This window comes from Cucumis sativus, chromosome 1 (genome assembly GCF_000004075.3).
Source record: "Cucumis sativus cultivar 9930 chromosome 1, Cucumber_9930_V3, whole genome shotgun sequence".
Lineage (NCBI taxonomy): Eukaryota > Viridiplantae > Streptophyta > Magnoliopsida > Cucurbitales > Cucurbitaceae > Cucumis > Cucumis sativus.
The window spans coordinates 17,135,289-17,199,042 of NC_026655.2; the positions used below are offsets into that span (position 1 = coordinate 17,135,289).

The window sequence follows — 63,754 nt, forward strand, 5'->3', positions numbered from 1 at the left end:
ATTTTCAAATTGGAGAAAAAACTCCATACTAAAAAAATTCCACTGCATGAAAAGTTATTACCATCACGCAAAATCCCTCATCAACCATATGCCTTTTTATTTTGTTTTGAACCATTACTTTCTTGAATCTTTAAATGTGGGAGAATCAATCTTCTAATATTTAGTCAAAACCCAACGGATGTTATAGTTGATCCAACTTTGTCGTATTCGAACCGTTTATATTCATCTAAGAAGCATATTTTAAAAATCTATGGCACCAAGAACACGTGTATTAAAAAAAAAGTAAAGGAATTGATGCATTTATAGTGTATAAAAACTTAGTTTGATGTATTTCACACTCCGAAGTTATTCTTATTGTCATCTGTGTGCCTTTTTAGTCTACTCGACAATTGTTCTATACATGCTGATGAGTGTGTCTAACACGGACAAGCTAGCCAGTAAAGTGTCCGTGATTATTAGATATTCATACAGTTTTTGTTCTTGAAACGTCTGCTTAATTAATATCACCAGAATATTTGATCGGAAATTGAGAGTCTCTTGAATTTGGTTATTTGAGAAAGATGAGTTTCAATTGAGTAGAATACAAATTTGTCTGATGTTGTAAATATTCTATTTATGCAGGAACAGGGAGGTAGAGGTTGCTATGAGCATCAAATCTCAGTAGCAATAATATCTGCTTTAACTCTGCTTCTATTCTTGCAATGATGGGTTAATATAAGTTTTGCCACTTTGAATTCCCAATCAAATGTCATTGATTGTCCTGGCCTACATTCAAAAGTTTCCATAAACAGCATAAATTATTCGGTTCATGAAGTATTCTTGTTTTCATGGATGTCTACTAGAAAATTACTGATATTTTTTTCATAGAAAACTTGTCACAATAAAATGTATATTGTGAATTATTAAAGAACAAATGCTGTCATTTAACTTTTTAAGTATATTTCAGCATCCTTCCATTGCTATTTCATGTTTCTCATCTCTTTCAACTTTGGTCTCTTCTATTTTAGTCTTTATATGTTCAATTTACAAACTCAACTCTACTTCTGCATACCATTTTTGTTTCTTTTAATCAAAAGTGTTTATTTTATTTTGATGTCTAATCACATTTTAAAAATTAACCATGTTACCCGCTCTCGGATATGTGACTAACAATTTTTATTTTCTAGATTATAAAATTCGGAACCCTCTTGGTTGCAAAGCTTACTTTTCAAAACTCAGAAACAAAGTCAGACTTAGTTGGAAAACATCATCTCTCTAACCAATTTTTTTGGTTAAAAAACTAACGGACATGGGAAAATTCGTTCATCTTTATTTGTTTGTTGCTATATAATTTGACACACTAAGCCTAATTGAAATCAGTCTGTGAAAATTCTTGAATATCCTAAACCATATCCTATATTATCAACATCTTGATAATGGTCATCTAAAAAAGTACAGATATATATGTCTATGTACATAAGTATATAAAAATTGAGATCAGAAATCATATTAATTTTAATGGGCAGGGCTGCATTTATCATTATATGTACGACTTTTGGGGGGAGTTATCCTTTTGTGTTTTTAAATAGCTCTGTTCTCGAATCTTAAAAAGAAATTTGCCAACACATATCCTTTTTCCTGTTCTCAAAGTCAAACACACTACATTGTATGTGAGTGTATATAGACAGAATGCATTGAGGCCCTCTCATGAACCATATTGTTTACACTTTTCCAATGAGAATTGGGATAGATTTTGTGGTGGTGGCAGTGGCGGCGACCACCGTGCTTCATGCAGGGGAGGCGTTGGAGATCTTCATCGGCGGTACCAGTGGTTGGCTGCGTCCTGACGATCCCAGCTGGTATTCCAATTGGGAGGATCTAAAGTTTACAGTCGGAGATGTTCTAGGTTCGATTTGTCTAACAAGTAGATACAAATAGTGTATTCTGGCCCATCGTTGTGTTATCATTAGTAGAACATGATATTTGATTGTATTTATAAATATTTTAACAAATTGTAACATCTAACTATGACAAGAAAGAATTTTTAGTTTAATGTTTGTTTTTGTTATGGTTGCAGTATTCAACTTTCTGACGGGTCACAATGTGGCCGGAGTGACAAAAGACGGTTACGACAACTGTGACACCAATAACCCCAAATTCATAAACACCACATCTCCATTTTTGTTCACTATCAAGACTCTCGACGATCTCTTTTTCATCTGTACCGTCCCAGGCCACTGCTCCGCCGGTCAGAAAATTACCATCACTAACATCCAACAATCGTCATCAACACCGAGCTCCCCTGATTCTCCACCTGTTGTTACTGCTCCATCGCCACCAAACTCCGTCGCCAGTATTATGGCCTCCACATTCACTGTTGCCTTCATGTTGATGGATGTCATGTTAATAATATATTAATTATAACTCATTAGTGTTTGGTATTAAAAACATGATTTGCTTAATTAGCGCAAAAAGTTGACGAGGTTCTGTCAACGACGCTATTTATTCAGTATTGTATTGAGATTTTATTTTTAATATCAAAGTTATTCAACGACGCTATTTATTCAGTTTGTTGAATGGTGTACATATTTCGTTGTTTCTTTTAGTGTTGCTTACATTCCAACAAGATTTAGAAGCCAAAAAAATATATTTGGATTGATTTTACTATAAGTTTCTTTTGGTTGGATGGTAATATAGCTCAATGAATTTGAATCTCTAATTTTTGTGTTACAAGTTTTTTTTTGTGTTACACGTTTAGTCAATTAATTGATATCAAAGGAGTAAAAGTAAATTTTAAAATCCTTTGAAGATCTCTATTTCATAGATCCGCCTCTATCTATCTCTTCTAATTTATTTAAGTTTGATTTAAATTCTGCTTTAAAATCTTAATTTGTTCTATTAAATCCTTTGTGTTCTGTTGAACAAGTTTGGTATTTGTTATGTAGAGATTAGCAAGTATATATTTGTTATGTGGAAATTTGAAGAAATTGATTTTGTTAATTACATGGAAATTTGCTAGTATATATATAGTTCAATAATTAAGACGTCGATTATAGTTGATGAAGTTTAATACGTACCACATATTTGTTGAACGACCCAAAACAAATAACTTAAGATTAAGAGAAAAAAACAAAGATAGTAATATAGCTTAAACTTGATTGATGTATAAAAAGTATAAATATCGTTATCTTTCAAACGTTAAAATAGAACATTCAAAGTTGCATTGAGCCAAACTAATTTTGAAGTAGTTTCAAAACTTTGCTTGCATAAATTTGTGTATAGAAAGTGTTCTTTTTTTGTTTTTTTTTCCAACTATGTATAGACACTTAGAAATATTGCTCTAATCCTCCTGTAATTTGTTCGATATAATGATTTCTTAATGAAAAAAATTAAATACTGTGTGGTCTATCTGTAAAGCTTTACACGGTCTCTAGCTTTATATGGACACTTAGAAATCTTTTTTGAGTGAAGAAATAGAGAGATTGAAGTATTTAGATGAGATGTTAGATATGCAAGTTCATGCTTAGATAGAGACTACAAAGTTTCCCTTTCTTTTTTTCTTTTTAATTTTGATTATTGAGAGTACTTCAAGTTTTTCATCAATAAGAGTACATATAGACTTGCATCGATCAAGTCAAACCTTTTAAGATGTATCATACAAGACAATATAAGTAATATAAGTATTGGCGAGTTCTTGAGCATTTATTAATAGAAAACTGATATTTTATACGTGCTAAAGATCAAGATATCCATAGTTTAAATCTTTTCAACTCCATTTTTGCTAACTTTCAATAATCAAACTTATTTATCTTGTAGGTCTTTAACGATGAACAAGGATTGAATCAAACTTAGAAATAAATTATCAATTGAGTATAGAGGAGTGTCCTAATTTTTAGAGTTTGCAAAACTTCAAGTTGATAATTCCGGACGAACAAGATGTCCATGCAAAAAATGTATGAACTCAATATGGGAGTCATTAGAAAGTGTGGAGCGACATCTGCTAATTGTTGGAATATACCCCTTGTATGTGAATTGGGTATATCGTGGAGAGCAAGTCAACTTACCAAAAGGTTTAGAAAGAGTTTCAACTCATTTGCATCATAATGATGAAGGAACTAGCAACCTTTATGAACAAGGTGAAATGTTGGATTTTCTTGATGATTTACAAGTTCGATTGAAAATGAAGAAGAAACAGAAGAAGAATTTGAGAATGAAATTTCCTTTAACGGTGATCAACGTGATACAACAAACTTATTTGAGGTACCTTGGTTGTTCAAAATTTTCTTCCTTGAACTTTTTAGTTAAGTTGATGCATATCAAAGTTATCAACAGTTGGAGTAACAAATCTTTTGACATGTTACTAGCTAGAACTATTAAAAGCAGTGTTTCCACGAGGTACCATTATACCTACTTCATTTTATGAAGCTAAATGGAAATTACATGATTTAGGCTTAGGATATAAGTCTATTCATGCGTGTAAGTACGATTGTATATTGTATATATTGGAGGAAATTTAGAGATTTGCAACATTGCCCGGTTTGTGGCGAGTCTCGGTACAAAGTTAATAATGACAAAATAAAAAAAATCTGCATAAGGTATTGCACCACTTTCCATTAATACGGAGATTAAAGAGATTGTTTGCATCCCAAGAAGGCGCTTTGAAATGAGATGGCATAAAGATAAACGAGTCTAAATGGAGGATGTGTTAAGACATCCAGCTGATGTAGAAGGCTGGAAACATTTTGATTGTGAATTTTCCGATTTTGCTTTAGATTCACGAAATGTTCGTTTGAGGTTAGCTTTAGATGGGTTTAATCCATTTGGGAATATGAGTACATCCTACAACATGTGGCCTGTGATGATAATCCCTTACAATTTGCGACCTTGGAAATGCATGAAAGAGTCTAATTTTTTCATGTCTTTGCTCATACCCGGTCCAAGATCTTCTAGTAAGAAAATTGATGTTTACCTACAACCGTTGATTGAGGAATTGAAACAGTTATGAACTATTGGTGTGCGTACTTATGATTCTCTTACTGGTGAGTTCTTTCAATTATATCCAACGTTATTATGAACCATTGATGACTTTCCTGCATATGGTGACTTACTTGGGTGGAGTACAAAAGACTATCAGGCGGGTCCCATATGCATGGAACATAAATTATCATTCGGGATAAGAGGAAAAATATCTTTCATGGGACACTGTCGTTATCTTTCAGAAAATCATATTTGACGTATAAGTAAAAACCATGATGGAAAGGTAGAGCGTAGGCCTCCTCCAGTTGCAATGAACGGAGATGATATCTTACAACAATTAGATTCATTGAATTTTCCAGTTTTGAGTAAACATCCATTGAAGCAAGACAAGAAAAGAAAGAGAGCTCTCAATTGGACTAAGAAAAGTATCTTTTTCGAATTTTCTTACTGGTCCAGACTACTATTATGTCATAAACTGGAAGTAATGCATATTGAAAAAAATGTTTGTGACAACTTGGTTGGCACATTGTTGAATATTGAAGAAAAAACGAAAGATATCATAAATGCTCGGTTAGACCTACAAGATTTGAAAATAAGAAAGGATTTACACTTGAGAGAAGTTGGTAACAAATTTGTAAAGCCACATGCGACGTATACGTTGACTAATAGTGAACGAATTGCGTTTTGCAAGTTTATGAAATCAGTTAAGTTTCCTGATGGATTCATTTCTAATATTTCACGATGTGTGAATGATAAAGATGGGAAAATATCAGATCTTAAAACACACGACTGTCATGTTTTGCTACACCAACTTCTCCCTATTGGTGTTCGAGCATATCTACCGAAAAGTGTGTCCATTGTTGTTACTGAATTGTGTGGATTTTTTCGTGACTTGTGTGCAAAAATGATACACATAAGTGATTTGAACCGATTACAATCAGATATCATAATCATACTTTGTAAATTGGAGAGAATATTTCCATCTACCTTCTTTGATGTAATGATACACCTTGCTCTTTACCTACCATATGAAATCAAAGTTGTTGGTTCGGTTAGTTACAGTTCGATGTATCCCATTGAAAAAAGTTTAGAAATGTTAAAAAATTTGTACATAACAAAACAGTCCTAAGAGGTCTATTGCAGAAGCATATGTGATGAATGAATCAGAGAATTTTTGTTTGCGATATCTAAGTGGGATTGAAACACGATCCAATAGAGATGGTCAAAATGATGATAACATTCTCGATTATGAGGTATTTGGTGAATTTGAAGTGTTTAGGCAGAGAGTACGACCATTAGGGCCATCAACTTTACAAAATCTTTCACCAAAAGAAAAACAACAGGCACATTAGTACATCCTTAACAGTTGTAAAGAAATAACGAATTATCGCAGGTACGTATTTCAAACTTTATATTTTACTCACTATTTTAGGACTTTGCAATTGTCTTCATACAACATTACAATTATTAACTTTAGGCAACACATGAGGTTGATATGTCCTCAAGTTCAAAGCTCTTCTGATTTCCGTATAAGACATAAACAAGCATTTTGTGATTGGTTTAGAGCTCAAGTATATATCGTATATGAATTTGAGAATTGATATATCTTACTTTAGGATTTATATTCATGTATATCAAATTTTAGGTTCTACAAATGCGTGAAAGAGAAAACCTTTTTGATGATTTATTCTCAGTTGCAATGGGACCTTCATCTGAGGTTCACTCTTACAGTGGATGCATTGTTAATGGGGGTATGATTTCACATGGTAGAGAGTGATTCTCAACGCACTACACAGAATAGTGGATTTATATTTGTCAATGAAAATAGTGACAAGGGAAGTACTGACAAGAATGTCTACGGTGTTTTAGATGAAGTGTTGGAGTTTCAATATGTGTTTGGACGACGTGTTTGGGCATTCAAGTGTAGATGGTTTGACACGGATAACAAAAAAGTAATAGAATACAGGTGGAATTAGGATACAAATCAATCAACACGTTGCATTTTCGGTTTGTTTATGAACAATTCATTCCCGCGACAGGGATGTAACAAGTCTTTTATCTCGCTGATTCAAAATATGGTAGCAGTTGGAAAGCTGTTCAAGTGGCGTAAAATAAATGTATATGGAATGTTTCTGAAGTGGAAGATGTTGAAAATGAACAGTTGGATGCATTGGAAATTGTTGTTGGACATCGTGTGGACGAACACATTGAGGATGATATTCTATGTAGAGTTGGCATTGATCCTATAGTGGTGGAAAGATCAGTTGTTCGACATCTTGTTGACGACTTCATAAATGAAGATGATGAATCTCCTCAAAAAAGATCAAGCGACAACGAATCATGACACTTTAGGTTAGTTTCGTGACTTAGAGATGACACTTTAGGTGAATTTCATAAGTTTACATGAGTTCACACTAATACTTGTTTTTTTCTTAGATGGCTCTAAACCCATTTATAAGACATGTGACCACTCTCGAAACATTGAGTTGGAGAAATATGTCCACAAACATAGAAAAATTCTAATATCCATCACACCAAAAATGTCAGAGATGTATGTCCAATAAATGGAAGAAATGAAAAAAAAAAAAAAAACGATTGAAGAAATGACATGAGCACAAAGAGGACCTGGTAAATAGTTTTGAAATTTCTAATTATCGATATTTTATTGAGGATAGATAGATTTATTTCAAATGATTGGTTATGGTTATCTTGTAGTTATGGGTAGTTTTTAGTTAATTCTAGCTTTTGCATTATGATGATTGGTTCTAGCTATCCTGGAGTTATGGTAGTTTTTAGTTAAACTTAACTTTTGCATTTGAATGTGTGTTCTGACTATCCTACAATTATGGTAGCCTTCAGCTGAACTTACTTTTTGCATCCTTAAAGGTTGGGTTGTTATGAGGTAGTTTGATCATGGAGTGAAGTTTTCGCGGGGGAGGGGACTTAAACGTCAATTTGACACTTCACAATGTAATTGTTACGTTGGATGACACACCAAAGTGATTTTTTTAAGGAGTCAAGGTTTACCGATACTATTGTTGTTGCATTTGTGGAAAGTGAAGTTGAGAGGTTGAGTTGTTATGGGGTAGAGTTTGATCATGAAGTGATTTTTTTTTTTTTTGGGGGGGGGAGTTGAAATTAGTTTTTGCATCCTTAGAGGTTAGGTTATTATGAGTTTGATCACGAAATGAAGTTTGGGGGGAGGGGGAGCTTAAATGTCCGTTTGAAGATCTCAATGTCATTGTTACCTTGGGTCAAAATTAGTTTTTATATAAGGAGTAAAAATATTATATTGTTGTTGCATTTGTACAAAAAAATCAAAGTTGTTACATTGGGTTATTATGGAGTAAGTTGTTGGAGTGAGTTTGTTGGGTTGTTATGAGATAGTTGGTTGGTCATGGGAGTTAGTTTGATCATTGTTGTGAATTTTTTTTGGTTTTTTACATCCATTTTGGTTATTTGAAGTTTAAACAATGTATTTTACTTTATTATAGGTGTGTTAGTAGATGACATCTGGTGAGATGATATTTTTTTTCTTTTTATGTATTTATTATTTAAAATGAACATCGTAAACAAACTCTCCCCTTTCTTTTATAAAGTATGTTCTAAATTTTGTTAATTAAACTTTGGTATTTTAATGTAATTAATTTTGTGAACTTTTTGTAGAAGGTTTTTATTCAACTTAAAAGTCAAGCTTTCTGTTCTTTTGCTGGACATAATTCTATTTGGTGGAAAAAGGTTTGGAAATCGTCTCTCCCCTAAAACATTACAATCTTTTTTGGAGGGCTTTCAGGTTGAGGAGGTGTTTGTGTTGTGGAAGTGATTTTGAGTCTATTGTACATGCTCTTTTCTTGTGTCATCGTGCTCGCAAGATGTGGAGAAATATCTTACCGTTGATGGGTTGCAGATTGGGGGCAATAGCTTCGGCTTGCGACGTCTTTTTTGTGGATGTTGCAATAAGGTTACTGATTTGGACTTCCTCCTCTTTGGGATGATTGGAATAAGGTTAATAATTTGATACGGATTGCCCTTGTTGATTACAAAATTAAATGGATTCTCCACTATAGATATGAGTTTTGAATAGTTGATGGATTGGTCATGTTGTTGTTACTTCCACTGGTGTGAGGGTGTGAGTTGAATGGTTTGGCTAGGCTTTGGTGGAGGTCGCTGGAGTATGGGTGACTTCAAATAAAATGTTGGTGTTGCCTGTTCCCTTTTCAAAGATGGTCTCAGTATGGGGTTGATCGTAAGAAATCATGATAATGATGTGGTCGAAGCTGGTGTTGTGTTCTGTAGGGGTGGTTATATGGCTGAAGCTGTACAGATTCTTGCTTTGTTATTTTAATTAATTTTTTGGCCACCTAAAGTTAGAGTTAATGTGTAATATATAATTATGGATGTGTGGTGGAAGGTGGAGATAAGGAGATTGGAGTTAAACTATGTAGGGAGAAATTATTGTATAATTATTATTATATTTATGTAACCGTTGTGGTTGGTTAATATTTAATTGATCAAAATAATTAGTTTATTGAATAATTGTGATAAAAACATTTGTTTGGTGGTCATCGCCATTAGCCTGTTCATATTTTTAATTTCAATTTGAAATAAACGTATCTTTTAATTGACCCAAAATTTCTCGTTTAGTAAATGGTTTTTAACTTTTTTTTTTTTTAATTTTTTTTAAATTTTTAGATAGTCTAATTAAATGGTTTCAATTTACAAAATATTGAATGCAACACATATTTTGGATTTATAAAAGAACCCATATTACAATTATTGAAACCCAAGTACCATCTGGATTGTGGACCAAAGAGAGTTCTAGGAATTTACATTAAAAGTTCGAAAGTCATAAAACCACAAATTTAAGTTATACCGATAAGAAACTTGACTACTCACCTTTTCTATTCAAAGGGAAGCATGTATAAGTTATTATTAAAAGTCAAATTTCAATATGCATATCTTAATTGATTAAATCCCACACTCCCACTTCCTTGTACTTAATAAAAGGTTAAATTATTAAAAAAACATTGTCACTAAATGTCAAAAAAAAAAACTTGGTCAAGTTTCAAAAGTACTGTTCAACTTAAAAAATATTTCATCAACTTTCAAACGTTTAAAAAACACTTTTAAATGATAAAAAAAAAAAAAAAGTTAAGAAATTCAGCACTTTGACTGTTGTATGAGCAGAAACCATTAATATTGACAATTGTTCTACGTCTCTGTTTTTCATCCCTCTCTCCTCCCTTCTGCTATTAGTCATTTTATCCCTTTTTGTTAACTATTTTGACACTTGCTTATCTAAAATAAATGAATAAATCAAATTCCACATTTCAATCAAGTGTGTATGAAATTATGGTAAAAATAAATATAATAAATAAAATACCAAATGACTTTAGGTTAATTAAGAGTAATATTATCTTATTTGACCGTTAGAACTCAGCTTGACCAAAATATGTTTTTTTAAAAACGTTTAAGAACTAACGTATAAACGTTTTTAAAAGTGATAAAAATTGAATAAAATAAAAAGTTTAGGTCTAAAATAATTTTTAAACCATGATTTAAGATAAAATATTTCTTACGTCGGTAGTTTAGTAGTTGAATATATGTTAATAGGCATTTTTTTTATTTAACTATTTATGGTTTTGGTACGTTTTAAGTGAAAGATTTTGATTTTGGAATTTCCTAAAATTTGTGATATTTTATGTTTTAACTTTTTTTTTTCTTTTGTTGTCAGACAAAAATTTTGTAGACTAAGAATTGGAAAATTAAAAGAAATATGAGAGTGTTTAATGAAAAAGATCCAAATATAATTTTATTAACAGAGCATTTTTAAAAGTATTAAAATAAATAAAAAAATTTACTAACTATAACAAAATTTTGGATTCTATTAATTATAAAAGTTGATAGACTTTTATTCTTGGCTATCAATGTCACTCGTAAGAGCATATCAGTGGCTATCAATTTCTATTATTAATAGAATCTCTAAATATTTTGTCAAATTTGTTATTTTTAATAATTCCTCTTTATTAATTTATTTTGAAAATTTTTATTTCAAACTTAAAAATTCAAACAAATTAACCATCATATTATAATGATAGAAGCATTTTTTTAAAACGAAAAATTACATCAAGTGACAAAAACATTTAGAAAAAAACAGTTCATGATATCTTTTTTTGCATATTGCGAATATGGCAAAGTTAGTGATATCAGACGGTAATCATAAGACTATCAAAGGGTTATCCGACGGTAATCATAGGATTATCGGATTTTGAATTTATTACTTTTGCAATTTAGAAAACGACTATTCTATTATCATTAATTTTTTTTTTTGCTATTTTTGGTCTGCTCAAATAATAGTGATAGTAGATGTATTTTTGAAACAAAATTTTAATAGTTTCTTTCCAAAACTAATAATATTTTTGAATTCTTTGGTAATTTTTATTTGCATTGTAAAGTTCAAACCAATTTTTATAATTTAGTCTTTATAAAATAACTTGCTTCCTATTTTGAAATAGAGAAAAATGAACCAAATCATTTACAAAGCATTACAAAATATCACAATCTATCTAGAATAGACGATTATACTTTATACTTGTAAATATTTTTATATTTTTTTGTTATTTAAGATAATATTTCCATATAAACAACTTGAAAATTTTACTTAATATTCCAAAAAAATCAAGCCTAAAGATCAATCCTAGATTGCAAATAATGTCAACTAATTTAAATATATGGTGTCTAGAAGTCGAACTTCTCCCTATGCCATAACTTGAAAACATGTTTATCTACGCAATTAAATGTTTATACTTTATAGCTTAAATTTTCGTTATTAATGAGTTAATATATATATCTTTCAATGACCAAATAATTTTGTTGACCAAGACCTAAAGTTGTCATTGTCATTTGTATGAAGGGTAGCAATCAACCTGATTAAGATTATTATGAGTATAATTAAATGTTATATAGTTCTTAAGAGAAAATAATAATAACATAAATATTGTTGAACATATAAAATGGACACATTCAGACGGCAAGAGAGACTTATTCAAAAAAAAAAAAAACTATTTATATCTGAATTTAATAATATTATTATTATTATTAATTTTTTAAAAATATAAACTTAGGGTACGGTATTTCATCTTTTAATTTTTAACGATTTGAACAACAAATCCTTCATTCTTAATACAAATGTATGTATTTGGATTGGGATTGAACTTAAACTATACCTACTTTTATTAATTGCCTAAAATAAAAAATAATAACTTTTTATTTTATTCGTTATCAAAGAAAATTTTTGGTGTTTGTCTTTTTTTTTTTTTTTAAAAAAAAATTCAATTGACCAAGTAATTATAAATTATTATATTTGGAAGTTAGACCAGTTTTATTTTTTATTTTTACTATCATTAATTTTTTGAATGGAGAGCTTTATTTTATCCAGTCTTGTAAGCAACCCTTATTTTATTGCCAAATGGTATGGCTTTAAAATATAATATGTAAGTCTTTGGAAAAATATCAATTACCCTTAATTTGTGCAAGTTTGAATTAATTTGGATTCTAAACTTTCTTTTTTATTTATCAATTTAACCCAATTTATATTTAACATTTAGTTAAGCTTCACCTAATTCACCTACTAGTTTTAACCTAACATTCTTCATCAACTTATTAATTTCAACAAGTTAAGTTTTCTACCCAAATAGGTTTGGTAAATGCACAAGTTAAGTATTAGATAATACTTCTGAAATTAGTAATTTTTTTAATAAAAAAACTCTAATATTATTTTTTTGAAAAAATTGTGAATTTTATATTGTAGGTATAATTAAATCCATAAAGTTATATTGAGTGAGGGATGAGATAACATATGAAATACACTATCTATCTTTGCTTAATTCAGGCTCGTTTTGTAATTTTACGATTTGATTTGATTGTGTTATAGGTTTTGAGCTATACAAAGGTAGATTGTGTAATTGATATTGATTTGAGGCTAATTATATTCAAGCAATTACGAGGTCATAAGACATCAATCGAGACATCCAGACTAGAAAAAGAAGTCTTTTGGCTTATGCCTTGCAGCGCTGCGGCACCCCACAGTGCCCTATGTGGTCTCGATGTTGTAAGATAGAATGGTAACTATCTGCAAAAAGAGTTTGGCGCTGTGACTCCCCAAAATTTTTGCATGTGAGTTTACTGGTTAACCTATCTCATATTCCGTTGTTCTAAACTTATTTTCTCTCTTTTTTCTTTTTCCATTTGTTCTCTTTTAGTCCAACTTGGTTTTTAAATACTTCCTCATCATTTGACCACCATTTTCAGCTTGGATTTTTAGTATTTTTTTTCTTTTTGCTCCTTTGAATTTACGAGAGTTTGAACTTGTTTGATGTAATCTTGGTTTCAATTTTATAGTTGATTGGTATTTTGTTATATGTTGGGAAGCATGGATAATGTTTAACTTAGGCTTTACATTGAATCTTTAACTTGTGACATTTTAATAAGATTTAGTTAGAAGCAATAGATTATGTTAGCTTGTTAATATATTTTGACGAGTATTGTTCTAACCAACCTAGAACTAAACCTAATGAATATCAATTAGACACGCATGAAAATTAGGCATTCTACCAAAATATCTCTTGATCTTAATGCTACTGAAAAATTTGATTAAGCATGCTTAATCGTATTGGATTAGAACAACAAATACCTTTGAGATAATTTAATTATCTCAAGTAATTAAATTGGTTAGGTGAAGGTTTCATATAAATAAGTGGTGATACCTCAATGAATTAATTTTTTTGGATAGAGCTGGGAGAGATCATTATAACCCAAGCTAGGTCTCTTTTTATTGATTCTTTACAATTCTTCGTTCATTTCATGCAATTTAGCTTTCTTGCGATTGAAATCAACTTCAAAACCCCACCTTTTTTTGTTCCCATGCATGGTTGGAAATTAGTTTGAGTTTGAAGAATTAGTGTGCTTGTTGAGTTCAACCCGGATTTACCACCAAGACTAGTGCTTAGTGTGAATTTGGTAATTTATTTAGCACGAAATTGAGTGACAAAATCCGTTTGTCAAATTGGTGCCATTGTCGGGGAGTGCTTAGATTATCTTTTTGAAAGAGTTTTCTATCTTTAATTTTATTGTTCTTTATCTTTCTTTTTCTTTATCAAGAAGTTCCATGTAGTGTGAGGAGCAAATTGAACCTCAGAGCCTTCTCCTTTACCTTAAGGAGGATGCAAATCTTCCTATTCTCCTTGCAGGATCTAAGACCACGTGTGGACTCAGATGAAGAAGCTTTTCCTTGGAAAAGTTTTTCCTGCTTCTTTTAGTTCCAACCGTGTGTATATATATTGAAAAAAAAAGAAGAGAAAACAAGGTACATACACATCCAATAACACTCTCCTCATATTTATAATTCAAAAAAAAAAAAAAAAAAACAATAAATTAAGGATATTGTCTATTTAAGCATAAATGATATGTCTTTAATCCGTAATTTTACTTTAGGTACCGCACTTAATTAAAATGATCGTGTATATAGCAATGAAGACAATTGTCCACATATTTTTACACATCATTATCTCCTAACTAATGTAAAACTTTGTTTGTACTTCCAAACAAATAGATGTATCTTAGACTAATATATATTTAATCATAATCATAAATGAAACTGCTGAATCGAGTCAAACTCTTGTCGTTAAAGTTGGTGACAAAGGGAAGAACGTGGTGCAAGAAAATCAGCCACAACAACAATCAACTTCTGTGGCTTCTCTCTCGGTTCAACTTACAAGATATGATCACAAACTCCATCAGAGCACAATATGGAGGCCCATCTCAGACTTCTTTCATGTACTCTAAACCATACACCAAAAGAATCGACAACTTGAGAATGCCGCTTGGATATCAGCCTCCAAAATTCCAGCAGTTTGACGGAAAGGGCAATCCAAAACAGCACGTTGCTCACTTCGTCGAAACATGTGAGAATGCAGGATCAAGAGGAGATCAACTAGTCAGACAATTTGTTCGAAGCTTGAAAGGAAATGCTTTTGAATGGTATACTGATCTGGAGCCAGAAAGCATTGAGAGTTGGGAACAACTAGAAAAGGAGTTTCTCAATCGCTTCTACAGCACCAGGCGTACTGTAAGCATGATGGAGCTTACAAATACGAAACAAAGAAAGGGAGAACCAGTCATCGACTACATCAATAGATGGAGAGCTCTAAGTCTTGACTGTAAAGATCGGCTCACCGAACTGTCGGCTGTAGAAATGTGCACCCAAGGCATGCACTGGGGACTCCTCTACATTTTGCAGGGAATAAAGCCCCGCACATTTGAAGAAATGGCAACTCGAGCTCATGATATGGAGTTGAGCATCGCCAGTAGAGGAACTAAAGATTTTCTTGTTCCTGAAGTAAAGAAAGACAAGAAAGAGATGAAGAGTGCTGAAAAGATAGTGAAAAGCACAGCGAAAGAATCTATGGTCGTAAACACAACCCCGCTGAAATTCTCCAAAGGAAAGGAAGCGAGGGTTGAAAAGAAGGATGATGAAAGCGAAAGGCGACGTCTGAATTTAAAAGAAAGGCAGGAAAAATTTTACCCATTTCCTGATTCAGATATCGCTGACATGCTAGAGCAACTACTAGAGAAGCAGCTGATCCAGCTGCCAGAATGTAAACGACCTGAGCAAGCAGGAAAGGTAGATGATCCCAATTACTGCAAGTATCATCGGGTCATCAGTCATCCAGTAGAGAAATGCTTCGTGCTGAAGGAGCTAATTCTAAGGTTGGCTCGTGAGAAAAGGATTGAGCTAGATTTGGAGGAAGTAGCTCAAACAAACCACGCTGAAGTGACGATAATGTCTGAGGCTTCTTCGTCGAGATTGATTTTTGAGCAAAGGAAAAGCTTGGTCCAGTTCGGGACCTTTGAGCCTATAGTTGTCCAATTCTTTCAGGAAATCTCATACGAGGATCCTCAAGGAGAGAAAAGACCAATTGAAGAAGACGATGAAGGGTGGATAGTGGTGACCCACCGAAAGAAAAGACAGTCGATCCCGACCCAAAGAGAGTCTCGCTCTTACCAAAACTATAGAAGAGGAAATAAGACTCAAAAGAATAAGAAAAAGAAGAAGACTCATAAGCTTAAGCTCGTACATAATGAAGACATGAATTTCTCTCGACCTCAACGCTTAGTGACCTTGGCAGACTTCCTTCCAAAAAGCTTCCTTTGTGATCATCAGGATGAAGACCCAGAAGTCGTTGCGTGTCATGCTATCAACACAACGGAGGAAGAAATAATCCCTCCAAGATCACTAGAAGGAGAGGGAGTATCAAAAGACCTTTCAAGGTTTAATGTAGAGGATCTATTATCACTTCCTCAAGAGACCAAAACCATCCTTATTGATGCATTGCTAAATTCAAGAGCATCAAGTTCGAGTACTCCGACTATGACATATGAGAGTGGTTCTTATTGTATGTCTATAGACTTCTCAGATGAGGATTTGTTGTTGGGATCTAAACTTCATAATAGACCTTTGTATGTTTCTGGATACGTTCGAGAACAGAGAGTCGATCGAATCCTCATTGATAATGGCTCAGCTGTCAACATAATGCCAAAGTCGACTATGTGGCAATTAGGCATCTTGATGGACGAGCTCTCAAATAGCAAGCTAGTAATTCAAGGTTTTAACCAAGGTAGCCAAAGAGCAATAGGCATGATACGGTTAGAACTCATAATTGGCGACCTAAAGGCCAGTGCATTGTTTCATGTCATAGACTCAAGGACTACTTACAAGTTGTTACTAGGGCGTCCTTGGATTCATGGAAACGGAGTAGTAACTTCAACACTGCATCAGTGCTTCAAATTTTATCAGGACGGTGTAAAGAAGGTTGAAGCCGACTCTAATCCATTCTCAGAAGCTGAGTCTCACTTCGCAGATGCAAAGTTTTATTCAAAGAATAATAATATTTTAGAAGTTTTGCCTGCAGAAACCCCTCTTACAAAAGGAGAAGATAATTCACAACTGAAATCACTCGCAACCACAGAACCACATGAAAGTGCGAGAACCTTTAACTCTGGAAAGGGTGAAGCATACACTAGCAGCACAAAGGGTATGATCTTGAAGGATGAAAATGCTGCAAACACACCAGTTTTGCGTTATGTCCCTCTGTCAAGGCGCAAGAAAGGCGAATCACCATTCATGGAGTCTCCAAAAGGTTTGAAAGTTGGTGACATCGAAATCATAAAAGAAAGCTTCACTACACCACTAACTAAGATAGCGAAGCAGGAGGTAAAGGTAGATCTGGTGGAAGCAAACTTGCCCCAAAGGCGAACGAAAGACGGATTCGACCCCAAGGCTTACAAATTGATGGCGAAAGCAGGTTATGACTTCACAGCTCACACCGAGTTTAAAAGCTTGGAAATTCATGACCGACCTGAGCTCTCCTCAACTCAAAAGAAGCTTCTACGGGAAGGACATTCTATACCCGTGTCGAGAAAAGGACTCGGATACAAGTCGCCAGAACCGATCCGTATAACTAAAAAGGGGAAGGAAAAAGTGGTTGACATCAATCATATAACTATAGAGGAGGATGACAATACTGACGTAAAAGAAGGTGATAATCAGAGAATCTCAGTATTTGATCGAATTAGACCATCTGTTGCACGTCCCGTAGTATTTGAAAGGCTAAGCATGACAGAGGCAGAAAGAGAAAGGCTCCAGTCAGTACCAAACCTTGAGAGACATTCGGTCTTTCGAAGGCTAACTACGACTCCCATAAAGGAAGAAAGCACATGCCATGCCTTGACAACTACAAGACCATCAGCCTTTGAAAGGCTAGGTGTGTCTAAAAAGAAAAATGTACAAGCACCCCGTGCTCCGATTTTTAATCATCTCGGGGATAAAGGATCACACGACAACATTGATTCCAACATAGATACAAAGAAGAAGGAACCAATGTCTCGTGTGAAAGTTTGGCGTCGAATTAAGCATACAGATGTCGAGAATTATCGTAGTAAGAAGTTTCCTTGCGAGACAAAGGAAAATGGAGAAATTCATAGCAACGTTCCTTCTCGCATGAAAAGAAAAACTTTTGTTACTCTCAATACAAGTCAAGGTTCGTTAAAGGTAAAAAGACATGATGTTATACTAACGAATCCTGAAAAAGAAGGGTCGGAACAAGGGGAAGGTGAAACTTCATGTCATCACATCACCATTATTGAGGAATCAGAGACTGGAACTCATGAAGAAGAGACGCAGAAAATGCCCCACAAAGTTTAGAGGATGGTGGTCAATCTACTGTAGACGAGCTAAAAGAGGTGAACCTTGGTACAATAGAGGAACCACGTCCGACTTTCATTAGTGCGTCCCTCTCTAACGAAGAGGTGGATAAATATATGAGTTTGCTCACCGAATACAGGGACATCTTTTGCGTGGTCGTACAAGGAGATGCCAGGACTTGACCCAAAAGTAGCAGTCCATCATCTTGCAATTAAACCCGGATATCGACCGATTAAACAAGCACAACGACGTTTTCGACCGGAGCTTATCCCTCAAATCGAGGTGGAAGTCAACAAGTTGATCGAAGCAGGATTCATTCGCGAGGTCAAATATCCAACGTGGATAGCAAACATTGTCCCTGTTAGAAAAAAAAAAATGGACAACTTCGCGTTTGTGTAGACTTTCGCGATCTGAATAATGCATGCCCTAAAGATGATTTTCCCTTGCCCATCACCGAAATCATGGTTGATGCAACTACTGGACACGAGGCGTTGTCATTTATGGATGGGTCGTCTGGATATAATCAAATACGGATGGCCCTCTCAGATGAAGAAATGACAGCTTTCAGAACTCCAAAGGGAATATACTGTTACAAGGTGATGCCCTTTGGATTGAAAAATGCCGGGCGCTACTTATCAACGTGCCATGCAGAAAGTGTTTGATGATATGTTGCACAGGTATGTTGAATGTTATGTTGATGATCTTGTAGTCAAAACAAAGAGACGACAAGACCATTTGAAGGATCTAAAAGTCGTGTTTGATCGCTTCGCGAAAATATCAGCTAAGGATGAACCCTCTCAAGTGTGCGTTTGGTGTAACTTCAGGAAAATTTCTTGGCTTCATTGTAAGGCATCGAGGGATCGAAATAGACCAGTCCAAGATTGATGCCATTCAGAAGATGTCAAGACCTAAAAGTTTGCATGACCTAAGAAGTCTCCAAGGACGATTGGCTTACATCCGAAGGTTCATCTCTAACTTGGCTGGCGGTCGGTGTCAACCTTTTCAAAAGTTGATGAGAAAAGGAGAAAATTTTGGTGTGGGATGAAGCTTGTCAGAACGCTTTTGATAGGCATAAAGAAATACTTGCTTACTCCCCCAGTGCTGGGAGCTCCAGTACCTGACAAACCACCTAATATTGTACATTGCTGCACAAAAGAAAGGTCCTTAGGAGCATTACTGGCACAAGAAGAGGTAAAGGGAAAGGAGCGTTCTCTCTACTATCTAAGCAGAACATTAATTGGGGCTGAAGTTAACTATTCTCCTATCGAAAAGATGTGTCTTGCACTTTTCTTTGCCATTGTGATAAGTTTGAGGCATTATATGCAGGCCTTCACGGTTCATCTAGTGGCAAAAGCAGACCCTATAAAGTATGTTCTATCCAGGCCAATCATCTCTGGACGCTTAGCCAAATGGGCGGTTCTACTCCAACAATATGACATTGTCTATATTCCCCAAAAGGCGATAAAAGGACAAGCGCTAGCAGACTTTTTAGCAGACCACCCAATTCCTTCGGATTGGAAGTTATGTGATGACCTACCAGACGATGAGGTTTTCTTCACAGAAGTTATGGAACCTTGGACTATGTACTTCGATGGTGCAGCTCGAAGAAGTGGTGCGGGGGCAGGCATTGTCCTCATTTCTCCTGAGAAGCATATGTTGCCTTATAGCTTTGCACTTTCCGAATTGTGTTCAAACAATGTGGCTGAATATCAGGCTTTGATAATTGGCCTTCAAATAGCATTAGAAATCGGAGTGTCATTCATAGAGGTCTATGGTGATTCAAAATTGATAATCAATCAACTCTCGCTTCAATATGACGTGAAACATGAAGACTTGAAGCCATATTTTGCTTATGCTCGACAATTGATGGAAAAGTTTGATAATGTGATGTTAGAACATGTCCCTAGAGTAGAAAATAAGAGAGCGGATGCATTGACAAATTTAGCCACGGCCTTGACCATGCCAGATGATGTAACTTTGAACATACCACTTTGTCAACGATGGATTATACCCCCAGTTATGCCTGAATGTTAGGAAGTGAACATGACAACATCCTATTTGATTGATGAAGAAGATTGGCGTCAACCCATCATAGAATACACTATCCATTAAAAACATGATATCTTGAACATAGAAAGCTTCCAAAGGATTCTCGTCATAAAATTGAGATACGAAGAAGGGCAGCACACTTCATTTATTACAAGGGAACTTTATATCGCCGTTCTCTTGAAGGGCTCTTCCTTCGATGTCTCGGAAAGGAAGATTCGGTAAAAGCTCTAAAGGAAGTACATGCAGGTGTTTGTGGAGCACATCAATCGGGACCAAAGCTTCAATTCCAGCTAAGAAGAATGGGCTACTACTGGCCTAAGATGATCCAAGATTCAATAGACTATGTGAAGAAGTGTGAGCCTTGTCAATACCATGCAAACTTCATACACCAACCTCCAGAACCTCTTCATCCAACTGTGGCTTCTTGGCCTTTTGAGGCTTGGGGACTCGATCTGGTTGGCCCCATTACACCAAAATCATCAGCAGGACATTCTTATATCCTAGCAGCAACAGACTATTTTTCAAGGTGGGCTGAGGCCATTTCCTTGAGAGAAGCCAAGAAGGAGAACGTGGCAGACTTTATTCGAACACACATCATCTATCGATACGGTATTCCACACCGAATCGTGACAGATAATGGAAAGCAATTCTCCAATAGCATGATGGACAAGTTATGTGAAAAATTCAAAATCAAGCAATGTAAGTCATCCATGTACAACGTAGCTGCGAATGGACTAGCAGAAGCATTCAATAAAACGTTGTGTAATCTTTTAAAGAAAATTGTCTCCAAGTCAAAGAGGGATTGGGAAGAAAAGATCGGTGAGGCATTATGGGCTTATCGGACGACTCATCGCAACCCTATAGGGGTTGCACCATATTCGCTTGTTTACGGTGTGGAGGTTGTCCTTCCTCTCGAAAGGGAAATTTCGTCACTAAGAATGGTCGTACAAGAGGGATTGACTACCGAAGATAATGTGAAGTTACGTCTTCAAGAATTAGAAGCACTTGACGAAAAGCGATTAGAGGCTCAACAAGCATTGGAATGTTATCAAGCGAGAATGTCCAAAGCTTTTGATAAACACGTTAAACCTCGCTCCTTTCAAGTCGGTGATCTAGTACTTGCCGTAAGAAGACCGATCATCACAACAAGGCATACAGGAAATAAGTTCACATCTAAATGGGATGGACCCTACATTGTTAAAGAAGTTTATACAAATGGTGCATACAAGATCGTTGATCAAGACGGACTACGAATTGGCCCAATCAATGGTAAATTTCTTAAAATAATTTATGCTTAATTTTGTTAAGTAAAAAAAAAAAAAAAGTTGAACTACGTTATGACTTGATCCCTATATTATAAAGAGTACGTAGGCAGCTTAAGGAAAACCTTAAGCCCAGTCCAACAAAAAAAAATTGAACTACGTTATGACTTGATCCCTATATTATAAAGGGTACGTAGGCAGCTTAAGGAAAACCTTAAGCCCAGTCCAGCAAAAAAAAAAGTTGAACTACGATATGACTTGATCCATATATTATAAAAGGTATGTAGGCAGCTTAAAGGAAACTTTAAGTTCAGTCCAGTAAAAAAAGAGGAAGAAAGACAAATTACATTTAATAGAAAATATGATGAGGGGTGGAACAATGAAAGAATAATTTTTTTTAATATTATTATAAACTTCTAGCAAAAAAAAAAAAAATTAAAAAGCTTCCAAAGGATTGGCGTCAACCCATCATAGAGTATCTTGAACATAAAAAGCTTCCAAAGGATTCTCGTCATAAAATTGAGATACGAAGAAGGGCAGCACACTTCATTTATTACAAGGCAGCTTAAGGAAAACCTTAAGCCAAGTCCAGCAAAAAAAAAAAAGTTGAACTACGTTATGACTTGATCCCTATATTATAAAGGGTACGTAGGCAGCTTAAGGAAAACCCTAAGCCCAGTCTAGCAAAAAAAAAAAAAGTTGAACTACGATATAACTTGATCCCTATATTATAAAGGGTATATTGGCAGCTTAAAGGAAACTTTAAGTTTAGTCCAGTAAAAAAAGGAAGAAAGACAAATTACATTTAATAGAAAATATGATGAGGGGTGGAACAATGAAAGAATAATTTTTTTTATTATTATTATAAACTTCTAGCAAACAAAAAAAAATTAAAAAGGCATAAGTAGATAAACAAGAGAAGGCAGAGAATCATGGAGTCCATTTAAAGTTCTTCAGCTCCTCTAGTGTGCTTTCTAAAGATTCACGAAGTGTTGATAGCATTTTAGCGTCAATATCTCCAACGATCGGGGCACATTCGAGTTGGTAAATTTCCTCACAAGTCTTCGAAATCTCATGTTGCTTCTGCTTCAGCTCCAGGTCGTTCTTGAAAATTATGCCAGAAAGTTTAGCAGACTCAGCCCGCACCATCTTTAGTTTTGCCTCTAGTTTAGCCTCCTTAGCGGACAGTCGTGTAAGACGACGTTTAGCAATGTTGGTCTCTGCCAATATACGATTCTCATCAACTCGCAGAGTTCTTCAAAAAACCTTTTGCCTCCGTTAACTGAACATCCTTAGTTGATTGGAGTAGAAATCAGGAATGTATTTGATTATGGTTCTCGACACCTTGGAAGTAACAATTCACAAGCTCCCTCAAAACAATAAGGTTGTCGCTGTCGCTAGTCGCAATCGCATCAAAGATCTTATGCATTTCTGGTTCAATACTACTCAGTCGTTCAAAAGGGGTACGAATGATCTTCTGTCGTAGGTTTTCCCATAAGGTTATGGCAGTCTGTCGTCGGAGGTTAGAAATTAAGCTGTCAGCACAAAAATGAGAAATCTCAGAAGCTGCAATAGGCTCTGTTCCTTCCACTTTTTGAGGAGGTCCCTTGATCACAGGAGGACGAGCAGACACAATATTTGCGCCTATAGGTTTCTTAGAGTTCCCATTATAAGAAAGTACAATGTTACAGTCTTCTAGATTCGACATCGACTCTAGGGTATCTTCGATGTGTAGGTCATGATCACCTAAAGAAGACTGCAAAATAATATTAACAACAAGAAATAAGAGGAGTAAAGGAGAGAAAATACAATAAATAAATAAATAAAAAGGGAGACGAAAAGAAACCATGGGGGAAGGGACATCGAAGAATTGTGCAGCATCAGGGACCCGAATAGGAGACTCTTCATCATCGATCGACTGTTTGTTGGGCTTCTTGGGTCTCTTCCAATGGCGATCATCATTGCTGCTTTGACTGTCCTCAATACGTTTAGAATGATGCTTGGCAGCTATCGATAAGCGGTTGTCCTTACCCACATTGTCAATACCACCTTTAATAAGATGTTTAAATCGTGTAGAAAGAGACAAATTATCCACCAAGCGTTTTGTCCCTCCCTCAATTTTCTCCACAAGTCGTTCATCAGTTTCATCGGAGCATATCTTCTGATTTCCACTACCAAAATTATTTTCAATCTTTTTTGTGGTTTTGGATTTGATGTGAGGGGGAGTAGGACGATCTATCAAATGTTGTACTCCTTCTTGGAGGTAATCACCGTGTTTTGCAAGCCACCAGACCTTATAATGAGAGGTAACATGTGTGTCTGGGTTAGGGGCAGACACTGGAAGATATACTTGGGAAAGCGTATTCTCGCGAATACAAATCATTCAACAATATCGTACGTTAAAAAAATAATTGGCTTAGGGAATTTCTTCACCTAAGTCATATGGCACGTCTTGATAAAATCCAAATTGTCGGCTAAAGCGACAAGGACTATAAGGCTCAATAACTGTGGAGGATCCACATTGCGAGGATAGAAAACAAGAAGCGAATGCTTATGAAAAATGAAGCATTCCAACTAATTAACTCTCCATCATCCGTTAAGAGTTCGTCCTTATTCTTTGTTGGAAGACACGCATGCCATGACACATACTTTCCCTTGTGGATATGTGTTCGAGCCTCAAGATTAGTATAATATTTGGCCCCACCTTCACCAGAAAATTCAACCATGCAAGGACCCCTAAGACTCCTAGGGGCTTTATAATGAGTGTTGAAGGTAAAGAGCAAGCCACCCATGGACATAGTGAAGAGGAAAACAGGCATTTGAATAACCAAGTGATGAAGTAGAATCATGAACTTGGCGTAGGCCACTATAACTATTAGCTAAAACAGGGACGACAAGGCTAAATGTGTAGCCTTCCGCCATGAGGCTAGCAACCTTAAAAACCTCCAGACGAAGGGAAAGTTGCTTATCAGGGAACACAAACACCACATAGCCAACAAGAGAGAAATGCCGCTAGATAGGTTTTTGTCCCTATGATCATCAGTGGCGCTTAAGTCAAGGAACACTTTGAGTTCAGCTTCAGACCAGTCAGGACGTCTGATGGGAATTCCATCTGGATTATGAGTTGAGCGAAGGGCGAGAAGTCTTTTTTAGGCTTTCGAGGAGGCGGTTTCGAATACTTTACCTCAGATCGTGTAACCCAGAAAGAGATCCATTCACTTACAGTGATTTGAGAGTGATCCATGCGTTGAGAAACAATGCGGTAATCAGGCTGCAAATAAATGCTCACAACTTCTTGGACATACATCAGGTGATCCTATTTAAGTCTTGGTGGCAAGGAATGCTTTCTTCATAAAATCTACCTTTAATCGGGAGTCCTCCTAGTATCCATAAGTCACATAAGGAGATGGACTTCTCACCAGCTGAGGTGTGAAGAGTGTTTGTTAAAGGACACCATGCCTCGCAGAAAGCCCGATCAATGTCACTGTTGCGATCATATGTATATAGGGAAGTCATCACAGCATTAAATAATTTGCTTGAGTACTGCCGTATTTCTAGCAACAGCGAGCTCTAACCACTCCCAATAATGAGGAAGATAGTAAAATTCTATATGTACCTTGAGCACATTTCCCCAACGAATTTTTGGGTCGTTTATAATTCGACGACCCAACGTTGATTCTGGATCCTCATTTGGAGGCTTGTTGTGAATCGAAGACTCCAGAAACCAAGATTTTAAAGATGAATTTGGATTTACAAACCGTTCCTTGGACCATTTAGGCAAAAAGATAAAATTGTCCTCAAGTATTTGGGAGTCCATAATATTCTCAAATGTCCCCTCTCTCACAGGAAGAATGATCCATTCCTCTAAAGATTGATCTACGTCCTTCAGGATAATTAAACACCTTTTGGTTGAGTCAAAATACTCAGTGAAGTGCACCATGATGAAAAGTAGAGTTCCTGTAAAATAATAATAATAATAATAATAAGAAGTAGAAAAACAAAAAAAAAAAACCAAAAAACAAAAGAAAAGAAAAAGAAAAAAAAAGAAAGAAAGAAGAAAAAAAAAAGGGTGGGGAAGAAAAAGCAAATGAAGATTGAAGCCTAACGATGACAGAGTCGATCTCTCCTACTAGGGCGATAGATCTGACGGCAGAAGCCTGATCGTCCCTAGAAGAAGCTCAACAAAGTCATTTATGCAAACAAAGATTGAAGCTCGACGATGACAGAGTCGATCTCTCCTACTAGGGCGATAGATCTGACGGCAAAAGCCCGATCGTCCCTAGAAAAAGCTCAACAAAGTCATTTCTGCAAACGAAGATCGAAGCCCGACGATGACAGAGTCGATCTCAACTACTAGGGTGATAGATCTGATGGCAAAATCCCGATCGTTCCTAGAAGAAGCTCAACAAAGTCATTTTTGCAAACGAAGATCGAAGCCCGACGATGACAGAGTCGATCTCTCCTACTAGGGCGATAGATCTGACGGCAATAGCTTGATCGTCCCTAGAAGAAGTTCAACAAAGTCATTTCTGCAAACGAAGATTGAAGTCTGACGATGACAAAGTCCGATCTCTCCTACTAGGGCGGTAGATCTGACGGCAAAAGTCCGATTGTCTCTAGAAGAAGCTCGACAAAGTCATTCCTGCAAAAAAAAAAAAAAAAAAAACAAAACAAAAACAAAAAAAACAAAACAACACACAAAAAAAAACAAAACAAAATAAAAAAACACACACAAAAAAAAGAGAAAAAAGAGAAAGGGAGAAGAAAAGTTTTCTATACCTTTCTGCTTATTGGATGAGGAATAAGCGTTGGATGAGGTATAAGTGAGTAGGTATGAGTCTATTTATAAGTCCAACAAATTCAATTCCTAAAAGGATTAGGAATGATATTTAATTATTTTTTTAAAACAAATCCAATTCCTAAAAGGAATAGGAATGATTTTAAATATATATATATAAAGAAAAGATAATCCAATTATCTTATTTTATTTTAAATTATTTCATTTTTTTCTCGATAAATCTCAAGTTTAACTTTTATTGAGATATTTAAAATATTTAAAAATTTCAACATTTTTTTTAAAAAAAAAAATATATATATAGATAAATATTCTCAATTTCAAAATTCAAGTTAAATTAACTTGCATATATGACCTCTTTTTTATCATGAATTTAAATCGGAGCCATAAATCCAACTTTATTTAAGATTGAGGACCTGATTTTTTTATCTCAAATTAAAATTGGTCATTCCAAATTCTTATGCATCCCAAGATAAATTAAGGTACGGTAGAAACATTATCCTTATTTCAAAATTAAAATTTTGGTTATATTCCAAATTTTACTTAAAAAAAAATCATCATATTAAATTTTTTTATCCTCAAATAAAATTAAGTTGAGAATAAAACTTTGAATTTTTTAAGGTTTGACCATATTACAACCCTTATTTTAAATTTAAATCAAACTCACGTACTAAATTCATAGTTTGATTAATTTGATATGTTGAATTGAGTAAAAAAAAAAAGAAGCTCGTACTTTGACTTCAAATTTATCTTTTCCGAGATTCATTCACCCATATACGTGCATAAATCTCGAAAAGGGGCATTTGTTGAATAAGAAATTTTGAGACCAATCACAAGTTGCCACATCATTTATTAAGTTAATGATGAAAAGTACAAATAATTAAATTTGGGACTAATTAAAATTGACATATGCTCCAAACTAATGAGTTAAAAATAAATAAATTGGTCATTCTAATAATGCCACATATTTTTCATATTAATCGTTGGATTAAGTTAATCATTTTTAGTTCAATTAAATATTATTTACTTGGACTAAGTTCAATTAAGCCCAAAAATAAACTTAATTGAGCCCAAAGACTAAATATAACCTAAGTCCATATGGTTGAACGCATGGGGTCTGGTCCATGGACCAACCAGGTTCAAACCCATAAAGCCCACCAGTGAACTCTATAAATAGAGAAATTCTCCTCATTTGTAGGGGTTGGCGAAAATTTTGATCGAGAGAGAATTCTTCCAAGAGCCTAGAAGACTCCCTAACTCCTGAAGTCGACCATCCTCGAAGATTGAAGTTTCTTTAAAGATACAAGCTTTCTTTCAAGGCTCCAACTTCAAGAACATCACGTGCTTCGCTTCCTCCAAATCAAGCTAAAGCATCTAGTTGAGAGAGAATTAGAGGATCAAATTCTAGAGATTGAACCGCATCGCATCAAATCAACAAAAATACAACATCAACCCAAGTTCAAGTCCACGAATTAAATTTCTCCGGAAATCTCGTGCGAACAAGATGTATCTTAGACAAATATATATTTAATCATAATTATAATAGCTAGTAGGTTCAATTTCATAAGTACGACTTTTTAATTAGCAATGTTTTTTCTAAAATAAATTGCAACATGTGTGTTCTCCAATTAAAAAAAGAAGAAAAAAAAAAAAAAAAGACTAGTAAACACATCCTTTCTCTTGTTCTCAAACCCAACATTACATTATATATATAGAATCCATATCAAGGCCCTCAAGAGCTTATATTGTTTACGTTTTAAACATAAACAATGAGAATTGTTGGGATTGTTTTTGTGGTGGCGCTGGTGGCGACCACCGTGCTTCAAGCAGCGGAGGCGGTGGTGATTCCGGTCGGGGGTGACAGTGGCTGGATACGTCCTCCTAATTCTGACTTCTATTCCTCTTGGGCCGCGGGTCTAAAGTTTACCGTCGGAGATATTTTAGGTTTGGTTCCATATATATATATACACTAATTCTCTGCTGTTTAATTCTTTATTTTCGTTACTGAGGCGTGCTAATTCGATTGATATAATATGTTTATTATTAATTACATGAAGTTTAATATATCATTTTCATCTTTACTATAATTTTGCTTTTTACCTATATATTTGCGTGGTCTCTGTCACTCACATGTGTACTTGAATAGCAAGAAGATACAAAACATTAGATAATATTAAACTGATTAGTATAATATGGACTTATTTAATACTATACAACATAATTTAATCTCTCAAATTACAAACTAAAAAGTAAATTAATTAATAGTAATATTGGCCTAAATGATTAACTTCTTTAATTTTCTTAAAATTTCAAATACTGCTAGAACTGAAACAAATATCCTCAAAGTTTTTTTGTCTTATTTTTTTATTACAACTACTCTGTATAAAAATGTTTAGGTCAATAATTGTTAATTATTCATTCTTAAAATTTGGTGGTTGAATTTTCAAACTTCAACGAGGTGAAAGTTTTTTTCAAAATTACACTCAAGTAAAAATTGTTTATAGTAATTAATTTTGACAAATAATAAATAAAAAAATAGTAATTCAAGTTCAAGTTTTGAGTCGTTGTTGTTTCTATTTCGGTTGCAGTGTTCAACTTTATGGCGGGAGCTCACGACGTGGCCGGAGTGACAAAAGAAGGTTACGACAACTGCATCACAACCGATCCTATATTCTTAAACACTACATCCCCTTTTTCTTTCACTCTCGATAAACTTGACGATTACTTTTTCATCTGCACCATCCCCGGCCACTGCTCCGCCGGCCAGAAATTGGCCATCACCAACCTCCAACAATCGCCCCCACCTACCTCTCCCAGTACTCCTCCCGTTCCCGGTAACGAGCCAACACCAACACCACCTGCCTCCCCTGATTCTCCACCCATTTCGAATGAAATGCCACCGCCCGTCCCAGTTATTGCTGCTCCGCCGCCACCAAACTCCGCCACCAGTATTGTGGGCTCTATATTCACTGTTGCCTTCGTCTCCATCGCTGTCAGCTTCATAATATATTAATCACTCGTCGTTTTCTTTCTTTGTTTTAGTTATTATTAATGTTTGGCTTATTACATAAGAGTTGACGGGGTTTTGTCAACGGCGCTATTTTCAGTATTGTATTGAGATTTTTATTTTTTATTTTAAATTTTATTATAGTTTTGCTTTTGGTTTATGTGAAAAAATTATTGGATGAGATTGTTAGGTATAATGTAGGGTCACAGTTCTTACATAATTATTAAATATCTGGCTGTAAAATAAATAAATAAAACTAAGTACTTTAAACTTGTATTCAATGTTTTATTAAAAGGCCATCCCAGTGAATAACATGTAAGTTTCAAGACATGTTTACATTTTAGAAATTGAAAAAAAAATAATAATAACTGGATTTTTAAAAGATACCCCAACCAATATGATCAAAACATCAATTCAAAATAACAAATCCAATAAAGAAAACAATTTTGTTTCATCCGGAATTTAACTTTTTGTAGTACAAGTGAAAGGGATGATTTGAATCTTAGACTTGTTAATCCTTATATGTATTCAGATGACAGTTAAACTAAGCTATAGTCGACTACGATACTATATTAATAAATCATAAAGCTAACCATATAGTTAGCCCCTAAATTTTGACTTTGAATATAACTCATGATTACATAATTTATGAATATTTAGTTTTTTTAAAATATATTTTAATTTAAAAAAGTAATCGAGTTTATAACTTAAAACACTGGTATTTACAAATACTTTTATCCTTTTTAATTTTAAAATTTAAAATTTGAAATCCAGATACATTAAAAACGTGTCTAAGTTGCAGAGTCTGATAACAATTGTCATATACCCTTCCCCAATACTCTATAAAACCTAGAATGAGATGTGACGATAATAGACCCTAACGAACTAAGTATGTAATCCATTCTCAAAATGAAAAGAATAAAAAAATATATAACATTATTAAAACTAAAAAAATATATCTTTATTAAAACTTATAATGCACATTAAATCCAATATTGTAAAATATATATGTACACCACCCATCAAAATTTAAAACCATTTCCAATACCTTTGCTTTTAACTTGAACATATGTACATACAAATGAAGACATGCACAAATATATGAGGTTTGGTTTTTTCTTTTTTAATTTTTACCTTTACTTTTTTTTTTCTTAATGAAATAAAAAGAATGTTGATGTTTGAATTGGATGTAAAAATTCTTCTTCATTGTCTTTCCTTATTGAACTATTTCTTTATTGCTTTAGTCATAGGATCTTGGCTCGATGGTAATGGATTGTTTTCCTTATAATTAATTAGTAAATTTTCTTACCTATTTGTTGGTCCTTGTTGCTTTTTGGGTGGAAGATGAACGAGAACATCTTTTGGTGTGTTGAATGATAGACAATGGTTTTTGTCTGCTTCATGAGAAGCTGTTGATCTCAAGAAGATAGTATTCTTATTGATTTGATCTTGGAAGACGTACAACTTTTTATTGACAAGTTGTTCGACACTGACTGTGAAGAGAATTAGTTGTAGTGTTTAGGGGGAGCCTAACAATACTATAGTGTTGGAGTTGAATAATCAGGGGAGCTTAGTTCTATCAAAGGAGAGTCAACCAAGTATTAAACTACTTTCGGGATAGCCTAAGTGATCCTTTAGCTTAATCTTGCAATTTATCAAGACTACTTTAGAAAGATAAGTTGCATATACTTGTAATCCATATTATATACTCTAGTGAACATTCTTCTCAATTGGACAAAGCCCTCCAAACATAGACAATATTTCACTTTAAGTGGATTACCAAGTATCATGTGTTATTTCTTTGTTGTATTACCGTGTTGATCCCTTTCTCAATTGGTATCAGGAGATAACCAGAATGTCTTCAAACTCATAAACACATGTGTGTTTCGGCACAAATGTTTTGGAAGATTCTTGACGTTGCTCATGAAGGAACCTTTAAAGTCAAAATCTCTCAACTTCAAATCTTAATATCTCGATTTGAGGCTCTAAAAATGAGGACGAGTCTATTATTGAGTATAATGTGAAAATTTTTGACCTTGCAAATGAAAGCTAGGAAAAAAAATGTAAGACGAAAAACTAGTGAAGAAAGTTCTTTGATCCCTTCCAAAGATATACAATATGAAAGTAACATTCATTATTGAAGAAGCCAATGATGTATCCAAAATGAAACTTATTGATTTTTTTTTGTAAATCCAATGAGAATCTAATCTTCATTCCTTCAATTAAGTTGTAGGGGATTTAAAATGAAGAGGTTGATATAAAATACATGATTTTTTTGTAAATCCAATGAGAATCTAATCTCATTCCTTCAATTAAGTTGTAGAGGATTTGACATGAAGAGGTTGATATAAAATACATTAATTTTGGTAAAGTATTGAGGAAGTTATGAATGTTTCAAGTTTGTTTAGTGAATCTAGAAAATTGTGTAAAAAGTATGAAATGTGGTTTTATTTCTTAAGTTTAGAATTCATGAGCGACATTTTTTGTACATCATCTTAAACTTATTATAGAAAGACAAGAATATTCGGGGTTCTAATTCTCGAATTTGGTTTGCTTGTCAGACCATGAGGAAATAGGTTGAGATTACAAACTAGGAAACTAGTTCGATCAAGACTATGAGTGATAAAACAATTTTTTCTGACTACAAATTTATGAGCTCTACATGATTCACATGACTAATTTACAGCATGAGTTTCGAATTTAAATTTGTTTAAGGAGTTGTATATTAACACATGAATATTGAGTTTCTGTTTAAAGTATTTGAAACGGTAATATTTTAGGCAAAACATGTTTTAGCAAGTATTGTTTAAATTTTCAAGTTTTCTATAAACAAGCTAAGTAAGGCTTAAGTTTTTACGAAAGAAATGATAAGATGACATGCTTAAATATTTTCGTGAGATCATATTATGAGTTTTCTATTGACTACATGACAGAGATATTGAGTTTGAGTCTGTATGGTACTGTGTGCACATAGGTTATATTCCATTGTTGACGTTGAAGTTTAGCTCCGTGTCAATGATGTTGTCGGAGGTGATGGGTGAGGCCCACCACGACAAATATGATGGGAGTGATGGGTGATGCCTACTACATCGTCCAGTTGAAGTTAGGGATTATGTTGGGATAAATTTCTAATAGGAAAACCTAATTAGAAATTTAATATGGTTTTCCCTAGATCAATATATATAATGAACAATGCCCTTTGTTGTTGACTACATTAATCACACGTCTATATATCTAACATATCTAACATATACAATCATAGTCACATATTATACATTAATCTAAAACGTGGAATTGCACAATCAACATTGGGTTGACAATCAATAACACGAAAATGTAATTCATAATAACAAAGAAAATCATAGACAACAAATATCAATCATACTATCAAAATACTCCAAAAATAAAAAAAAAAATACAACAAGTTCCTCCAAAATCCTCAAAACTAAAAAGAACTAAAATCTTACTTTCTCACATTAATGGTAGAAAAGATAGAGACCCACATCGTTTTTGGTGGATTACAAAGTTAAGATGAAATCAAACCTAAAAACCAATATTATAGATGGATAGAGAGAGAAAAAAACATGAAGAACATGACTGACCATTTGTCCAAAACGACCACCTAGATCAAAAGATATAACCTAAAAATCAAAGCTACAAATTTATATCTGCACGACAGCGTCGTGGCACTACAAGACGATGTCATCCTCATAGTGTTGCTATCACATAAATGTAAATTTTGCACCCTTTTCAATTTTGTCCAAGTCTTGAAGAGAGGAAGTCTCACATCTAGGGAAAGCTTAACGTTTCTAGAGAGTTAGCTCTACATAATTTTCATGTAATCTTGAGAGCATATAAATAAAGGAAATTGCATCAGATGACAAAGAAATTCTTTTTTAAAAAAAAGTAGCTCATAGTACCTCTTTTTTGCATATTGAATATATGTCAGTATGACAAATAATTAGATATATCCAATGACTATCATAGGTATATCCACTTTTAAATTTGATATTTTTGCAATTTAGAAAATGTAGTGACATGTGTTCTATTATCATAATTTTTTTTTGTTATTTTTGCAAACATTCTTATAAATAAATACAACTTTATAATTGCTTAATACATTGATATTAATTAGTAAGACTCTCTCCCTTAGACATATATATAGTTGTTGTATCACCAAACTAAGTTAACAATTCTTGTGTAACATCTTATATTGTACCGAAGAACCGGTCTAATTTCACAAAAGTTTTCGAACAGTTTTTTATAATCTATATTTTCCGTTTATGAATTATTATAAATCATTTAATTCACAGTAGATTACAATTTGATTGGCCAAATATAAATAAAAATTAAACAAATGAGATAAGAAAAGTAATTAAAGAAATGGTCGTATCGAGTTCCGATCCTTTGCATACAAGTTCTTCACCCAATTAGAGCTGTTGTATATCACTTCTTCGTTTCCATTATTGAAGATTAACATAATCGTACACGTTTTGTCTACTTCGCCAAATTATATATGTTGTTGAATACTGACCAACTACAAGTTTGGACCTTGACTTCTTCTTACGGTTCCCACACTACGAAGCATCTATAAAAATCCACCCATCTGTTATCTTTTCTTCTCCATTATATATCCATTATCATCATTAAAATAAGAAAAATGGCTACAAAACTAATGAGTTTAAGTTCAATTGCCTGTCTTCTCCTTGTTGGGGCTTTCCTCCATGTTGCCTCCGCTGTCGACTATGATGTTGGTGGTGATTTCGGCTGGAGCCTACCACCGAACCCCACCTTCTTCTCTGATTGGGCTCGTAATAAAACTTTCTTTGTGGGTGATAAACTAGGTTAGTGATTCATTATATGCCCTTACTCATACTCCATTTTTGTTCGTTAAATTACACATTTAAATTAACTTTTAATTTCAAATTTAGTAAGTTAATTTTATGTTGTGGTAAAATTTTATAATCGCTCTATAGTACTATTAGGTTACTTATTTAACCTTTGTTTTTCTTTTGTTAAATATGATACAAAATTATATGCCCATTAACTTTGGGGGTATGTTTCCATGATTCTATTATTTGATGTTAAAAAGTTTCAATTTGACTAAAATCAACTTTTAAATGTGTTCTAAACAAATACCTTTGAAAAAACTCCATCATTAAAATAAGATGTAAATGGGTGCCGTAACTAATTGTAACATCATTTAACTGGTATAAAATGATTCACTTAAATTAACTTGATAATCGTATACTAAATGTGTTTTAATTTATTGAGATGAAATAAATGATAACAATGTAATTTTAATCTTGTATAATACATAGGATTGTTTTCAAATAGAGCAAAATAAACAAACTATCATTGATAAATGTTGATTAACGTACATCGATAGGATTATTAATTATCATCATCTATCACTCAAATATGTGTTTATCAATATCTAAAATTATCTATCAGGATAATATCACATAGTTTTACACATCAATTCTCATACTTTAATTTTCTTGAAAAAACTTAAATTTGAAAAGTTAAAAATAAAACTTTATGAAGTATTGGTTATACACAATAGTTAAAACCCATAACAATTTAGATTGTGTTAGGACATATTGACCCTCTAAATATTTTTAAACACTTATTTTACATCTATAAATACTTTTTTTGAAGCATTAAAAATTGAATCCGTACACTTATTTTACATCTATAAATACCTTTTTTGAAGCATTAAAAATTCAATCCAAACATACGGATAGTCCCTAAATTTTGAATAAGTAATTCAACTTGGTTAGTATATATTTTGAAAGTCTCTCTAAAATTTAGATTCCAATATTTTTGATAATTTATTTAAAAAATTATTTCTATTTAACTTGTTCATTGTAAAAAGATTTTTTAAACTTGACCAATTTTTTTTTTAATAATATCTAAATTGTTACAAATCATATAATACATGAACAAGTATTTACCAACGAAAATAAGAGAACTATAAATTGTTTTTGTGTGCAGTGTTCCGATCAAAAGCGTCAGAGACCCATGATGTGGCAGAGCCTGATGGGCAAGTAGATTTGGATGGATGTGTGGAGCCAGGAATTAGTTTAAGTACATCTGCTGTGTTATCTATTTCACTTGATTCTCCACGTCGCCGTTACTTTATTTGTACTATTGGGAATCATTGTAATGCGGGTATGAAATTTGCTGTCGACGTTTTTATAAACCCCAACTCTGCCATGCCGCCACCGCCCAGCTCTGCCTCTTCCTTAAGATTTGGTGCAGTTTTGGCTGCAGCCATGGCTGGATTGTTCTTTCTTTTAACCATATGATTGGTTAGCTTTATTGTTGTTTCATTATTTTTTCTCCTTTTTAGATCATCTTGTGTGTGTTTCTATCTTGTTCTATTATTTTTGTAGCTGTCTAATTGTTTGAATAAATACTATTGTAATATACTCCATCATATATGGTTATCCATTCTTTCTCTCTTTATAAACATAATAAAAAAGATTAATAGAAATGTATATTTGAAAGTATATATATTAAATTAGTGCTGACACCAAAAGTCCATGATTAAATTGTTAATTTTATAAAAGTTTAAGAATAAAAAGGATTCTTAACAAAATATTAAAAATATAAGAAATATAAGTCATCACACAAATCATAGATATGTTTTCGTGCTATAAATTCTATTGTTTTTTTTACTTTGAATGTCTTGAATTTAGTCAGGTAATTAACCCATAAAATTATTTGGAAAATATCTTTACATTAATAAATTACTTATTTATCGTTCAATTAATACTTTTTAAAATTGTATTTTCTAAGAAAGTATATTTTAAATTAAGGAAAATTTTTAAAAATAGTAGATTTTACAAAATATTTACAATCTATAACAAATTCTATCACCTATAGTCATTGATATGTTATAGTAATAGAAAACCATTAGTAATAGAATCCCAAATTTTGCTATAGCTTATAAATAATATTTTAATTTATTTTACTATTTTACAGAATGTTCCTTCAATTAATAAAATTACGTGTGATTAGTAGCTAAATTATTAATGAATGCAAATGTTGGCCTATGTGACCAAAAGAAAAGTCAAAAGTCATTACTTTTGAAACTCAACTATTACCATTGCAATCTAATTTTAAATGGTTTTAATTTACAAAATTTTCAAATGGAAAACACATGCATTTTTTATTTATAAAAACATATAATTTGGTCCACTTTATAATTATTGAAAACCGACTCTCATCTCGACCAAAGAAACTTCTACGAATTTACATTAACAATTCAAAGTCATAATTGCCACAAATTATTTAAGTTGTAACCAATAAGAAACTTGACTAAGTGACCATTGATTCATAGAATAAAGTATAATTTGTTATTACAAGTCATGTTGAAACAGCTACCAAGTTGTCAAGTATTTGTTCCTTTCTTATTGCCTGTGGCACGTCGGTCGTGGTATTATATGTGACATTGTTGCATGCAGATAGAAAAATGCAAAAATAACATGTCCCTACATTTTATAAATTGCAAGGGTATCAAATTTAAAAAGACGTTAACCCTATGATTAGTGTCTGATAGCTCTCCGCTAGCGCTATGATTACCGTCTGATATCATTAATTTTGTCATATTCGCAATATGCAAAAGAAAATAAGTGTCATTAGCTATTTTTTCTAAATGATTTTTTGTTATTTGATGCAATTTCCTAGAAAAATCTGGATAATTTTTTTCCTTATCTAACAACATTTTTAAATTTTTTTGATTTACTATATTTTTTTCCCCGTAAAGAGTTGATTTATTATTTTCTTTAATATAGTCTCAACCATTCCAAAACATATGTTATATGATTTAATTCGATTTTAGGGTTGGTGGTTTGGAAGAATATTGAAGTGCAGATTATTTTGTGTTTATGTCAAACTACATAAGTGTGTCAATCTATGACATTGAGGAGTTTTTATCATTGTAAGAAATAAAAAATATACTGAATGGTTATATAATCTATGTATATATTGGTAAAGATACGTGCAGTAAGAAAAAATTACAAAACATGAATAATAATGTGTATGTATTATTGATGTTGTAATATATATGTGTAACAAATCACAAAACATAAATTTAATATTCAGCGGTATACCATAGTATATATAAATGACGGGACATTTAATAAAAATCATATGTCGAATATGACAGGAAGATGAATTGAATAATAAAAAAATTAAACAAAATAGAAAAAACAATCAACATATTTGCTACAAAATGGAAGAAGAAAGAACAAATGACCATAATTTTTTTCACATAATGTTCACAGACGATAAAAATAATGAGATAATGTTATATTTAATTATCAAATTATTCCATATTATAGAAGATTTCATTTTATATTGAATTAATAAAATATTTTAAATTAATTTCCATAATAAATTTATACATTAATTAATAGGCCAAATATGAAAGCTAATAATTTGAGTATAATCTACTTAAGGAAATAATTTGAATTTTATTTTAAAAATTATATGTAATTAATAAATATGATAAGGTTATAATTGTCGTGAAAATATATGAAAACCTAATCAAGGAAATAAATCATAATTTAGGTTATTTGTGAAATTTCCTAATAGATTTAGGTCATTTGTCTACATTTTTTTTTAATTTAGAGATTTCCATGATAGAGTCATCAAGTAGTCTTGATGAAGTTATCTTGACTCCATTTTTTTTGTTATGTCTAAGATAACATGTTAGATAAGTGAAATCCTATCATTCACACTATAAATGATTAATCATTTTGAGTCATGAATTAACTATTAAATACAAATACTTCGTCCACCAGATCAGATATTCTAAATCACTGAGTATGCATGTGAAAAAACTTCATTTTACATTTGTAAAGAAAGCTGTATTCCAACAACCTTAGTTGCTCTTTCCCTAATTCCTTTATTTTTTGTAAACACCTATATTTATAAAGGTGTGTTCATAAAGCAAACTAGTTTTTAGTTTTACAAACACACTTCATCAATCTAAAAAAGCACATAAAGATATATAGGAAACAAGCACTTCTGTACTCATCTTTAATAACAAAGAAATAGATCCTTTCCCGTGGATGTAGGCTTCAATTTGGCCGAACCACGTAAATCATTGTAGCATCCTTCTTCTTCTCCTTCGTCTTCGTATTGTTGCCAACTTCATACACTCAAAATCACAATAGAGAAACACATTAGGGTTTGTTAGCAAAAGAGAGGAAAAACGAAGAAGATGAACAACAAAGAAAAGGTGAAATAATTCTCTCTCTCTTTTCATTTCGTATTTCTTTTCTCTCATAACATGCAGAAATAAAAGAGACCTACCTCCTCACGCATGTACAGCCGTTAAGCAAATAACGTGGCTCTATCTCCTCCAAGTATTATAGCAACCTGAAAAATAAAGGTTCAAATAGAAATTATAAATAATGGAAAAGGCCCAACAATTGGTATCAGGGCGAATCTTGATTTCAAGAAACTGAATCTTGGAGGAAATTAAAGCTAGATAGACCTGAATAATGGCAGTGGCAAGAGTGGAAATCGAGAAGTTCGATGGAAAGAGAGACTTTGCCTTATGGAAGGCAAAGATTAAGGCCTTGTTAGGACAACAAAAAGCTCACAAAGCCCTTCTAGATTCTTCAGAACTTCCAACAACCCTCACAGCAGTACAAAATGAAGAAATGAAATTAAATGCCTATGGAACACTAATACTAAACCTTAGTGACAATGTTATAAGGCAAGTACTAGAAGAAGAGACAACACACAAAATTTGGAAGAAATTAGAAAGTCTATATGCCACTAAAGATCTCTCAAACAAGATGTATCTAAGGGAAAAATTCTTTACATATAAAATGGATCCTTCCAAAAGTTTAACAGACAACTTAGATAAGTTCAAGAAAATAGTTTCAGACTTTAAAAGTCTTGAAGACAAACTCAGTGATGATAATGAGGCATTCGTTCTCCAAAATTCTCTACCCGAGGCATACAAAGAAGTGAAAAATTCACTAAAGTATGGTAAAGACTCAGCCAAAACAGATGTCATAATATCAACCCTAAGAACCAGAGAATTGAAAATACAGTTATCTCATAAGGAACATCAAAGTGGAAATGGTTTGTTTGTCAAAGGTAAATCCCAAAACAATCAGGGTAAAAATAGTAGCAAATCCTCCTCTTATGAAGATAAGAAAGTTAAACAAAAAGAGAAGTGTAAATAGAGTAAAAAGAAGGGACACCTTCAAGAGTGTTTTTTCCTTAAAAGAAATATCAAGAAAAAGAAAAAGACTTAAAAGGAAAACAACCATAAGCCTTCATAGTAGAAATATCATTTACCTACACGGATGCCCTGACATCAACCTTAGACCAAGCCAATTATGTTAACCCCTTCCGAAAACGTGATTGGGTCCTAGACTCAGGATGCACCTACCATATGACACTTTTTAGAGCATGGTTCAATACCTATAAAGAAATCAGTAGAGAGTCTGTGTTTATGGGGAATAATAATGCTTGTAACATTGCTGGAATTGGATCGGTCACCATGAAACTAAAGGATGAGACTGTAAATCTCCTTAGAAATGTAAGACATGTTCCTCACCTTAAAAGAAACTTAATCTCCTTGGGAATGCTAGACTCTCTAGGATGCGAATACAAAGGAAAATGTGGAGTCTTCCAAGTTTTCATGGACTCTAAAGAAGTATTGGTTGGGGGAAAAGGTAAATGACCTGTTTATAATAAAAGGGGTTGAAATGATAGATGAAGCAAATATTGTATTAGCTCTAAACTTAACAGAGGATGACCTTTGGCACAAAAGACTGTCTCATATAAGTCAGAAGGGACTTGAGGCTTTATCTAAACAAGACATTCTACCTTTAGACATATGCAGTAAACTGTCTTTCTGTGAACACTGTGTGCTAGGCAAAGCAAGGAAACAAAGTTTCACCAAAGCACAACACACAACTAAAGGAATTCTAGACTATATCTATCCAGATTTATGGGGTCCAACCCCAACTCCAAGCCTAAGAGCTCAAGGTATTTCTTATCATTTACTGATGATTTTTCAAGAAAAAATTGGATTTATTTTAAAAAAAAAAGATCAAGTTTTTGAAAAATTTTAAAAATGAAAACTAATGATAGAAAAACAAACTGATAAAGAGATTAAATACCTTAGAGCTGACAATGGTTCGGAGTTTTGTGGAGAGGTGTTCAATCATTTTTGCAAGGAAAGTGGAATCACAAGACACAAAAATGTGAGATACACACCTCAACAAAATATGGTGGCAGAAAGACTTAACAGAACTATAATGGAAAAGGTAAGATGCCAACTATCAGATGTCATTCTGGAAGAAAAGTTTTGGGTTGAAGTTGCTGCCTATGCGGTGTACACATTGAATAGAAGCCCCCATACCTCCTTAGGACTCTTAACACCTGAGGAGAAATGGTCCATCTAAATGATCTTTAGGTGTTTGGATGTGTAGGGTATGTCCATCAAAACTAAGGGAAACTAAAGGCTAGAGATGTTAAGTGTATGTTTGTTGGCTTCACAGAAGGGGTAAAGGGTTTCAAGTTGTGGCACCACTAACAAGAAGTTCATAATTAGTAGGGATGTTCATTTCAGAGAAACTGAGATGTTTATGCAAGGGAAAGGTAATACTAAAAGGAGCACTGAAGCCACAAAAACCTATACTCAGATTGAACTGGAGAATGCTAGAAACGGTGCTCAATTTACTAAGAAAACTAAAGTTATTGATCAAGAAATAGATGGAGAACAAACTAAAATAGTTAAAGAACAATCTAACTTGAGCCAATATTCCCTAGCAAGAGACAGACAAAGAACGGTAATTATTCCTTCAATCGGTATGCTGAAACTAACTATATAAGTTTTTTTCTAAACGTTACTATAGCTCCCAGTGATAATGAACCTAGTTCTTTTGAGGAAGTTAAGCTGTAATGATGCTAGACGGTGGATTGAAGCCATGAATGAAGAAATAAATTCTCTAAAGGTAAATGACACATGGACCCTTATCCCTTTACCTAAGGAATGCAAACCAATAGCATCTAAGTGGATCTATAAACTCAAGGAAGGAGTCACTGAACTCACTACCAAGGTACAAGGCAAAGTTGGTAGCTAAGGACTTTACTCAAAGAGAAGGTATAGACTATTCTGAAATTTTCTCACCAGTTGTTAAACAAACCTCTATTAGACCTCTCTTATCCCTAGTTACTTAATATAATCTAGAGTTGGACCAACTTGATGTAAAGGCAGCCTTCCTTCATGGCTATCTAGATGAAACAATTTACATGGTTCAACCTAAAGGTTTTGAAGTTCAAGGTAAGGAAGACCTCTATTGCTTACTAAAGAAGTCAATATATGGACTGGAGCAATCACCTAGGTGCTGGATCTTATGGTTTTATATCCAGACTGAGTTTTAATAGAAGCTCATACAATATGTGTGTCTACATAAACTCAACAACCTATAAGGAGATGGTTTTCTTTCTACTGTATGTCGATGATATGCTCCTTGCCAGAAGCTCTAAGGAAGATTTAACTCATGTCAAAACTCTTTTAAGTAAAGAATTTTACATGAAGGATTTAGGTGAATCAAGAAAGATCCTAGGAATTGACATCACAAGAGACAAAAACCAATCCATACGAAGCATAAGTCAATCAACCTACTATGAGAAGGTGATCAGAAGATTCAACCTCACCACTGCTAGACCAATCACACTTCCTATTGCACAATATTTTAAACTATCAGCCGCTAATTTTCCTAGTGAGACAGACATAGAGCACAAACTATTAGAAATTAATAAGCTAGATACATTATGGATAACACATTAATAGATACATTTCTAGTTTCAAGATACATATGCATTTCTAGATACATGTAATTATTCAAGTACATGAATGGTATGTATTCATGTACTTCATTTATTTTGTGTCTTTTAGGAAGTGTCTCTTGAATACTATATATAGAGATCATTTCCTTCATTTGTACACAAAGATAAAAGAATAAAATCAGTAGAAGCAAATTGAGTTTTAGAAAGTAAGTGAGTTTCAAGAGAACAACATTCTTCTCTTGTGTGTTATTGAGTTTTCTAAGAGAACAAATTTCTTCTCTTAAAAGTTTGTGAGATTTAGAGTAAATTTAGAGTGGGCTCGTCAACGCCTCCAACAAAGTGGTATCAGAGCAAGGATTGAAAGATGTCATCTAACATGTTGCAGCCTCAACTTCCTCGTTTTGAGGGAAAAACTATAGTCGGTGGAGCCAGCAAATGAAGGTTCTTTATGGATCTCAAGATCTTTGGGATATTGTTGACATCGGATATTCAGAGCCAGAAAGTGAGAATGGTCTTTCAGCACAACAACTCAATGAGTTGAGAGATGCTAGAAAAAAAGGATAAGAAGGCATTATTTTTCATCTACCAATCTGTGGATGAAAATATGTTTGAAAGAATATCAGGAGTCTCTACTGCTAAAGCAACATGGGATGCATTGCAAAATTTGTATGAAGGAGAAGAAAAGGTAAAATTGGTCCGATTACAAACACTTCGAGCTGAATTTGATACAATTCGAATGAAAGATTCTGAAACTATTGAAGAATTTTTCAATCGTGTTCTCTTAATTGTTAATCAATTGAGATCAAATGGAGAAACAATTGAAGATCAAAGGATTGTTGAGAAGATTCTTAGAAGCATGACTAGAAGATATGAGCATATTGTTGTAGCAATTGAAGAATCCAAAGATTTGTCAACTCTCTCTATAAATAGCTTAATGGGATCTCTTCAATCTCATGAGCTCAGATTGAAGATGTTTGATTCTAATCCTTCAGAAGAAGCTTTTCATATGCAGTTCTCCTATAGAGGTCGATCTAATGGAAGAAGAGGTGGACGTGGTGGTAGAGGCAATGGACGATCCAACGTTGTAACAAATACATAGTCAGAAAGCAGAGACAATCAATTTCTTTCAAATAGAGGACGAGGAAGAAGTTCAAATAGAGGAAGAGGTAGAAGTGGTGGTCGTGGAGATTTTTCTCACATACAATGATTCAATTGTAGACGTTATGGACATTTTCAAGCAGACTGTTGATCTAAGAAGACTAATTCTAATCAAGCAGAAACCACACTAATGCATGAGCAATCAAATAATGATCAAGGTCTTCTCTTCCTCACTCTAAATGTTCAAGAATCAAGCACTGAAGAAATATGGTATCTTGATAGTGGTTGTAGTAACCACATGACAGGAAGAAAGGATATTTTTATATCTTTAGATGAATCTCATCAAAATGTAGTGAAGACTGGTGTCAACAAGATGCTTGAAGTCAAAGGAAAAGGAGATATTCTTGTCAAGACAAAAATGGGAGCAAAAAAAATTACTGATGTGTATTATGTTTCAGGTCTCAAACACAATCTTTTAAGTGTTGGACAACTTCTCCTAAGAGGACATGATGTTATTTTTAAAGATAACATATGTGAGATTAGAACCAAGAGTGGAGATCTCATAACGAAGGTTCGTATGACTCACAACAAAATGTTTCCAATTAAAATATGTTATGAGAAGCTTGTTTGTTTTGAGACTTTAGTAAATGACACCTCATGGTTATGGCATTGTCGATTTGGGCACCTAAGTTTTGACACTTTGTCTCACATGTGTCAACAACATATGGTGAGAGGAATGTCAAATATTAAAAAGGAAGATCAACTCTGTGAAGCATGTGTTTTCGGAAAGCATCATCGAAATTCATTTCCAACTGGAGGTTCTTGGAGAGCATCAAAACCACTCGAGCTTGTTCATACAGACTTATGTGGACCTATGAGAACTACTACACATGGAGGTAACCGTTATTTTCTCACATTTATTGATGACTACAGTCGAAAAACATGGATTTATCTACTAAAAGAAAAGAGTGCTACTTTCGAATGTTTCAAGACATTCAAAGCAATGGTGGAAAATGAAAGTAACTTGAAATTGAAATCATTGCGTTCGGATCGTGGAGGAGAATATATTGTTTTTGCAGATTTCTTGAAGGAAAATGGAATCAAGCATCAGAAGACTGTTCGAAGAACTCCTCAACAAAACGAAGTTGCAGAGAGGAAAAATAGAATAATAATGGAACTTGCAAGAAGTATGTTGAAGGCAAAGAAGCTTCCTGATCAATTTTGGGGAGACGCAGTAACTTGTGCTGTTTATCTCCTAAATAGAGCTTCAACGAAAAGTGTGCAAGGTATTACTCCTCAAGAAGCATGGAGCGGATTGAAACCAACCGTTAGTCACCTAAGAGTATTTGGGTGCATTGCTTATTCTCACATTTCAGATGAGAAAAGAGGTAAGCTAGATGATAAATCAGAGAAATGCATTTTTGTTGGGTACAGTGAGAACTCTAAGGCCTACAGACTATACAATCCGATAAGTAAGAAAGTTATTATTAGTCGAGATGTCAAGTTCGATGAAGCAAAATTGTGGCAATGGAATGCACCAAATGAAGACCAAAATCTATTACATGTTGATATGGATGGAAAAAAAGATGCTCGAGACTTGGAGCTTGAAGTAACTCAACCACTGACTTCACCTTCTTCATCACACTCCACAAGTGATGAAGAAAGTACTCCAAGGAAGACCAGAAATATTCAAGAGATCTATAATACTTCAAGAAGGATACTAGATGAAGAACATGTTGATTTTGCTTTATTTGCAAATGTTGATCCTGTATACTTTGAAGAAGCAATTCAAGATGAAAATTGGAAAGATGCAATGAATCAAGAAATTGATGCAATAAGAAGAAACGAGACATGGAAGTTAGTAAAATTACCAGAAAATAAAAAGGCTCTTGGAGTCAAATGGATCTATAGAACAAAGCTAATGCAAAACGGAGAAGTGCAAAAATACAAAGCCAGACTCATTGTAAAAGGTTACAAACAAAAGTTTGGTGTGGATTATGAAGAAGTTTTTGCACCGGTAACTCGCTTGGAGACTGTTCGTTTGTTGTTAGCCCTTGCAGCAAAAAATAACTGGAAAGTTCATCAAATGGATGTAAAGTCAGCATTCCTAAATGGGTATTTAGAGGATGAAATATATGTTGAGCAACCCCCCGGTTATGCAAAGATTGGAGAAGTAAATAAGGTGTGTCGATTAAAGAAAGCCTTGTATGGGCTAAAGCAAGCACCAAGGGCTTGGTACAGTCGCATCGACAATTTTTTCTTAAAGGATGGTTTCAGAAGATGTCCATATGAACATGCTCTCTACACCAAAGAACATGAAAATGGTAATTTCTTGATAGTTTGTCTATATGTTGATGATTTAATATTTACAGGCAACTCAAATATGATGATTGAAGAATTCAAAGAGAGCATGAAAAAGGAATTTGAGATGACTGATATGGGTTTACTTCATTATTTTCTTGGTATTGAAGTTAAACAAGGTGATAATGAGATTGCAATTTTCCAAAAGAAGTATGCAAAAGATTTGTTGAAAAAGTTCAAAATGGAGAATGCTTATCCTGCCTGTACTCCTATGGAATTGGGTTTAAAGTTAAGTAAGCATGATGTTAGTGAAGCTTTTGATGCCACCATTTATAGAAGTTTGGTTGGAAGTTTAATGTATTTAACTACAACTAGACCTGATATTATGTTCTCGGTCAGTTTATTGAGTAGATTTATGACATCACCAAAGAGAAGTCATTGGGAAGCTGGAAAGAGAGTTCTTAGATACATTCTTGGAACTGTTGATCATGGAATCCACTATAAAAGGAATGTAGATAATGTTCTTGTTGGCTACAGTGATAGTGATTGGGGAGGAAATATTGATGATTTCAAAGTACTTCTGGGTATGTATTTAATATTGGTTCTGGAGCAGTTTCATGGGCATCAAAGAAGCAAGATGTTGTAGCATTGTCCACAACAGAAGCTGAATACATTTCTTTGTCTGTTGCTAGTTGTCAAGCACTTTGGCTAAGAAATGTACTACATGAATTGAAGTGTCCTCAAGAGAAAGGGACCATCATGTTCTGTGACAATCAATCATCTATTTCACTTTCGAAGAATCCCGTTTTTCATGGAAGAAGCAAACACATAAACATCAAATATCATTTCATCAGAGAATTGATCAAAGATGGAGAAGTATATATCAGGTATTGCAAGACTCAAGATCAAGTTGCAGACGTATTCACAAAAGCATTAAAGACAGATTCATTCTTGAAAATGAAAGAGAAGCTCGGAGTTTGGGAAGTCTAGCTTAAGGGGGCATGTTAGAAATTAATAAGCTAGATACATTATGGATAACACATTAATAGATACATTTCTAGTTTCAAGATACATATGCATTTCTAGATACATGTAATTATTCAAGTACATGAATGGTATGTATTCATGTACTTCATTTATTTTGTGTCTTTTAGGAAGTGTCTCTTGAATACTATATATAGAGATCATTTCCTTCATTTGTACACAAAGATAAAAGAATAAAATCAGTAGAAGCAAATTGAGTTTTAGAAAGTAAGTGAGTTTCAAGAGAACAACATTCTTCTCTTGTGTGTTATTGAGTTTTCTAAGAGAACAAATTTCTTCTCTTAAAAGTTTGTGAGATTTAGAGTAAATTTAGAGTGGGCTCGTCAACGCCTCCAACACAAACTACATATGGAAAATGTACCCTACAGTCATAGAGCACAAACTACATATGGAAAATGTACCCTACAGTCAAGCATTAAGAAGTTTAATGTACTTGATGATCTCCACTAGAACTAATCTATCCAATTCAGCAAGCCTAGTCAGCAGATATATGGCTAATCTTGAAAAACGGCACTAGAAAGAAACTAAATGGATAAAGAGATACTTAATCTAGTCCAAGTCTACTAAAATAAACTATCAAAGGTCCACTAAGTCAGAACTATAACTGATTGGTTATGTGGACTCAGACTTTGTCAGTGACAGTGACAAAAGAAGAAGTTTAATCGGATATGTTTTCCTCTATGACCCTAATCTAATTAGTTGGAAGCAACCCTACAATCTATTGTTGCTCTCTCTCAACTACAGAAGCAGAATACATAACATTAGCAGAAGCTGTAAAAGAAGGATTATGGCTTAAAGGACTGATGAAGGAGTTTGGAATCAAACAGTGGATTGTAAAAATCTCCTGTGACAACCAAAGTCCCATTCACCTATCCAAAACCCACAATACCACAGCCAAACAAAGCATATAGACATAAAATACCACTTTATACGAGGAAAGATTGAAGCTTACCAAGCCGGTCTCAACAATGCAGCTCCAGAAGTTCCTCTAGCTGGTAGGTTTCAACCTACCTGAAAAAGAATAGATCAGAAAAAGAAGAGTAAGATGGAAGGATCACTATCACATGTTTAAGTTGGATTCAAGGTGGAGATTGTAAAGAAAACTGAATTCCAACAACCTTAGTTGCTCTTTTCCTAATTTTTTTTTTTTTTTTTTTTTTTTTTTTTTTTTGTAAACACCTATAAATTTAAAGGTGTGTTCATAAAGAAAACTAGTTTTTAGTTTTACAGACACACTTCATCAAAATTATATATGTTGTTGGATGTTGACCAACTACAAGTTTGGACATTGACTTGTTCTTATATTGTTCCCGGACTACTTAAAAACATCTATAAAAATCTACTCTTTCTGTTATTTTTTCCTCTCAGTTATTCATCATCATCATAAAAATGGCTACAAAATTAATGAGTTGGAGTTCAATTGCTTGTGTTTTCCTCGTGGGAGCTCTCCTACAAGTCGTTTACGGCTTTGATTATGATGTTGGTGGCGATTTCGGTTGGAACGTTCCACCAATACCCACCTTCTTCTCCGATTGGACTCATAATAAAACTTTCTTTGTTGGTGATAAACTAGGTAGCTGCTTAATTATACCCTAAGACTACTTTTTGTTTGTTTCTATTACAAATTTAAGTAAATTTAAAATAAACCATATATTATGTTTTACAATAAAAATTAAATCATATCGTACAAGTGAGAAAATACATAAACTAAATCATTATCGACAAGAATGAGAGATTCCTTGTTTTATAGTTTGATATATGTGTGGTTTGTTTTTATGTACAGTATTCCAATCAAACTCGTCGGAGTTCCATGACGTGGCAGAGCCTGAAAGTCAAACGGATTTTGATGGATGTGTGAAACCAGGAATTAGTTTAAGTACATCATCTGCCATGTTATCTGTTCTACTTGATTCTCCCCGTCGTCGTTACTTCATTTGTACAATTGGCAATCATTGTAACGCGGGTATGAAATTTACTGTCGACGTTTTTGTAAACCCCAACTCTGCCTTGCTGCCACCGCCGCCGCCGCCGCCGAGCTCCGCTTCTTCCTTGAGATTTGGTGCAGTTTTGGCTGCAGCAATGACTGGATTGCTCTTTCTCGTAACCATATAGTTAGTTATGTTTATTGCTGTTTCATTATTTTTCTCGTTTTGTGATCATGTTGTGTGTGTTCCCATATTGTTCCATTGGTTTTTGTAGATGTTTCTTATTGTTTGAATAAATGCTATTGTAATATTCATCATATATTTATGTATTATTCTTTTCTTTTCTTTTCTTTTTTTAAATAAGTTATTAGAATGTAATGTTTGGGCAATTTGAAAAAGTTTATAAACAATTATTAGGTAAGGCCTAATTTACATGTTTGGTAAAGTTTATATATATAAACTCAATTATTCCCAACTTGGAGTAGTTCATGAATTAAATGACTACTTTCCTAAAGTTTAGGACTAAAAAATATTGAAAATTAAGAATGAATATGTCACACATAAACAAAATATCTTGACAACTTTAGAGACAACATTAGAATAACAAATTATATTATAAATGAAGAGTGAACACGTAGAGATTTGTAAATTTGTTCGGTGATATTCACATACGTTCTGGGGTAGCGTATCAGAGAAATTAGATAATTCAATTCACTAATATTTAAGAGTCCAGTGTTTACAACACGTAGGTATGTGTGTGTGTATATATATTTGAAAAGTCACGAGATTTATAATGATACACATATAGAGCCTAACTCAATAATCACTTAGACTCCATTAGATGTGAGATAGACTCCTCCTTAATCGAATTTAAGCTCCTCTGCATATGCAAATTAGTAAAGAACACTCCAAGTTGTCTAGTTTATAAAACTCCCACTCTCTTTTAATGTTATCTTTTTACCTCTATTGTGAAGATGTTTCACTAATGAACCAAAGTTGGAGACCTCCATTTTGTGTAATGAAAGTCTCAGGCTTCCTCTAGCACCATGAAAACTTCTTATTCTTAAATCTTCAACAAATGTTTCGTATGATTATTGAATGTAGATCAACGACAACACAATGAGTATTATATTAAACTGCCACCACAAAAACACAAGAATTCCAAACCGCAGTAAATAGAAGTGACAGCTTTAACAGTGTAAAGATTTATACAAACAATAATAGGAACAATAATGGAAAAGGAAAACAACCATAAATAACGAAAATAGCTATACAAAAAATTTCAAATAAGGAAACATAAACTAGAAGAATGGCACAACTTGTGTGACATCTTTTGTGTCAACGTCTATGACAACATGTGATCATCCATGAAACCAAAAACTATTAACCTTAGACAAGTACGGAAAACTCTAACGGCAACATCTTTAATTATATGTTGAACTTTGCATTATTTTCTAGTTGACATATCTCTTCTCTTTTGACGTATATACTACTTTAAATTTGTGTTGTGTTGTAAGGTTGTTTATGATTTTCATAAGTATTATAGTCATAATTGTTTTTAGAAGTAACGAATAAATAAAAATTTCAATCTTTCTGCTCCAAGGAAGGAACAATTCTTGCTCTTTTTTAACCATGTTTAGTTTGGTCCATATATATAGTTAGAATTTATTGGATAAAAATTTGAGCTTTCAAACTATGAAAATAAAATCTAATGATAAATAAATCAAATCCCAACATTAAGCATTAAAAAAAAACTTTGGATAGGTTCCCAAAATTATAGTCTAATATATGATGTGTTGATATTTTTCATGACTGACTATTTGACTTTGACCCTTCAAAGTTTGAGACCACCAATGCCCCACTGGACCTTAATGGCATTGATTCAAATTTCAATCAAACATAAGTGTTTTAATTTAGACAGTAAACAATTCGTAACTATTTTTAATTCCTTTCATTATTTAAATTGATTTATTTATAAAAAACGTAAGAGAGTTTAATTAGAAAACTTATTAATTTAAGACTTTTAGATGATTCGTATAAAGATATAGAGACATAAATTAATATTTCTTCAAATTTAAACAAAGTAATTTAAAAGTTTAAATGTTAAAATAAAATAAATATCGAAAATGAAAATTAAAACTTTTGAGTTGGATAACAAGTTTAGTTGTTAGATTGGTTGAAACGTGGAACTAAATAATTTCAACCATGGTCGAGCTAAAGAATTAATACATTAATTTTAAAATGGTAATCGGTCTCAGTTATTCACTAAAGTAAATAAATTTCAAAAATAATAATTAGAATTAGAAGTACAATTCTCCACGGCTATTAATATTGACCCATTTCACTTCGTTTCATTATTTAATTCAAAATTGGCAACTCATGTTCTCCTCTTTTATACTATATTATCCATTTCCCACACCCATCAACCTCTTTTCTGTATAAATCTCTATAAACTCCTCTATATATACTCTTCTCTTCTTCTCATTTCAGAAACAAAAGATCTTCAAGAATGGTTTCAACACAAAAAGTGACTTTCCTTGCTTCCTTCCTCTTCATCGCTGTGCTCCTTCCGGCTGTTGCTGCTGTTGACTATCAGGTCGGAGGTGATTTCGGTTGGAACCTACCGCCAACTCCCACCTTCTTCTCCGAATGGGCTAGTAATAAGACTTTCTTTGTTGGCGATAGGTTAAGTAAGTAATCATATATATACTCTACATTTTAATTTTAACTTCCAAAGCTTTCCTAAATTTCTATTAGATTTCAATTATATATATTCCTAAACTTTGAAAATTGTTCTGAACGATTACATAAACCTCTTAGTTCTAGGATAGAAGGTAATACCAACTTTCACTTTCACATGTTATTATTTACAACTATATATATAATATTTGGATTATTAACATTTTTTTTATTGTCTCAAAATGTATCATATTATAAACACTTACGTAATCCATTTTTACACTTCAACCATTGTGTCAAATTAGATGATTAAATGTTGTATACAATGCCAGTTGTTGCATGAATTTTCATCATTTTGTTTATGATGAATAAAAGAAAATTAAGGATAATTTGGAAGATAATTAGTATAATTCATTTAATATTTGTTTACTTGCTAACTTAGATTAATTATATTTTAGAATACTAATTAGTTAAATGTTTTATTTTCTTGTAATTGGCTATAAATAACCACTAGAATTGTGAAAGAAAGCTTTGGATCATCAATTTGAAATAGAATGTCCGTCCTTAGATATTTAACTGTCATCTTAAGGGATTAAACTTTTGTTTGTTTATAGATTTGACTTAATACTTTTCTCAACCTAGGGTTCAATTCAAGTGCAAATGAAACTCACAACTATGCAATGCCTGGGTCTCAAGCAGAGCTTGATGGGTGCGTGAAGCCAGGAATAGTTTTTGTGGGAAATGTTTTTCCTGTACTGGATCGTCCTGGTCGTAGATACTTTATATGTGAAGTTGGTAACCATTGCAATTTGGGCATGAAATTTGCTATTGATGTTATGCCTATACTTGGATCGATGCCACCTAATGCTGCACTCAAAATTGATGCATTTCCTATGCTACTACTCTTCATCACCATGATCACCAATTTCTTGTTCATCATATGAGATATTAATTTATGCATCTCTCCAAATTAATAATCTCAATGTTCTATTTTTCTAGAGTATTTGATATCTTTCTACTTCATTCAATAAATGCTATTGTAACAGGATTGTACATGCTTGCATTTTTTTTCTCCCTCACAATTCAATATAATGTACGTTTCTTTGATTTGTTTGTAGTGATTTATAAATTTGGCATTTTTATGGCCTTCAAGATGAGAGTGATAGGGAATTAATTAACTCTAGGGGTACTTGATTTTGCATTTGTTCACTTGTGTTGAATTATCAAATTTCTTTCAAGGGAGAAAAGAAATTGTGTTGAGGGAGAAAGCAAGGTATTTTGTCTTTGAAACGAACGACTATATTTAAAAAGAAAAAAAACAAAAAAACTCCTGACATCGTATGTACGACCATCAAGAGTTTTATTGGCGTCGAAAATTTTACAAAGATCTTCTAGTGCCATAAACTTTTGACACCTAAATACAGCAAATTCTCAATCGACATTTTATTTAACAACATCAAGAAGACCTCTTCCAACACATTTCGCTTGACCTGGCGTCCGACACACATTAATTTATGTGTCGGAAAGATCCTTTTTCGACGCATTTTGATATTTTTCTTGACGATTTTCTACTTCAGGAGATCCATAATTTTTTTTTAGTTTCGGTTGAATAAGAAATTTTGAGACCAATCACAAATTGCCACATCATTTATTAAGTTAATGATGAAAAATACAAATAATTAAATTTGAAACTAATTAAAATTGACATGTGCCCCAAATCAAAGAATTGAAAAAGAAACATAAATTTGGCCATTCTAATAATGTCACATGTTTCATCTTAATCGTTGGATTAAGTTAATCATTTTGGTTCAATTAAATATTATTTACTTGTACTAAGTTCAATTAAGCTAAAAAATAAGCTTAATTGAGCCCAAATACTAAATATAACCAAAATCCATATGGTTAAGCCCATGAGTCTAGTCCATGGATCAACCAGGCTTAAGCCCATAAAGCCCAGTGAACTCTATAAATAGAAGAATTCTTCTCATTTGTAGGGGTTGGAAAAATTTGACTCTAGAAGATCCAAAGAGAATTCTCCCAAGAGCTAGAAGACTCCCTAACTCCTGAAATCGATCATTCTTGAAGACTGAAGCTTCTTTGAAGATACAAGCTTTCTTCCAAGGCTCCAACTTGAAGAACATCACGTGCTCCATTTTCTACAAATCAAGCGCAAGCACCCAGTCGAGAGAGAATCAGAGGATCAAATTCTAGAGATTGAACCGCATTGCATCAAATCAACAAAAATACAACATCAACACCAAGTTCAAATCCACGAATCAAATTTCTCCGGAAATCTCGTGCGAACAAATTGGCACACCTAGTGGGACCATCTCTACCTCTCATCTCTCTCTCGTCATCTAGAGCTACATGCAAATCAATGGCATCAAAGAAATCTGCATCCAAATCTTCAACTGCAAGTGACACCTACACCGGACCTATCACCCGTAGTCGTTCCAAGGGGGTCATCCAAGGGCAAGATCAAGGTTCCGCCATCGCGCAGAGCATCCTGAAGCAATTGATGGGATCTCCTAAAGCTGGAATTGTCATCAAGGAAAATCCCCTATATAATGATTTTGATTTTGCCTCTAGCAGGTCACTGAAAGAAGCACACCCAGATGTGATGTTTGTCATGATGGCTGATGTTACAGTCGAGACTGCCATGGCGGAGATGGAGAGAAAAATTAATCTCCTGATGAAGGTTGTTGATGAACGAGACCACGAAATCGCAGCTTTAAAAGAGCAGATGCAGACTCGTGAAACTGCTAAATCAAGTCAAACTCTTGTCGTTAAAATATGTGACAAAGGGAAGAACGTGGTGCAAGAAAATCAACCACAACAACAATCAACTTCTGTGGCTTCTCTCTCAGTTCAACAATTACAAGATATGATCACAAACTCCATCAGAGCACAATATGAAGGCCCATCTCAGACTTCTTTCATGTACTCTAAACCATACACCAAAAGAATCGACAACTTGAGAACGCCGCTTGGATATCAGCCTCCAAAATTCCAGCAGTTTGACGGAAAGGGCAATCCAAAACAGCACGTTGCTCACTTCGTCGAAACATGTGAAAATGCAGGATCAAGAGGAGATCAACTAGTCAGACAATTTGTTGGAAGCTTGAAAGAAATGCTTTTGAATGGTATACTGATCTGGAGCCAGAAAGCATTGAGAGTTGGGAACAACTAGAAAAGGAGTTTCTTAATCGCTTCTACAGCACCAGGCGCACTGTAAGTATGATGGAGCTTACAAATACGAAACAAAGAAAGGGAGAACCAGTCATCGACTACATCAATCGATGGAGAGCTCTAAGTCTTGACTGTAAAGTTCGGCTCACCGAACTGTCGGCTGTAGAAATGTGCACCCAAGGCATGCACTGAGGACTCCTCTATATTTTGCAGGGAATAAAGCCCCGCACATTTGAAGAACTGGCAACTCAAACTCATGATATGGAGTTGAGCATCGCCAGTAGAGGAACTAAAGATTTTCTTGTTCCTGAAATAAATAAAGACAAGAAAGAGATGAAGGGTGCTAAAAAGATAGTGAAAAGCACCGTAAAAGAATCTGTGGTCCTAAACACAACTCCGCTGAAATTCTCCAAAGAAAAGGAAGCGAGGGTTGAAAAGAAGGATGATGGAAGCGAAAGGCGACGTCTGAATTTAAAAGAAATGCAGGAAAAAGTTTACCCATTTCCTAATTGAGATATCGCTGACATACTAGAGCAACTACTAGAGAAGTAGCTGATCCAGCTGCCAGAATGTAAGCGACCTGAGCAAGCAGGAAAGGTAGATGATCCCAATTACTGTAAATATCATCGGGTCATTAGTCATCCAGTAGAGAAATGCTTCGTGCTGAAGGAGCTAATTCTAAGGTTGGCTCGTGAGAAAAGGATTGAGCTAGATTTGGAGGAAGTAGCTCAAACAAACCACGCTGCAGTGATGATAATGTCTGAGGTTCCTTCGTCGAGATTGATTTTGGAGCAAAGGGAAAGCTTGGTCCAGTTCGGGACCTTTGAGCCTATAGTTTTCCAATTCTTTCAGGAAGTCTCATACGAGGATCCTCAAGGAGGGAAAAGACCAATCGAAGAAGACGATGAAGGGTGGATAGTGGTGACCCACCGAAAGAAAAGACAGTCGATCCCGACCCAAAGAGAGTCTCACTCTTACCAAAACTATAGAAGAGGAAATAAGACTCAAAAGAATAAGAAAAAGAAGAAGACTCATAAGCTTAAGCTCAAGCTCGTACATAAGGAAGACATGGATTTCTCTCGACCTCAACGCTTAGTGACCTTGGCAGACTTCCTTCCAAAAAGCTTCCTTTGTGATCATCAGGATGAAGACCCAAAAGTCGTTGCGTGTCATGCTATCAGCACAACAGAGGAAGAAATAATCCCTCCAAGATCACTAGAAGAAGAGGGAGTATCAAAAGACCTTTCAAGGTTTAATGTAGAGGATCTATTATCACTTCCTCAAGAGACCAAAACCATCCTTATTGATGCATTGTTAAATTCAAGAGCATCAAGTTCGAGTACTCCGACTATGACATATGAGAGTGGTTCTTATTGTATGTCTATAGACTTCTCAGATGAGGATTTGTTGTTGGGATCTAAACTTCATAATAGACCTTTGTATGTTTATGGATACGTTCGAGAACAGAGAGTTGATAGAATCCTCATTGATAATGGATCAGCTGTCAACATAATGCCAAAGTCGACTATGTGGCAATTAGGCATCTTGATGGACGAGCTCTCAAATAGCAAGCTGGTAATTCAAGGTTTTTACCAAGGCAGCCAAAGAGCAATAGGCATGATACGGTTAGAACTCACAATTGGCGACCTAAAGGCCAGTGTATTGTTTCATGTCATAGACTCAAGGACCACTTACAAGTTGTTACTAGGTCGTCCTTGGATTCATGGAAACGGAGTAGTAACTTCAACACTGCATCAGTGCTTCAAATTTTATTAGGATGGTGTAAAGAAGGTTGAAGCCGACTCTAATCCATTCTCAGAGGTTGAGTCTCACTTCGCAGATGCAAAGTTTTATTCAAAGAATGATAATATTTTAGAAGTTTCGCCTGCAGAAACCCCTCTTACAAAATGAGAAGATAATTCACAGTTGAAATCACTCGCAACCACAAAACCACATGAAAGTGCGGGAACCTTTAACTCTAGAAAGGGTGAAGCATACACTAGCAGCACAAAGGGTATGATCTTGAAGGATGAAAATGCTGCTCATGTATGTCCCTCTGTCAAGGCACAAGAAAGGCGAATCACCATTCATGGAGTCTCCAAAAGGTTTGAAGGTTGGTGACATCGAAGTCATAAAAGAAAGCTTCACTACACCACTAACTAAGATAACGAAGCAGGAGGTAAAGGTAGATCTGGTGGAAGCAAACTTGCCCCAAAGGCGAACGAAAGACGGATTCGACCCCAAGGCTTACAAATTGATGACGAAAGCAAGTTATTACTTCACAGCTCACACCGAGTTTAAAAGCTTGAAAATTCATGACCGACCTGAGCTCTTCTTAACTCAAAAGAAGCTTCTACGGGAAGGACATTCTATACCCGTGTCGAGAAAAGGACTCGGATACAAGTCGCCAGAACCGATCCATATAATTAAAAAGAGGAAGGAAAGAGTGGTTGACATCAATCATATAACTATAGAGGAGGATGACAGTACTGACGTAAAAGAAGGTGATAATTAGAGAATCTCAGTATTTGATCGAATTAGACCATCTGTTGCACGCCCCATAGTATTTGAAAGGCTAAGCATGACAGAGGCAGAAAGAGAAAGGCTCTAGTCAGTACCGAGCCTTGAACGACATTCGGTCTTTTGAAGGCTAACTATGACTCCCATAAAGGAAGAAAGCACATGTCATGCCTTGACAACTACAAGACCATCAGCCTTTGAAAGGCTAGGTGTGTCTAAAAAGAAAAATGTACAAGCACCCCGTGCTCCAATTTTTAATCGTCTTGGGGATGAAGGTTCATACGTCAACATTGATTCCAACATAAATACAAAGAAGAAGGAACAAATGTCTCGTGCGACAGTTTGGCGTCGAATTAAGCATACAGATGTCAAGAATTGTCATATTAAGCAGTTTCCTTGCGAGGCAAAGGAAAATGGAGAAATTCATAGCAATGTTCCTTCTCGCATGAAAAGAAAAACCTTTGTTACTCTCAATACAAGTCAAGGTTCGTTAAAGGTAAAAATACATGATGTTATACTAACGAATCCTGAAAAAGAAGAGTCGGAACAAGGGGAAGATGAAACTTCATGTCATCACATCACCCTTATTGAGGAATCAGAGACTGAAACTCATGAAGAAGACGCAGAAAATGCCCCACAAAGTTTAGAGGATGGTGGTCAATCTACTGTAGACGAACTAAAAGAGGTGAACCTTGGTACAATAGAGGAACCACGTCCGACTTTCATTAGTGCATCCCTCTCTAACGAAGAGGTGGATAAATACATGAGTTTGCTCACCGAATACAGGGACATCTTTGCGTGGTAGTACAAGGAGATGCTAGGACTTGACCCAAAAGTAGCAGTTCATCATCTTACAATTAAACCCGGATATCGACCGGTTAAACAAGCACAACGACGTTTTCGACCAGAGCTTATCCCTCAAATCGAGGTGGAAGTCGACAAGTTGATCGAAGCAGGATTCATTCTCGAGGTCAAATACCCAACGTAGATAGCAAACATTGTCCCTGTTAGAAAAAATAATGGACAACTTCGCGTTTGTGTAGACTTTCGCGACCTGAATAATGCATGCCCTAAAGATGATTTTCCCTTGCCCATCATAGAAATCATGGTTGATGCAACTACTGGACACGAGGCGTCGTCATTTATGGATGGGTCGTCTGGATATAATCAAATACGGATGGCCCTCTCAGATGAAGAAATGACAGCTTTCAGAACTCCAAAGGGAATATACTGTTACAAGGTGATGCCCTTTGGATTGAAAAATGTCGGTTCTACTTATCAACGTGTCATGTAGAAAGTGTTTGATTATATTTTGTACAAGTATGTTGAATGTTATGTTGATGATCTTGTAGTCAAAACAAAGAGACGACAAGACCATTTGAAGGATCTAAAAGTTGTGTTTGACCGCTTGCGAAAATATCAGCTAAAGATGAACCCTCTCAAGTGTGTGTTTGGTGTAACTTCAGGAAAATTTCTTGGCTTCATTGTAAGGCATCGAGGGATCGAAATAGACTAGTCCAAGATTAATGTCATTCAGAAGATGTCAAGACCTAAAATTTTGCATGACCTAAGAAGTCTCCAAGGACGATTGGCTTACATCCGAAGGTTCATCTCTAACCTGGCCGATCAGTGTCAACCTTTTCAAAAGTTGATGAGAAAAGGAGAAAATTTTGTGTGGGATGAAGCTTGTCAGAATGCTTTTGATAGCATAAAGAAATACTTGTTTACTCCCCCAGTGCTGGGAGCTCCAGTACCTGACAAACCATTAATATTGTACATTGCTGCACAAAAAAGGTCCTTAGGAGCATTACTGGCACAAGAAGAGGTAAAGGGAAAGGAGCGTGCTCTCTACTATATAAGCAGAACATTAATTGGGGCTGAAGTTAACTATTCTCCCATCGAGAAGATGTGCCTTGCACTTTTCTTTGTCATTGATAAGTTGAGCCATTACGTGCAGGCCTTCACGGTTCATCTAGTGGCAAAAGCATACCTGATAAAGTATGTTCTATCCAGGCCAATCATCTTTGGACGCTTAGCCAAATGGGCGGTTCTACTCCAACAATATGACATTGTCTATATTCCCCAAAAGGCGATAAAAGGACAAGTGCTAGCAGACTTTTTAGCAGACCACCCAATTCCTTCGGATTGGAAGTTATGTGAAGACCTACCAGACGATGAGGTTTTCTTCACAGAAGTTATGGAACCTTGGACTATGTACTTCGATGGTGCAGATCGAAGAAGTGGTGCGGGGGCAAGCATTGTCCTCGTTTCTCTTGAGAAGCACATGTTGCCTTATAGCTTTGCACTTTCTGAATTGTGTTCAAACAATGTGGTTGAATATCAGGCTTTGATAATTAGCCTTCAAATAGCATTAGAAATCGGAGTGTCATTCATAGAGGTCTATGGTGATTCAAAATTGATAATCAATCAACTCTCGCTTCAATATGACGTGAAACATGAAGACTTGAAGTCATATTTTGCTTATGCTCGACAATTGATGGAAAAGTTCGATAGTGTGATGTTAGAACATTTCCCTAGAGTAGAAAATAAGAGAGCGGATGCATTGGCAAATTTAGCCACTGCCTTGACCATGCCAGATGATGTAACTCTGAACATACCACTCTATCAACGATGGGTTATGCCTGAATGTCAGGAAGTGAACGTGGCAACATCCTATTTGATTGATGAAGAAGATTGGCGTCAACCCATCATAGAGTATCTTGAACATGGAAAGCTTCCAAAGGATTCTCGTCATAAAATTGAGATACGAAGAAGGGCTGCACATTTCATTTATTACAAGGGAACTTTATATCGTCGTTCTCTTGAAGGGCTCTTCCTTCGATGTCTTAGAAAGGAAGATTCGGTAAAAGCTCTAAAGGAAGTACATGCAGGTGTTTGTGGAGCACATCAGTCGGGACTAAAGCTTCAATTCCAGCTAAGCAGAATGGGCTACTATTGGCCTAAGATGATCCAAGACTCAATAGACTATGTGAAGAAGTGTGAGGCTTGTCAATACCATGCAAACTTCATACACCAACCTCCAGAACCTCTTCATCCAACTGTGGCTTCTTGGCCTTTTCAGGCTTGGGGACTCTATCTGGTTGGCCCCATTACACCAAAATCATCAGCAGGACATTCTTATATCGTAGCAGCAACATACTATTTTTCAAGGTGGGCTGAGGCCATTTCCTTAAGAGAAGCCAAGAAGGAGAACGTGACAGACTTTATTCGAACACACATCGTCTATCGATACAGTATTCCACACCGAATCGTGACAGATAATGGAAAGCAATTCTCCAATAGCATGATGGACAAGTTATGTGAAAAATTCAAAATCAAGCAATATAAGTCATCCATGCACAACGCAGCAGCGAATGGACTAGCAGAAGCATTCAACAAAACGTTGTGTAATCTTTTAAAGAAAATTATCTCCAAGTCAAAGAGGGATTGGCAAGAAAGGATCGGTGAGGCATTATGGGCTTATCGGACGACTCATCGCACCCCTACAGGGGTTACACCATATTTGCTTGTTTACGGTATGGAGGCTGTCCTTCCTCTTGAAAGGGAAATTCCGTCACTAAGAATGGTAGTACAAGAGGGATTGACTACCGAAGATAATGTGAAGTTACGTCTTCAAGAGTTAGAAGCACTTGATGAAAAGCGATTAGAGGCTCAACAAGCATTGAAATGTTATCAAGCGAGAATGTCCAAAGCTTTTGATAAGCACGTTAAACCTCGCTCCTTTCAAGTCGGTGATCTAGTACTTGTCATAAGAAGACCGATCATCACAACAAGGCATACAGAAAATAAGTTTACACCTAAATGGGATGGACCCTACATTGTTAAAGAAGTTTATACAAATGGCGCATACAAGATCGTTGATCAAGACGGACTACGAATTGGCCCAATCAATGGTAAATTTCTTACAAAAATTTATGCTTAATTTTGTTAGGTAAAAAAAACAAAAAAAGTTGAACTACGTTATGATTTGATCCCTATATTATAAAGGGTACGTAGGCAGCTTAAGGAAAACCTTAAGCCCAGTCCAACAAGAAAAAAAAAATTGAACTATGTTATGACTTGATCCCATATAAAGGGTACGTAGGCAGCTTAAGAAAAACCTTAAGCTCAGTCCAACAAAAAAAAAAATTTGAACTACGTTATGACTTGATCCCTATATTATAAAGGGTACGTAGGCAGCTTAAAGAAAACTTTAAGTTCAGTCCAGTAAAAAAGAAGGAAGAAAGACAAATTACATTTAATAAAAAAAATGATGAGGAGTGGAACAATGAAAGAATAAAATTTTTTATTATAAATTCTAGCAAAAAAATAAAAAATAAAATGACATAAGTAGATAAATAAGAGAAGACAGAGAATCATGGAGTCCATTTAAAGTTCTTCAGCTCCTCTAGTGTGCTTTCTAAAGATTCATGAAGTGTTGATAGCATTTTAGCATCAATATCTCCAACGATCGAGGCACATTCGAGCTTGTCAATTTCCTCACAAGTCTTCGAAATCTCATGTTGCTTCTACTTCAGCTCCAGGTCGTTCTTGAAAATTATGCCAGAAAGTTTAGTAGACTCGATCTGCACCATCTTTAGTTTTGCCTCTAGTTTAGCCTCCTTGGCAGACAGTCGTGTAAGGCGACGTTTAGCAGTGTTGGTCTCTGCAATATACGATTCTCATCAACTCGCAGAGTTTTCACAAAACCTTTTGCCTCCGTTAACTAAACATCCTTAGTTGATTGGAGTAGAAATGAGGAATGTATTTGATTATGGTTCTCGACACCTTGGAAGTAACCATCCACAAGCTCCGTCAAAACAATAAGGTTGTTGTTGTCGCTAGTCGCAATCGCATCAAAGATCTTACGCATTTCTGGTTCAAGACTACTCAGTCGTTCAAAAGGGATACGAATGATCTTCTGTCGTAGGTTTTCCCACAAGGTTATGGCAGTCTGTCGTCAGAGGTCAGAAATTAAGCTGTCAGCACAAAAATGAGAAATCTCAGGAGCTGCAATAGGCTTCGTTCCTCCCACTTTTTGAGGAGGCCCCTTGATCACAAGAGGACGAGCAGACACAATATTTGCGCCTATAGGTTTCTTAGAGTTCTCATTATAAGAAAGTACAACGTTACAGTCTTCTAGATTCGACATTGTCTCTAGGGTACCTTTGATGTGTAGGTCATAATCACCTAAAGAAGACTGCAAAATAATGTTAACAACAAGAAATAAGAGGAGTAAAAGGAGAGAAAATACAATAAATAAATAAGTAAAAAGGGAGACGAAAAGAATTGTGCAGCATCAGGGACCCGAATAGGAGACTCTTCATCATCGATCGACTGTTTGTTGGGCTTCTTTGGTCTCTTCCAATGGCGATCATCATTGCTGCTTTGATTGTTCTCAATACGTTTAGAAGGACGCTTGGCAGCTATCGATAAGCGGTTGTCCTTACCCACATTGTCAATACCACCTTTAATAGGAGGTTTAAATCGTGTAGAAAGAGACAAATTATCCACCAAGCGTTTTGTCCCTCCTTCAATTTTCTCCATAAGTCGTTCATCAGTTTCATCGGAGCATATCTTCTGAATTCCACTACCAAAATTATTTTCAATTATTTTTGTGGTTTTGGATTTGATGTGAGGGGGAGTAGGATGATCTATCAAATGTTGTACTCCTTCTTGGAGGTAATCACCGTGTTTCGCAAGCCACCAGACCTTATAATGAGAGGTAACATGTGTGTCTGGGTTAGGGGCAGACACATGAAGATATACTTCGAAAAGTGTATTCTCGCGAATACAAATCATCCAACAATATCTTACCTTTAAAAAATCGGCTTCGGGAATTTCTTAACCTAAGTCATATGGCACGTCTTGATAAAATCCAAATTGCTGGCTAAAGTGACAAGGACTATAAGGCTCAATAACTGTGGAGGATCCATATGGCGAGGATAGAAAACAAGAGTGAATGCTTATGAGAAATGAAGCATTCCAACTAATTAACTCTCCATTGTCCGTTAAAAGTTCGTCCTTATTCTTTGTTGGAAGACACGCATGCCATGACACATACTTTTCCTTGTGGATATGTGTTTGAGCCTCAAGATTAAGTATATATTTGGCCCCACCTTCACCAGAAAATTCAACCATGCGAGGACCCCTAAGACTTCTAAGGGCTTTATAATGAGTGTTGAAGTAAAGAGCAAGCCACCCATGGACATAGTGAAGAGGAAAATAAGCATTTGAATAACCAAGTGATGAAGTAGAATCGTGAACTTGGCGTAGGCCACTATAAATATTAGTTAAAACAGGGACGACAAGGCTAAATGTGTAGCCTTCCGCCATGAGGCTAGCAACCTTAAAAACCTCCGGACGAAGGAAAGGTTGCTTATCAGGGAACATAAACACGCATAGCCAACAAGAGAGAAATGCCGCTAGATAGGTGTTTTCCCTATGATCATCAGTGACGCTTAAGTCAAGGAACACTTTGAGTTCAGCTTCAAACCAGTCAGGACGTCTGATGGGAATTCCATCCGGATTATGAGTTGAGCGAGGGCAAGAAGTCTTTTTAGGCTTTCGAGGAGGCAGTTTCGAATACTTTACCTCAGATCGTGTAACCCAGAAAGAGATCCATTCACTTACAGTGATTTGAGAGTGATCCATGCGTTGAGAAACAATGTGGTAATAGGCTGCAAATAAATGCTCACAACTTCTTGGACATGCATCAGGTGATCCTATTAAGTCTTGGTGGCAAGGAATGCTTTCTTCATAAAATCTAACTTTAATCGGGAGTCCTCCTAGTATCCATAAGTCTCATAGGGAGATGGACATCTCACCAGCTGA

The 63,754-nt window shown here is 34.5% G+C and overlaps 6 protein-coding genes across 6 annotated transcripts in view; all 6 read left to right on the plus strand.

Moving 5' to 3' along the window:
* The window catches only part of LOC101216439 (glucan endo-1,3-beta-glucosidase 14), a 4,408-nt gene extending 3,446 nt beyond the window's left edge, over positions 1-962 (plus strand). The window contains exon 3 of the mRNA XM_004149984.3: positions 622-962. Within this exon, the coding sequence (XP_004150032.1) occupies positions 622-705 (84 nt within the window). The 3' untranslated portion in view covers positions 706-962. The remainder of the gene's footprint in view (positions 1-621) is intronic.
* A 151-nt stretch (positions 963-1,113) lies between these two features.
* On the plus strand, positions 1,114-2,546 carry LOC105436289 (umecyanin). Its single transcript, XM_011661518.2, is given in 3 exon segments — positions 1,114-1,885; positions 2,057-2,321; positions 2,323-2,546. Coding segments are annotated over 3 exon segments (513 nt in total). The 5' UTR covers positions 1,114-1,686; the 3' UTR covers positions 2,372-2,546.
* A 25,511-nt stretch (positions 2,547-28,057) lies between these two features.
* Positions 28,058-29,611, plus strand: LOC101218333 (cucumber peeling cupredoxin-like). The gene is made up of 2 exons (XM_004149989.3): positions 28,058-28,267; positions 28,912-29,611. Exons 1-2 carry the CDS (start codon positions 28,093-28,095, stop codon positions 29,334-29,336), a joined length of 600 nt encoding a protein of 199 aa, XP_004150037.1. The 5' UTR covers positions 28,058-28,092; the 3' UTR covers positions 29,337-29,611.
* A 4,341-nt stretch (positions 29,612-33,952) lies between these two features.
* Positions 33,953-35,833, plus strand: LOC101218571 (umecyanin). The gene is made up of 2 exons (XM_004149990.3): positions 33,953-34,174; positions 35,328-35,833. Exons 1-2 carry the CDS (start codon positions 33,991-33,993, stop codon positions 35,639-35,641), a joined length of 498 nt encoding a protein of 165 aa, XP_004150038.1. The 5' UTR covers positions 33,953-33,990; the 3' UTR covers positions 35,642-35,833.
* A 12,163-nt stretch (positions 35,834-47,996) lies between these two features.
* Positions 47,997-48,847, plus strand: LOC116404304 (umecyanin-like). Its single transcript, XM_031886482.1, has 2 exons — positions 47,997-48,180; positions 48,391-48,847. The coding sequence occupies exons 1-2, from the start codon at positions 47,997-47,999 to the stop codon at positions 48,717-48,719; spliced, it is 513 nt and encodes a 170-aa protein (XP_031742342.1). The 3' UTR covers positions 48,720-48,847.
* Positions 48,848-50,934: 2,087 nt separating this feature from the next.
* On the plus strand, positions 50,935-52,412 carry LOC101206568 (umecyanin). The gene is made up of 2 exons (XM_004151411.3): positions 50,935-51,222; positions 51,854-52,412. The coding sequence occupies exons 1-2, from the start codon at positions 51,042-51,044 to the stop codon at positions 52,153-52,155; spliced, it is 483 nt and encodes a 160-aa protein (XP_004151459.1). The 5' UTR covers positions 50,935-51,041; the 3' UTR covers positions 52,156-52,412.
* The last annotated feature ends 11,342 nt before the right edge of the window (positions 52,413-63,754 follow it).

What these genes read in the sequence shown, in the direction of transcription:
- LOC101218333 (XM_004149989.3), top strand. Translation starts at nt 28,093, where the DNA reads ATGAGAATTGTTGGGATTGTTTTTGTGGTGGCGCTGGTGGCGACCACC. An exon ending in TACCGTCGGAGATATTTTAG is followed by an intron (nt 28,268 to 28,911) that starts GTTTGGTTCCAT and finishes TTTCGGTTGCAG; the next exon opens with TGTTCAACTTTATGGCGGGA.
- LOC101218571 (XM_004149990.3), top strand. Translation starts at nt 33,991, where the DNA reads ATGGCTACAAAACTAATGAGTTTAAGTTCAATTGCCTGTCTTCTCCTT. An exon ending in CTTTGTGGGTGATAAACTAG is followed by an intron (nt 34,175 to 35,327) that starts GTTAGTGATTCA and finishes TTTTGTGTGCAG; the next exon opens with TGTTCCGATCAAAAGCGTCA.
- LOC116404304 (XM_031886482.1), top strand. Translation starts at nt 47,997, where the DNA reads ATGGCTACAAAATTAATGAGTTGGAGTTCAATTGCTTGTGTTTTCCTC. An exon ending in CTTTGTTGGTGATAAACTAG is followed by an intron (nt 48,181 to 48,390) that starts GTAGCTGCTTAA and finishes TTTTATGTACAG; the next exon opens with TATTCCAATCAAACTCGTCG.
- LOC101206568 (XM_004151411.3), top strand. Translation starts at nt 51,042, where the DNA reads ATGGTTTCAACACAAAAAGTGACTTTCCTTGCTTCCTTCCTCTTCATC. An exon ending in CTTTGTTGGCGATAGGTTAA is followed by an intron (nt 51,223 to 51,853) that starts GTAAGTAATCAT and finishes TTCTCAACCTAG; the next exon opens with GGTTCAATTCAAGTGCAAAT.